The 72,089-nt window shown below is 28.4% G+C and overlaps 5 protein-coding genes and 1 non-coding gene across 6 annotated transcripts; 2 read left to right on the top strand and 4 right to left on the bottom strand.

Moving 5' to 3' along the window:
• Nucleotides 1-5,161: 5,161 nt before the first annotated feature.
• LOC101504109 (DNA-directed RNA polymerase II subunit 4) lies at nucleotides 5,162-8,364 on the bottom strand. The gene is made up of 6 exons (XM_004509429.4): nucleotides 8,009-8,364; nucleotides 7,542-7,650; nucleotides 7,109-7,186; nucleotides 6,726-6,759; nucleotides 6,526-6,594; nucleotides 5,162-5,669 (listed from the first exon to the last, which is right to left on the bottom strand). Exons 1-6 carry the CDS (start codon nucleotides 8,055-8,057, stop codon nucleotides 5,592-5,594), a joined length of 417 nt encoding a protein of 138 aa, XP_004509486.1. The 5' UTR covers nucleotides 8,058-8,364; the 3' UTR covers nucleotides 5,162-5,591.
• Nucleotides 8,365-11,257: 2,893 nt separating this feature from the next.
• On the bottom strand, nucleotides 11,258-11,329 carry TRNAH-GUG (transfer RNA histidin (anticodon GUG)). Its single transcript has one exon. It is a non-coding gene; the product is annotated as a tRNA-His (tRNA).
• Nucleotides 11,330-16,416: 5,087 nt separating this feature from the next.
• Nucleotides 16,417-19,909, bottom strand: LOC101504419 (thioredoxin domain-containing protein PLP3B-like). The gene is made up of 9 exons (XM_004509430.4): nucleotides 19,736-19,909; nucleotides 19,565-19,654; nucleotides 18,664-18,738; nucleotides 17,714-17,761; nucleotides 17,461-17,603; nucleotides 17,272-17,344; nucleotides 17,064-17,125; nucleotides 16,847-16,944; nucleotides 16,417-16,770 (listed from the first exon to the last, which is right to left on the bottom strand). The coding sequence occupies exons 1-9, from the start codon at nucleotides 19,880-19,882 to the stop codon at nucleotides 16,664-16,666; spliced, it is 843 nt and encodes a 280-aa protein (XP_004509487.2). The 5' UTR covers nucleotides 19,883-19,909; the 3' UTR covers nucleotides 16,417-16,663.
• Nucleotides 19,910-23,052: 3,143 nt separating this feature from the next.
• LOC101504739 (WAT1-related protein At4g19185) lies at nucleotides 23,053-29,110 on the top strand. Its single transcript, XM_004509431.4, has 7 exons — nucleotides 23,053-23,517; nucleotides 24,567-24,629; nucleotides 24,732-24,848; nucleotides 25,025-25,310; nucleotides 26,273-26,428; nucleotides 27,488-27,639; nucleotides 28,685-29,110. The coding sequence occupies exons 1-7, from the start codon at nucleotides 23,327-23,329 to the stop codon at nucleotides 28,863-28,865; spliced, it is 1,146 nt and encodes a 381-aa protein (XP_004509488.1). The 5' UTR covers nucleotides 23,053-23,326; the 3' UTR covers nucleotides 28,866-29,110.
• A 3,099-nt stretch (nucleotides 29,111-32,209) lies between these two features.
• PRP1 (glycine-rich protein A3-like) lies at nucleotides 32,210-34,508 on the top strand. The gene is made up of 3 exons (NM_001278987.1): nucleotides 32,210-32,257; nucleotides 32,616-32,903; nucleotides 33,864-34,508. Exons 2-3 carry the CDS (start codon nucleotides 32,639-32,641, stop codon nucleotides 34,157-34,159), a joined length of 561 nt encoding a protein of 186 aa, NP_001265916.1. The 5' UTR covers nucleotides 32,210-32,257; nucleotides 32,616-32,638; the 3' UTR covers nucleotides 34,160-34,508.
• Nucleotides 34,509-36,285: 1,777 nt separating this feature from the next.
• LOC101505601 (arabinosyltransferase XEG113-like) lies at nucleotides 36,286-43,196 on the bottom strand. The gene is made up of 13 exons (XM_004509434.4): nucleotides 42,801-43,196; nucleotides 41,722-42,018; nucleotides 41,407-41,612; nucleotides 40,910-41,015; nucleotides 40,348-40,604; nucleotides 40,016-40,151; nucleotides 39,634-39,728; nucleotides 39,484-39,537; nucleotides 38,402-38,515; nucleotides 38,218-38,316; nucleotides 37,998-38,117; nucleotides 36,956-37,042; nucleotides 36,286-36,859 (listed from the first exon to the last, which is right to left on the bottom strand). The coding sequence occupies exons 1-13, from the start codon at nucleotides 42,976-42,978 to the stop codon at nucleotides 36,692-36,694; spliced, it is 1,917 nt and encodes a 638-aa protein (XP_004509491.1). The 5' UTR covers nucleotides 42,979-43,196; the 3' UTR covers nucleotides 36,286-36,691.
• Nucleotides 43,197-72,089: the final 28,893 nt, after the last annotated feature.

Consider the following 72,089-nt stretch of genomic DNA (forward strand, 5'->3'; position numbering starts at 1 on the left):
AAATATCTTAAGCACTTATTATTAGTAAGACTTTTATATTATAAGCAAACAACTATTTTTTCAGTTATTAACAAATTCAGTTAGCTGATCCTAGAACAAACTATCTTTTTAGTTATTAAAATACTTAGTTAAATATAATTAATTTTTTAAATATATCCTAATATTTAAGTTTATGGATAGTTCATTATTTATTTGCCTTGTATGGAAGTTTATCTTGATATCAAACTCATTTTTTTTTTTTTTGCTATTTTCATTCTCGTATGGAATTTGTTCTTCCATCTGGTGAAGGTATGTTTACAAGTCCTTCTGATTTGAACATATACTTCTGCTATGTAATTTTGCAGTTAAATACTATGTTAATCAAAACAAAAAATCTAAAAATTTAAAATTTTGATAGAAAATTTCAAGATTCAAAGAAAAAATATAAGAGTAGAAATAATTCAATGAAACTTTAATGATAATTTTCTATAGAATTTTTTTAACAAAATGTAACAGAATAATATCAATTAACTTGTATTGTTAACTTGATCCATAATGAAAATAATAACAACGATATTTATAATAACGATAACTCTCTACTTGTTGACTTGTATAACAAACTCTAATAAATAAGATTGAGGTAACAAATCTATCAAACAACGACCATATAATAACGACTATATAATTTCTAGTAGTATTTTTTATTTTAAGTGCCTGAATAGGTATTTGACACATGACATAGCACTGTATTGGATGATTCTGATATGATACAATAATAAAATAATAAAAGGTTAATTGTCGTTTTTAAATTTTAATAGTAATATTATTATAAGTTAGTCAAAAACATTATCTTTTAACTCATAGATTTATTTAGGTTATTTTTTATCACTAAAACCATTGATCTTATGAATGGTGTTTTTAGCCCAACATAAGACTATAGAACCTTGCTTGATTTGTTTTTAATAGTCAAATGACATGATTAATATTATTTAGAAATTATACCGTTTAATCAAGAATATGAAGATCTTTTAGCAGTTTTTACAAGATTATAATAGATTTGAGAAAGTACTTGAGAAAAAAAAAAAAATCAGAAATATGAATGACAAAGATTTTGATAAAAAATATTAGATTTGATCTTTCTTATTCGAAAAATTTCCACACACAACAAAAATTCGAAAAATTTCCACACACAACAAAAATGATAGAGATTGAATATTTTCAAATTCAAAACCGTGTATGATAGAATTTATAATTTATAAAAAAAAAAATTGATCTTACACATAATAACTAATAAATAGATAATATGTAATAGTAATAGGAGTTTGAATTTATAATCAATATACGTTTTAACATATTTAATATTTATTTTCATATTATATGTATGATTTTAAGATTCATAATTAATACATGAAGAATTGTAACAAAAAAATTATGAGGAATGAGAGCAAATGAGTTCTCATGATACACATCAAATTAAGTAATTGAAAATAAAAAAAAACTTTAATATATATTAAGAATTGATGTTACAAAAATATATGAGGAATGAGAGCAAATGAGTTCTCATGATACACATCAAATCAAGTAATTGAAAAAAAAACTTTAATATGTATTAAGAATTGATTGAATCAATGTAATAAAATACACTTAGTTTATCTTACAATAAAAAGTTGACTTTCTTTATTACTTCTTTAATTGAAATTCATAATACTAAAATTTAATGAAAGTAAAATTTTCAATTTTAGATTAACTCAAAAAATAAATTCTCCATATTTTTCTTAATAATCTCCTTAAATTTCTGTGCAAAATTCAAAATAAAACATATCGGCATCAAAATATGCAAAAGAATTTTACAAATTTAAATTTAAGTGTTGTTTAGTAAAATATTCAAAAAAATAATTAATGTTTTCCTTTTACAAATATAGTAACAGAACATTACAAGTATTAAAATTAAAAATTAAAAATTGGTCGCATAAAGAATTTATATTTGAAACTAAATTTCAACCCTATAGTTTCTTTGTTTATTTGAAACCTTAATTTTTTTTATTGTTCTCTAATATATATTCGTCATTATGCTTTACTATCAACCAAAAAAAAGTTTTATAGAACAATTCTCTGTCGATTATCTATTTTCTTTTTTATGATTGTAAACTTTGGTGTTTATCTTAATTGATTTTATATAAAATATTGATGTTGTTATAAAATTAGTAAAATGATTGATTATATATATGAAATTTTTTAGAGAATTTGGATTTAAAAATGTTATTATAAGGATTGAAAAATTGCTAATTAAATCAAGATTGAATGTGCGTTTGTTCACAAATGTCAAATTCGTAGAAAAAATACCGGTAAAAATTCATCTAAATGCATGCAAAAAGTATCGATTCCATTGAGAAATATTTTAGTATTGATTATTGTTTATATATTGTACATTAAACAATTGATCCACTTAATAGAAAATTTTGAATAATATAAAACAAATGATGATAATTTTTAGATTTTTTTTAGCATTAAAAAACTTAAATCCTTATCTAATAAATGACTTGAAACTACATTCTAAACATCTTGAAACTTATATAAAACATGATAGTTCTTATGATCTAGATGGTCAAATTGTATCTAAAGAATTAAAAGTTATTAGAAATATTTTAACAATTAAATTAAAATCAAACTTTATAATATTGAAATTGTTTGAAAAATATTTAGTTATTTTTCCAATGAATGCGTGATTTATAAAATAATACTTAATTATGTACGTTACTTTTGTATCTACTGAGAAATATTTGTAATCTACTTTGTCATAAAACTAATTAAATAGTTTTACTTTGATTTCTATCGTAAACAATTTCTAAAGAACATTATTATAAAGCAACAAAAAATACGTGGAAAAATAATTCTAAAGATTATGAAGATACTATTTTTTTAATTTATCTATAAAAGATCTTATGTCTGACTCTATTCAACGAGGTAGCTACTAGAGATGTATAAATATATTTTAAATGACAAAATAATAACTACAATATATATATATATATATATATATATATATAATCCATTGTGAGACAACCTAATTAAATCCCTTATATTAAATCGTACTATTTGAATAAGTTATTTCTAGAGCACGCTTGATATGATTTTCAAAAACTATTAACCTCCAGAACACGAGACAATAACCTTATCCTTCAAGGCTAGCTCGTCCTCTAAAATGTAATTAATCTAAAATCATAGAAAAATAACAAGCGTGTGTCTTGAATTGAAAAGCAAAAAATGATTACCATTGACAAGATCAGGCAACTCGACCATAATTGATATTCAGACATCAACACAATCTTATTAAACATGTGATAGAGTCCACTAGAAGGTTGATAAATGATTGTAACTTTAAAATCATGAGCAGAGTTAAGGGATCGTCCAATCACACAAATGAGTTGAACATGACATTCAATTCAAGAAATATTCGGCGGAAAACTTTCAATAATCATAACAACATAAACCATCAATCAACTTTTAGAAAAATAATAGAACTAAAGAGAATTCGAGTGAGATAGATATTAAAGTTCTTAAAATTAAATGTGAAATTTTTTAATTCAGATCATGAAAATTTATTATTTTATTCTTTTTATAATCGATAACAAAACTCATATTAAAAGTTAAAAAACCTGTAACTAAAAATGATTGAAATGAAATTAAAACTTAAAATAGTTTAAAACTATAACATTTACAAACATAAAAAATTAAATTAATAAAAAAAAAATAACCAATCATATATTTTCATATAACTTAAAGATTTAAAAGAACTGTACAGTATATTTTGTCTATAAATTTTAATATATATATAAGTAATCCTTATCTAATAAATGACTTGAAACTACATTCTAAACATCTTGAAACTTATATAAAACATGATAGTTCTTATGATCTAGATGGTCAAATTGTATCTAAAGAATTAAAAGTTATTAGAAATATTTTAACAATTAAATTAAAATCAAACTTTATAATATTGAAATTGTTTGAAAAATATTTAGTTATTTTTCCAATGAATGCGTGATTTATAAAATAATACTTAATTATGTACGTTACTTTTGTATCTACTGAGAAATATTTGTAATCTACTTTGTCATAAAACTAATTAAATAGTTTTACTTTGATTTCTATCGTAAACAATTTCTAAAGAACATTATTATAAAGCAACAAAAAATACGTGGAAAAATAATTCTAAAGATTATGAAGATACTATTTTTTTAATTTATCTATAAAAGATCTTATGTCTGACTCTATTCAACGAGGTAGCTACTAGAGATGTATAAATATATTTTAAATGACAAAATAATAACTACAATATATATATATATATATATATATATATAATCCATTGTGAGACAACCTAATTAAATCCCTTATATTAAATCGTACTATTTGAATAAGTTATTTCTAGAGCACGCTTGATATGATTTTCAAAAACTATTAACCTCCAGAACACGAGACAATAACCTTATCCTTCAAGGCTAGCTCGTCCTCTAAAATGTAATTAATCTAAAATCATAGAAAAATAACAAGCGTGTGTCTTGAATTGAAAAGCAAAAAATGATTACCATTGACAAGATCAGGCAACTCGACCATAATTGATATTCAGACATCAACACAATCTTATTAAACATGTGATAGAGTCCACTAGAAGGTTGATAAATGATTGTAACTTTAAAATCATGAGCAGAGTTAAGGGATCGTCCAATCACACAAATGAGTTGAACATGACATTCAATTCAAGAAATATTCGGCGGAAAACTTTCAATAATCATAACAACATAAACCATCAATCAACTTTTAGAAAAATAATAGAACTAAAGAGAATTCGAGTGAGATAGATATTAAAGTTCTTAAAATTAAATGTGAAATTTTTTAATTCAGATCATGAAAATTTATTATTTTATTCTTTTTATAATCGATAACAAAACTCATATTAAAAGTTAAAAAACCTGTAACTAAAAATGATTGAAATGAAATTAAAACTTAAAATAGTTTAAAACTATAACATTTACAAACATAAAAAATTAAATTAATAAAAAAAAAATAACCAATCATATATTTTCATATAACTTAAAGATTTAAAAGAACTGTACAGTATATTTTGTCTATAAATTTTAATATATATATAAGTAAAAAACTTTTGAACCACAACAAAAAAAAAGCAAAGAACTTGTGGGATTTTTTTAATAATCAAAGAAAGTGGTGGTCATCAGCTCACTAAGTGGATTCAAACATGAGATGGATTAATGTGATTGGCTATTACCTTACAGTCTTTCAATATGCATTGTTGCATATCAAGGGAAGCTGACCATTGAAGAGTGTAATACATTACCTTTAAAATGCTCATACCACCATATTAACTCGCCAATCACATTAATCATCTTTGTAACATGTCACAGACAGTCTCATACACCATCACGGATCTCTATCAAATCCTAGTCGATAAAAGTCATGGTAAAGTATCTATATTACCATGACAAGTTTTGTAATAACCACGAAACATGTGTGCTTGCAGTCAAGTGATATGTTATATAGTACCACTTACATTACATTGTAGGAAAACCTGTGATTTACAAGAGACAAAACTATTATTCAAATTTCTTAATCAATGATAAGTCATTTAACATCTTCTCAATTGCTTCATCATCCTGAGCTCGTCCTCTTGTCTGCATGTTAAAATTGCACATAACATAAAACTTTCACAGTTAGACTACGACCAACATGTGAGGCAGGAAATCAATAAGCATATCACTTAACTTGAAAGTGCTATAAATTCAAAACCACAATAAAGCGTGAAAGAATATTTCATATGTCAATCACCCTATCAGTTATTTGAAGGCTACAACTATATAGAGGAAAGTTGAATTTACAATTAGACACCACATATACACCCAAAAAGGAAAGTTTTGTCATTAATTCAATCTGTTAGATAAAATCTTTGGACCATGATCAATCTAGAAATATTCTGGTGAGGGCAGACGACAAGAGAACAATGTAACAGAAGGCTCATGTTTGGGAGGATGATAAATGAAAAAATAAAATATATATAGATTGTGAGAAGCCATTAAAGAGAAGAAGAAAAATAAATAGTAGCCCAATAAAATCTTTAATCAGCTTTTACTTATAAGAGTTCTCCAATTTTGAGAATTTTTGTAAATTTAGTCGCCCTAATAACTTAAAGGTATTTCTAACTATGCTTGTCAAAATAGAATGTTACACACAAAAATATGTTTTTTACTGCTAGATAGGATTGACAACATCAATCAAACAATACCACTGTTCTAGCAACTCAAATTAGAATTCCAATAGAACTTTATAAGAAGATAATAAATTTATAAAACATCATATTTGCTTTTATTAAAGCCTTTATTCCCTCCTTTCACTTTTAACAAGCATGAAAAGGAGAATGAGAAACATTTAAAATTGACCTGAAATCACCACCCCATCCAAAAAAAAAATTCCTTCTCCTTTCCGTCCAAAAGAAAAAAATTACAGAAACAAGGACTAGCAAATTATTTCTACCTTGATAGATGGAACCATAGCAATAGCTTCCTCCACAGTTTCTGGGCAGAGATTGCCTAGGACGCACAGCTGCAATAAATCAATTGAAACAGATAATCGTATATTGTAATGTGTGAAATTATAACTCCTTTTCTTTATTTTGAATAAAATGTGATATCTTGCTTCTTAAACAGTATTTGTGAAGGGAGTAGGCACAGTACCTCGAACTCAGCCAACTGATATCTAGCAAGGATTCTTATGACAGTTAAGAACACAATCTGATGCATGGCTTTGAAATTTCAAGTTTCTTACTAGTCACTTCCATAAAAAAGGAATTAACACAGAATAATTCTGAATTCTCTCATGTATAACAACTTAGGAACCATAGTCCTTTAATATATCATAAAATAGAAAGAGATATTACTTAAAAGAAAACCCAAAATCAAGAAAGACAACAGAAAAATCAATCATAAAATAAAATAAACTAAGGTAAATCATTATTATGAAAGAACATGAAATGGACCCAGCACATTTTTGATTGGAAGTAAATATATGAACCATGAGAAATAGAAAATGGGTTCATCAGCTCAGTTTTGAAGGATACTCTCGAACTTGTCTAACAGCATCAGGATTTTTATAGCGGCTGAAACGCTTCACATACTGCAATGACTTTTCAAATACCCTGAAAAAAGAGGGAAAACAACATTACTATAAGGTGCTAACTAGAACCAGAAACGCTGCTCCTCTTCCATCTCAAGATCAGTGTTAAATCCAGGGCTGAAAAGATATCAACTGGGATTGGCAAGTTCAAGGACATTTTATGTAATGTCAGTATTACTACAGAAGCAGACACCAAAGCCATAACTCTTCTTCCACCAATTGTATCAAAATACAAGATCTTGGACGCGTTATGCATAAACCAATACATGTCTTATTCCTGGAATAAAACGTAATTTCTCTAGGAACATTAAAAATGGTAAGCATGAACTTTTTATGTCAAAATAACACATGAACTTGAATAACAGATTTCAACTTACTGAGAAACTTGATTCATGGGATCATCAGACGACTGCTGAAGCTGCTCATATTTGTGATCCAGAATTAACGAAACTTCACAGTTCATCAAGCACTTTGCTTTCAAAAACTCTGGAAAAAAAATCTACTTCTTTTTAGTGTTAAAACAAAAAAGTGCTCACAATCATACCAAACTAAAAACATGTTCAAACAATCCAACATAACAAAACACAATGGCATAATCTATCAAAGAAGCGTTCAGATTTCAAATGGTGTCATCAAACAATCCAATATATTTACTTAGTATGTTAATTAAAATATGAAATCATATATAATCATATGAATGATTTACTTGTTAAATGTTGAGAAATAAGCAATATAGTTCAAACATCGAAACCATATAAGGGATTAAAATTTGTAAATGATTCAATAGGTTTCTCAGTCAGTTGAAATCCGTTATTCAAGTTCATTTTATAGAGGATGAGGTTACCGTCTCCGATTTTGAGTTCTGCGGCGTTTTCTTCCTCTTCACCAGACATTTTTTTAGAAGATTACGATTCAGTCCTCTGGTGATTTCAGGTGATTACCGTCTCGAACAGTCGCCTTCCGCCGCCACCGCGTTCGAGTATCTAACACAACCAATGACAGCTGATCCGTTGAGCGAAACAAAGAAGCAAAATGGCACTCCTGTTAGATCCAATTTTAGATTGATAAGCGGATGACTTATAACTGAATGTTTGATAAATTAATTTATTTATTTTCTAAATGTTTGATAAATTTAATTTCTAATAAATAAATCCATCCATATCCTTAAATTGTATCCTAGTCTCATTTCCATATAAAAAGCTCACAGAAGATATATCATGTAATGCTATCTTTTATAATAAATTGTGTTTTTCGTGACAAGAATTCAAGGAGAACCATTGAAAATGCTAGAGAATAGAATAATTTTTACTCTTTGGATAACCGCGACATAGGTATGAAGTTACTCAACAATAATAACTCTTTTTTTTTCTTTTTAGAATAAAAAAAAACATTAGAGAAAATATTTTTTTTTACCATTGCCACCTTGATCACCCTTCATTTAGATTCATTAAGCAAATGTTTCTTTTAAGAAATTAGATGTAGAGAGTCTTTATTGTGAGTTGTATGAGTTTGCTAAACACAATCGTGTACCTTTTCTAATCAATAATAGAATAACTACTTTTCCATGTTATTTAATTCATACAAATATGTAGGGTCCTTCAAATGTTTCAAATATATCAGGTGCACATTGATTTGTAACCTTATTGATGATTGAACTCGGGTTACATGAATGTATTTACTAAAACAAAAATCTGAAGGCACATATGTGTTTCTACAATTATTCTCCATTATAAAAAACTAGTATGGAGTAAGTATTAAGAGGATTAGGTATGATAATGTTCAATATTACTTTAATCACAGTCTTATTTCTTCCTGTCAAAAAGAGGATATTATTTAGTTAAAACACCCCAACAAAATGGAATTGTTGAAAAGAAATATGGACCCTTGTTAGATCAAACCTGAGCCATGTTATTTCAAAATAAAGTTCTTAAGAAATGTTGGGGAGATGCGGTATTAATTGTTTCGTACCTCATAAATCATTTACCTTCTAGTATCATTGCCTCCAAAACTCATATGGAGACATTATCCTCGCTCTATCCTAATGTGTCAACCTCTAGTAATCATACTCTCAATATTTGGTGTGTGTCATTTATCAATATCCATGGTGATAATAGAGGGAAACTAATCATAAAGCCTTAAAATGTATCTTTATCGAGTACTCTTCCACTCAAAAGGGATACCAATGCTATCATCAACCATCCTAAAAATTATTTGTCTCCTGCATGTCACACTTCATGAAAAGGAAATTTATTTTGGACAAACTCATCTTAGAGGGAGAATACAAGTTAGGATTATGAGTCTCTTCTACTTCCTAATTTGACTATTGAATTAGAAATTGAGATTGAAATAGATTATAAGAAAGACAGAAATGATGGCACTAATGAAAGATATGAGAATAATCTAGTATATACAAGAAGAACAAAGACCATTCCTGAATTCAAGAGAACAATCCAACTTTACATGAGGTAGCTTTCATTGACGCTTCAAACTCTAGTGATCCAATTTTTGAATCTTCCCATGCACTAGAATTAGAATCTGATACACCACCAACTTATGATGACCTCTATATCACAATTGCACTTAGGAAGAATACGAGGACGTTACCAACAAGCCACTCTACCCTCTATTGGACTATCTATCTTTGACCAATTCTCACCTACCCATAAAGTCTACATCACAAGCTTGAACACTACCATTATACCCACCTCTCTATCTGAAGCATTGTTTGACAGGAAATGTAAACAAGCCATGGACTTGGAAATGGAAGCACTGGACAAGAATGATACTTGGGATTTGGTCCCTCTACCAAATGAAAAGAAACATGTAGGATACAAGTGGATATACACTGTAAAGAACAAGGCTGATGAGCCTATTGAGATATACAAGATAAAGTTGATAGTAAATGATTTACTCGAACGTATGAAGTGAATTACTTGGAAACATTTGCTCCAATTGCAAAAATGAATACCGTCAGGATGGTAGCATCTGTAGTAGCTAATTACAGTTGGAATTTACACCAATTTGATGTAAAAAATGTATTTCTCCATGGAGATCTAGAAGAAGTGATTTATATGGACTTGCCTCTAAATACAATGAGCATATTGCTGCCAACACTGTTTGTAAGCTAAAAAAGGCTCTATATGGACTTAAACTATCGTCACATCGTGATTTGGGAGGTTTGCATAATGGGTCTAGACTTCAAACAAAGCCAATAAGATCATAGCATCTTTATCAAACATTTTGAGTCAGGGGGAGTAACAATGTTAATGGTATATGTGGACCACATTATAGTGACTGATGATGAAAAGGAGCAACAACTATTAAGACAACACCTAGCCAAAGAATTTGATATTAAAATCTTGGGAAAGTTGAAGTATTGTTTGGGAATTGAAGTTCCTCACTATAAGAAAGGGATTTTCATATCCCACAAAAATATATCACAAATCTTCTATAATGAATACATCAATCGATCCAAATTTAAAGTTGGGAGCAAAAAAAGATTAAAATTTAAAGTTGACAAGAAAATGTACCCAACATTAGTTGGAAGACTCATATAACCCCAAAAAATTCAACAAAATTTGATAGGAATTCACAAATACTTACTATTAATAGTCAAAAAAAATAAATTAACATTTAACACGTACACTTTACATCCAACATTCAATATCAATATTATTTTGACTCCTATTATGTTACGTTAGCTCTAGTTATCTAACTTTTTTCTTTCAAAAAATACATCTTTCATTCTTTGCTCAACCCGATTAATCACTTTTGGTTGCAAAATGAGTTTTTGAGTAGTAGATTACTACCGTTGCCGATATGACAAAATTAAACCATGAAGGGAAGAACATGAAGATGGATATACATCTTTTGCTGCCATCAACTATCATGTCAGAATTCCTACCCCTTCCTATTCAAAAGGAAACAAAATTGTTCATTTTTTTTCTATTTTAGGTAATATACTAATTCTCTAGGTAGCCGACAACCTGTATTGAAGTTTCAAGAGGGCAATAAATGAATGAAATGAGTCAGAAATTTGGTCATAAGTTCCAAATTATAAAGCTCAAACGAATATGAAAAATAAAAAGAAATGTGTGGCTGCTGGGATTCGAGCCCAGGTCTCCACGGCCACAACGTGGAATTCTTACCACTAAACTACAGCCACATTTGTGTTGTCTTCTGGTATAATTATGTCTAGTATTAATGTTCTACTGTCTCTTGAATGTTTTCTTCATGTGATTTGCTCCTACTTAAATGAAATATAGAGAATTTCATATTTTTTAATTAAATACATCAATTTTTTAAAATTATTTATATTTTATCATAGAAAAAATATGACATTAATGCTGTCATATAGGATTGATTCGGGACTAACCTAAGTAAGATTACTAAAACTCTTGTTTTAAGTTTACCAACAATTATCTCTCACTGGTTTTTATAAAAAGGCCACATATATTATTGCAATTTGCTTTAGACCTTACTAACTACTGCACTGAGAATTATGGAATCTGGCCTGAATGGGTCAATAATGTTTGGCATGAGCAATTTCGCTAACAAACAAATGGCTAAATAATCTTACATACTGTCATGGTTAACGTCTCATGAGTAGTATAAATACATGAGTCAACTTGATGGATAAAAAATTAGTACTATATACTTCTTCATTCGTCTTAGTGTCTTATTTGAATTGTAGACAATTATTAAGAAAATAATTATCTGTGTTGGTTTCAATGATAAAATGAGTTTTATTCATTGAAATATTCCTATTAATAATAGATAATGATTTTTTTTTTTTTTTTTATAGATAGTAGTAGAATATTTAAATGAGTTGAGATACAATAGATAAAAATATATTAATATAAAGATAATTAATATTTCATTGATAATATAAATAAATAAATAATGTGAGACAAGTAATTAAATATTGTTAATAAAAGATTTATTATGAAAGGGGGTAAATTAGACTCGATACAAATACATAATATGTTTTGTTTGGGAATTAATTATACCAATTGACTTATTACAAATTGAGGTGAAGTATAACACAACTTACACAAGTATCCCATGCTATGAATATGATTGATTCACTGGTATCCTAATTTCTTCTCTAGTCATATAGTGTAGTTTTTGGAACAAAGGATTTGCTTGAGAAAAAAATTTCATGGTCAGAGTCAAAAACCTCTAGAGAGAGATTTGGTCATAAACATGATGAGACATTATAACTTTAACAATGTTTATTTAATTTGGAATTTACCAACGCCAGATACATGAGGAGTTGTGTGAGTAAAGTTAACATCCATGACCACAAAAATGGTCCATCAAACACCTCAAATAAAGTGAGCATTATATTTTCTCTACACTTCGCTGATCATAATATATTACATACAATACATAACACCTTGATAATATATAGTAATTGAATTAGCTTTTGTAACAGTCATTACCTGTCTCATACCATTTAAAATACTTATTTTTCACCAAACGATATAATAAGAGTAAAATGGTTTTGGATAATTATCTATTTATAGATTTCTCTTTTTGCTGCTTAAATAAAAACATAGTAAAATAACTTTTAAAGTATCCATAAAATGAATAAAAATACTCTAACTTTATATTATAATATATTCATTCAGTGAACAATATATCCAAAATAAAACTAGCTTTTGTATACAATGTGCATTGTGTTGAGACAAACTCTCTATTTTAAAAAGTTTTGATGAAAATAAACAAAGGTTAATTAAGAATGTTAATTATGATTCTAAATGTTATGTTAATTTAACTTGTGTTCTTGAGTGGTTTTAATTAAGAGCAGAATCAAACAAATACAAAGAAAAGACAACAACAAGATCATTCTGCATCATAAACAGAGAATGATCTTCAGCTTCACCGAATTATCTATCACAACATGTTGTTCAAAGTTTATCTACATCGTTAACAAATAATCTGCTCTGGAAATCATTCATATCTAACAAGTACATGGCAAGGAACAAGTACAAATAATCCAGACTCAAAAAGGACATTTGATCACAAAGATCAAAGAGTTTAAACATGGACAAAAGTCATGACGGCTTAAGAACTCCAAAATTCAAATGTCAAGAAAACTTGATCAAACTGGGTATATGACAAGACAAGAACGAAGGAAATACAGAACATTCAAAACGGGAACTCCAGAATGATTATTGAAGCTCAAGAACGTTCAAACTGATAAAACCAAGAACGTTAATCATTCTCCGTTTTCTGCACATCAACAGCAGCCTTGCATCCTCTCTGTTTCAGTCTGCAATTCGCTTCAAATCTTCTCCAACCTCCTCTAGCTACACTCAAGACTCAAGACAGATAATGTATCATCCAAGATCAATAAAGAAACGTCAAAGAAAGGACAGAAGTGCTTTCAATGCTAAAACATCAAAAGTCAAAAAAGCTGTTTTCAAAGCAGCATTATTTTTATTCTAAAAATAATGTTTTAGTCAAAAAAAGCATGGCCTCTCCAACAGCTATTTCGTACATCTCCAGCCTATAAATAGAAGGCCATTATCTCAGTTCTCAGCAAGAAATTCAAGTGTCAAGTAATCAACATTATACAATCACACTTAAGCTTGAAATTCTGCAAAACAGAGGCAACATCACTCTCTGCAAATTTGCGAAACAGCCACTGCTGCTCATTCATATATCAGCTGCGAAATTGTCATTAGATACTCTGTAAAGAATCTATTCTCAAACAAGAGTTGAGCAATATCAGATTCTGTCAAATTCAATCATTTGTAAAAACTCAAACTATAAGAGTTTCTTTATAGTTTGTTTAAGATTGCTTCCTATCAAGGTTAGATAGGTGTTGTGATTGCTTTCTGGGTGGAAAGTAATTAAGAAAGAAATAGATCAAGGTTGATTTATTCTAGGTGTTGTAAGATTAAGAAGGTTCTTCATTTTAAACACTTAGTGGAAAATCTCACAGTGTGAGGACTGGACGTAACCCACGTTGGGTGAACCAGGATAAATCTTTGTGTGGTATTCTCTTTCCTTTCTCCTTCTTTATTATATTGCATTAATCATTTGAGATAAAATATAAACTGATTTTCTGCTAATTAAAGAACGTTCTCTGTTTTATAACATAAACCAAGAACGTTCTCCGTTTTCTGTTTCGTAACCAAGATCATTCTTGAGTTATTTTCTTAAGTTTTAACAGGAATTTTTAAAAGGCATATTTACAATTCAAACCCCCCTTTCTTGTAAATCGACATTGTTACTTCACATTGTGCTTTTTATATACGACGCGAACAAGTCTTATTCTAGAATCTTTTACGATGATATAGTTTTTGGTACATCTATTATCAGTTCGTATTTCGAACTATTATAGTTAGGAGCAAGGACATTTTTTTGGAAGTCTTTGGAATGTCAAAAATATAATTATCTCCAATTTTATTTAGAGTTCACCATGTGAAATGCGTTATCAAACAAAAACAAATAAAAATGAGATAAATATGGATTCAATGTAAACTTCTTTATACTATCAATCACTCACAAATCACTTTTTATAATAAGACATTCAAGGTAGATAATATGAAAGTCAATTTTTTTATTGATCTAATAATTATGATTGAGTGACATATGAATGTAAATAAAACTTATCTTTAAATATGTTTTTGGTCTCTGCAAATATACCACGTTTAGATTTTAGTTTCTGTAAGTTTTTTTTTTGGATTTAGTTCCTGTAAAATCAGAGACAATCGATTTTTATCCCTAAAAAAAGAGTTGATAAATTGTCATGACACTTGAGGCTATAAATATATATCAACACATCATCTTTTATGATATATTAAAAATTAAAATATTTTATATTATTAATTAATAAATTTATTTATTAATCATTTAATAATTAGTTTTATTTTTATAAATAAAATATAAATAAAAATTAAAAGAAGGGTTTAGGAATATTTGAAAAATTCTTTATTCTTTTAATGTTGATTTTAAAAGGGTCAAAGTCAATCGTCTTTAATTTTACAACTAAATTCAAACAAAAAAAAATCTTATAGAAACTAAAATAAAAAAGATGTATATTAATAAGAACCAAATACATATTTAAACCTTGATTTTATTATTAGCAACACTAGCCAGATTTGTGAATAATTTAATTGAATCAATTAATAGTTCTGCCATAATAATGGAAACTAGTATATTAAATTCAAATCAAAGCATTTATATGTAAACGAATGAGAAAAGAGAATCGTTAATAGAATGATACGTGGCTAGTAGAATACTTAAAATCGATCTCTAATAATTTTAATATAGATTATGAATATAATAGAAAAAACATAGTTATGGATATAATAGAAAAGACATTATTAATATTTAATGGGTGAAGATATGTTGACTTCGATAACCAGTTGATATTAATAATTCAATATAAATGATAAATTTTATTAATTCAATTATTGATTATTGACATAATATATTAATGATCAAACATACAAAATCTTATATAAATTTAAAATTTATAGATATATAATTTAATCATCAATGTTTATTTATATTTTTTAATAGCTTATTATACAACAATTTGAAATTATTTAATGAAATATTAAATAGTTTAGAATTTTATTAAAACTTGTGAAATTGATCTACTCAATAATTTTTTTTGATTTGTCAGTTAAATTAATAAAATTATTTAATGAAGTATTTTTGCAATTAACAAATCATCACCCATATTTCGTTGATATTATAAAATGATATTTAAAATGAGATAAATTATTTTTTATTAAAATTATGTATATTATGGAAAAGAGAAAATAATTGATAGCAAAGAAAATATAGTGTGAACTTCATTCAAACAAATTTTTATTTTATTTTTACAAAAAGAAGACAACTAGACGAGAATATTACACATTTCAAATTTTCAATATGATATCAGCTTTTTAACTAACAAATTTAGCAAAAACTCAAAGTTCTTTTTTGAATACTAATTCCATCTTTATTTGTCATCAAAATAGGCTAAAATACACACTCAATTATAAGTTTTCAGCACTTAATTGAGCTCATTGCTCGAACTGACTAAACTTATTCATGATTCACTTTGAGAGTTTTTAAACTAACATAATCTAAATTCAGTGTAAACTAATTCGACACCAAAATAAAATGAAAATTTAGTATTTTGCAATTAATTATAAAATGCAATTACCGAGTCAACTTATATTATAGTGTAATAAGTTTTCATTAGATACCAGACTAAATTTATTTATACCGATAATGCATTTCCACTAAACTCCCAAAATTTCCCCATCTTAGCTTTGATATATTTAAAAAAGTTGAGTTACCACCTTACCATATTTTGAACCAAAGGACACCTCCTAAAACTTACTTATAGTTGAACAAAACTATTTTAGAAAAGAAATGGCATTTTTTTCCTTACAAAAAGAAAATGTAACAACAATTATACAAGCCAAAAATCCAAAAAATATGAACAAGATACCACTCTATTTTTTATGATGCCACTGGGTAATTAATTTTAATCAGAATCAGAATCAGCCGCCACTGAGGTTCTAACGGTTCTACGTTTACTTTCATCGTATACATTATCTTCATCATCCTCGTCTTTTTTTTCGGCAATAATACCTGTCAAATGACAGTTGAAAAAAACTTTCCAGCCACTAACAAATAAAAAGAATTAGAGAACATACAGAAACAGTACCTTTTTTTATCAGTAGCACCTCCAGCGCATTAGTGCTAAAATCGTCTTTCCCTCCCAGATCTTGAAACCCTACCAATCTATCTACTGCAACTCCTTGTCTGAAAAAAGAAACATTTATCTAATAAATCAACTTTTCCTATGCTTTTTAGACCTAACAGAGAAAGCACTTAATTTAATCAACAGAAAAATTCAAGAAGTAAAAGATTTTAATCCTCACCTGAACAGTATGACACAAGGCAAAGTCTTGATTGCCAATTTCGTAATAAAGAACGGTGCATTCTGCATTTCATTTTCAAAAGTTATTTTTACTGAATTACTGAGGCAAAATTTGTATTAAAATAAAATGTCAAATCTTATGGCTACATTGACTCAACTATGAGCAAACAGTAAAATATCTAATCTATATAGAAAGTGTTCATGCTGACCTCTGCATCAAGCCTGATGAACTTGGAATCAATATGCTTTGATGAAAGGGACTTTAAGTGCTTATCCATTATCCTGAAAGCATTTGTTGATGCAACAAAACCATGCACATGAAATTGTTACTTTTGATATATCAAGAGATAGAAACATGTGTTAGATTCAATATACACTAATTTGCGTAAAAAACATACTTGCATCGATAGAACTCCTTATGGTAGAAATGACAGATCACTTTTTCACTTCCAGTGACTTCACCCAAGAAATCTCCTTCAGTTACCTCCCTATATTCCCCATGACCTTTCTTTTTCCACGCCTCCCGTTTCTCTGCTTCTTTCTATTAAAAAGAAATATAATCGTGAATAATGACGTACTCTATAAATAACAGAGGTAAAAACAAAAAAAGTGAATATCTTTATGCGTCCTAGTACGTATGGAGGTCACTACCTTAAGAGCTGCAATCCTGTCTGCATGCAATTTTTCCAGCTCAGGATCCTTAAATCAAAATTGTGCATAAACCTTAGATTAGAATAATGAGATATCTATATCCTTAAATCACAATTGTACAATAACATTGAAATATCTTTTTGAAAACCACACAATTAATCAAAGCTAAATACACCTTTGTCTAAGACCACACAGCTCCCAAAACTTTCGAAAATGGTGAATTCAAAACCTACATCTATGTAAAAATACACACTGACATTAGGATCCTTCCAATTTTCAGTATGCAGCAACAGCTGCATTTCTTCATGTCTACACAAAGTCAATGCACAGATCTCTTACAGAAAAGTCAAGCTTGGTTCGAAAGTCTCACAGGACTGTAGTCAAATAGTCAATAGTCCAATCCTTTACATTTTATTTTTGTTTTATTATCATTTATCTTTTTGTCACTTTGTTCTATATATTGGGGTATTGGTTATGAGGATTTCGTCACCAAAACTGTGAAGTTTAGGGTCATTCGGTCATCACAAGTTGCTGACAGGCAAACCATACCCTTCTCAATGGAGTTGGCACTCATGGATAATGGCATTGTTTTGTTAGTTTTTGTAATATTTTAGTGCTCCTTTAAAAAGAAAAAATATCACTTTAAATATCAGTTTTCTTTTTCCTCTATGAGCTTGTTCCTTTAAATATCATTTAGATGTGTTTAGGTGTTTCTTTATTTCTTTAGTTTCGAACACATTTACATGAGGATCCATGCATATCATTGTCTGTATTTAGGTGTTTCTTTATTTCTTTATGCACATATACAGTATATGATGAATAAAAGACATTGTAAATGATTAAATTATGACATTTTCATATTCTTTTTATCAACAATCTTATATATAACCCACACATATGCACTGGTACTAAATTCTATATGATGAGATTGAGAAGTTTAAGAATCATACATCCATCAATTCATCAAGGTCAACCTCCTCATTTGTTGAATTTAATTGTGCCGCCTTCTCTTGAGTAAGCAATTCCTGGAATCATATAATAGGTGTCACATCACCAATATATAGCACATCATAAGAATTCTACGTAACAATAACTTCAGAAAGAAAAAAATAATAATCATATCATAATGTTGGCATTTAAGTACACAGTAACTAAACTTCCAATAATACATAGAAATATCTTCAAAAAAACTATCATGGAAACATTTAGGTCCAATTTACTCGATGAAAACATTGTGTTTTTATTTACTAAAATGTGTATTAACTTTATCTTGATGAGGGGCTCAGTGAACTATTGTCGTGGAGAGAAGATGAAATGCTAGTTAATGAAGATACATTTCTGAAAACAATGAAAACAATTTTATACATTTTCATTATTTCTAAAAATTTAGACAATTGTTCACTTTAAAAGTCTCTTAGAAATTTAGACAATTGTTCAATTTTAGAAATGAAAACTGTAAATGTTTTCACAAAATAAACGGGCTCTTAGTCTTCAACTACTCACGGTCTGCAGTAAACTTACTAAATATAATGCTATGCTAAGAAAAAATAAATTAAGAAAATAAGAAAGAGATAATTAAAGGAACAAGCTCATAGAGGAAAAAGAAAACTGAAGCAATGTACAAATTAACATACAGTTCCATTCCACAGTAGCACTAGCATAATATAACAACATGGTATACAATTTCATGAACTGAATATATAATAAAATTTAGAATATGAATATATGATAAAATATTACTAAATCATGTAAGAATAATAATTCTGCATATAAAATCAGAAACAAGAAAATTCTCACCTAATTACGAGTGAGGGTATTCTGTTATGAAATATTTTAAGCAAAAAAAAAAACCTTTTTATAATCACGTGCAGCTGCTGCTATTACGTTTCCAAACGCTAGATTGGTGAGTGTAGACTTTACTGTGTCTGGATCCATCTTTATCTACAGAAAATAAAAAGAAAAATTAAAATCAATATCAGTACTATAAAATAATTAAGATGAAAAATATAATATTGATCGCACCGTTGAGATCTGGATGAAGAAGATGCAAATGTTAAAGTTAGGAGGCAAAAAAACTTGTTCAAAGATTTTTGAAACTTGTTGTTGATGGAATTGTAGAGCAATCGCGAAAGAGAGAGGGAGGTACGAAAATGGAAACGGGTTGGGCATGGGCCTGTTAAACTTTCACTTATGTTAGGTCCAATTTTAGACTTATTATTGGGTTTGAGCCATTTTTTTATTTTAATATTCCGATTAACGTTAAAAAATAAATTTATTTTTTTAATTATTTATAATAAATTTTAAAATTGCTAGTTTTAAAAGTTTTAAATGTTTAAAACTTTTGAAAGTTTTAAATTTTTTAAATAAAGATTATATTTTAAAAATTTAGAAAATTTCAACAATTTTCAGATTTGAAATTTTTTGAAAGTTTCTAAATCACGACAGCTTCTACCGTTTCAAAATATGAAAATTTTAAAAAATTTCTCTATTTTGAAAATTTCATATTGCTCAAAATTTTTTAAAATATGAAAAATTTATATTTTGAATTGTTCAAAATTTTTGAAAATTTAAAAATATTTATTTTAAATGTATGAAAAATTCAAATTCCACTTACTATTTTTATTTTAAAAATTTTGAAATATTTAAAATTTATAGTGAAAATTCTTTAAAACTTCGAAAGAATGAGTGAAAAATGAGTGGTAAAAAATTAAAAGTTTTATAGAAGATTAAAAAGATAAAATTGTATTTTTCACATTAATTGAAATTGCAGGTTTAAGTTTAAGGTGACAGGATGTGTGAAGTGCCGAGTAGAATAATTAATTTTTTTTTATAAATCCTTCATTCCTAAAACAAACAATTTAGTTACAAATACAATATTTTATAGAAGGTTTGAGCCAATATTTAGATGCTATAATTTTCTTAAAAATTAGGAATACAGTATTTTTGTTTGGGTAGGCTTAACTAGGGGCCCTTAATTGCTAATTATGGATATTCAACTCTAAATTCAATTAAGCTATCCACTACTCTACATTACTCTTCTATAGTCCCACCCAGAGATGTGAATACTAAGTGGTGCTGATGTGTCATTTTTAATTAATAAATAAATAAAAAATTGATAGGTTGGAGACGTTGTTCTTCCTTCTCTCTTCAATCTGGTCATTTTGGATCTTGTTTAATTATTCAAATTTTATTTTGATTGAAAGAAAATTCAATTTTTTTAATATTTTTTCAATTTCTTTATATAGTTGAGAAAGGTAATGGTGATTGTGATTAGCAAATTTAGCTGCATTCATACATTGATTTTTTAATTTTTTTTATGAAGTTGCATTGATAAAATTGAGAAGCTAGGGTTAATACTTTTGTAAATAATTTTAAATTTTGTAAAAATTATAAAATATAGTAAATTAAAATTTTAATTATTAAAATATAATTATAATTAATATATAAATATAATATTTTTTAAAAATGCTACTAAATCTTACGTACTTATAAATACAAAAGCTTACATTTTAATAAATTTCGGTTTTAAGTCACAGTTCTAATAATTAATCTACCAACTTGTTGATGGTGATTCCAAGGTATGATTAACAAAGTACACCAATAACTTTGTTGTGATATGCAAAATATAAATATTCAGAGCGACATCCATTTTTAATATTATGAATAAATATATGCTATGACAAGTTTTGTTTTTGTTTTTATGCATATCTGAAAAAGAAAAAAAACTTGCACCAACAGATGTATCTTATAAAAAAAAAGACAGAAAAAGATGAAAATATAAAGAAATATACGAACAAAAATTAGTTATTGAATATATAATTAATGATGATTTTTATCTAAGTTCAAAGCGGTATTTGATAAAATTTGTAATTTATCAAAAAATATTGATCATTATAAAATAAGAGTTAGAAATTATAATCACTATACGTTCTAACATATTTAATATTTATTTTTGATAGATGATAAATATATAATAAGCTATAGTAATTGGAGTTTGAATTTATAATCACTATGTATTCTAACATATTTAATATTTATTTTCATATTATATACATGATTTCAAGATTTACAATTAATACACGGATAATTGTAATAAAGAAAATACGAAGAATGAGAGCAAATGAGTTTTCATGATAGACATCAAATCAAGTAATTAAAATAAAAATCTCTAATATGTAAGAAGAATTGATTGAATCAAAGTAATAAAGAATATGCTAAATTACATTCGTGGTCATTTAACTTAATTTCAGGTAACGTTTTAGTCTCTTATTTTTTTTTTCTTCTCGATTTAGTCCTTTATTCCTAATAATATCAAATAAAGTATGAAAATATGAGTTTATTTGAAGATTTGCGTTACGAATTTGATGAAATTTGTATTATATTGAAGAAAATAATTAATTTTATGAGTTTTGATTGAATTTTTATTTTGAATTTTTGTTTAAAAAAAGGATAATGTTGTTGAAATTTTAAAACATAAAATATCAAATTGTCATTTAAAATTAAAATAAAGGACTAAGTCGGAAAAAAAAAGATAAAGGACTAAAACATTACCTGAAATTAAGTTAAGGGACCACAAATGTAATTTAGTCTAAAGAATATACACTGTTGTTTTATCCGATAATCAAAATTGACTTTTTTTTTTATCATTTTTTTAATTGAAATTCATAACACTAAAGTTTTTTTTGAAAGTAAGATTATAACTTAAAATTTAATTATTGTTTTGGTCCTTTTATTATTATTATTATTATTATTATTATTATTATTATTATTATTAATGTACGAAATTGATCTATCTATTTTAAAAGTCAATAGTTTTAATTAAAATAGAAGAATTAATTTTATGAATTAGTAAAAATAAAAAGATTAAAATTGCAATTAAGCTAAAAATTAATTACTAATTTTTTTTATAAAAAAAAAATTTAATGATTACTATTTGCATCTTGTTTAGGACCAACTCCATCTCATCTATATATCGTCCCGTCTTTAATAAACTCACAACTCATTAGATTTAATCGAATTAAAAGACGAATTAAAATTTAAAATTTGACTCGATTAAATATTAAGACCGACTAAAAAACACGATTCTAACTCGTAGTTTATCAAAAATTTTCAAGACTCAACTAAAACTAGATTGACATCGCTTAATCATAATTTTGAATTTTAACATTAAAACAAACTTGAAAAGTGAGATTCCACTTGAAGTGGTCAAACCATATTACCTATTGAGAAAATTACTATTATTCATTTTTAATAAAATTCTCTTAAATTATATTTAATTTAACACAATTTTAGGAAAATATTAAAATCCAAGTTTGAACCAGCCGGCACGGAAACGAAGACTAAAAAAAATATAAACAAAATTGGCATGACTTTGTGCTCAAACTCCTCTCATTGGAAACGAAGCATTCGATCTTGTTTTTATGCAGTACACGAACCAACAACCAAAACTGAAAGAAAAAAAATCCAACCAATCACCTTGTATCTTTCTTCATCGTCACTCACTCGTGCACTCATTCATTTTTCGTGCGCGAGTGATACGAAATATAGATAATAGAGAAAAATAAAGGATCGTGTGAATTTTTATCAATTGAATTGTGATCTATCTATCTAATAATGGGAGCAGCAGGGAGTGGTGATATATGGAAAGCACACACCGCAATGGCAGTGGTGCAGTTATTCACCGGAGGTTATCATGTTATTACCAAATTAGCCCTTAATGTTGGTGTTAACCAAATCGTCTTTTGTGTTTTTCGCGATCTCCTCGCTCTCTCCATTCTCGCTCCCATCGCTTTTTTCCGTGAAAGGTTTCCGATTATGCTCTTTTTTAATTACCATTTGTTTTTTATAATTATAATTATTTAACTCTTTATATTTAAACTTTTTATTATCCTAACTTTACAATGTGATTTGTGTTCTAGTAATGTTCTGCATATTTGTATCTTCTGTTTTGTAACCACTTTTTAAAGCATTGGTATATGTGTTTAGGGTATGCTTAATGGATATAATTTATATATACAATTATATCATTAGATATGTTTGTATATACAATAATCATTAGAAATGTTTGACTTGAATTATAATCACTTTTAAAGTCACACAAAGAGTGGTTGTGAATTTTTGACGATGTAAAATCTTTAACACTATCAGTGCATAGAAATTAAAGTCATGCTTAATTTTGTCAAATTATACCTTTATGTTTAGAAAATATTAATCTTCAATATTTAATTAAGTAATGTTGGTAATGTTTCTTGCTAAAGAGATGCAAAAAAAAAAAAATTAAAGGCACCCCCCCTAAAATTAGGTGAAAGCTGTTGGTTGTTGTTATAGCCTATTTTTATTGAAGAACATTATCAATAGAACTTAAGAAGTTTAACCTAAGTTTTATCCATTAATTAATTATTTGAGGTTTATTAGTTTACATTGTTGTCAATCATGGATCATAAAAAATAGTGGTTTGTTGTCATTCTGCTACATTACACAGCTATAGCCAATTTTTGACACTGCTGTGTACTAAATCGTGGAATAATAACAGTTTGTTCAAATTCTACTATGCTACAGCACTATACTCTGCAGTGCTACTATTCGACAATACTGATTAGTTATCATCTCAAGTCTGATCACAGAACTGCTCTTAGTATGTTTAATTTTTGCCTCAAGGCATAGTTGTCAATTATGAAGGGGCTGCTAATTTTGTTTTCTAGCAGCATAATGCACATTTAACTCTGCTACTGCTACATATTCAAACTTCAGAAGTTATATTTTAACTTGCAACTTTTTTATATCCCTACTATTCTTGTCATATACACTATTATAATTTAGCATGAGTATACTAATAATGCCATGTTATCTGTAGACGTACACGGCCACCCCTAACCAAACGCTTCATAACATCATTCTTCTTTCTTGGATTAACTGGGTAATGTTCTCTATGTAGTCATATATTCGCTAGTTTTGTTATGTTTTAATTAAATGCTAATTTATTTATGCATTGGTGTTTTGCTTCGTCATTTGTGCTCAGGATATTTGGAAATCATCTTTTGTTTCTTATTGGTTTAAGCTATACTAATCCAACTTATGCTGCTGCAATTCAGCCAGCTACTCCAGTTTTTACATTTGTGTTGGCTATAATGATGGGGTTAGTTTCTCTCTTTTCAATTTCTGTGTGTGACTTTTTGTGTTCATATTGTGAATGCATTTTTTTCTTCTGGAACACACAACCCACACAAATGTTGCACAGAAATCGGCACATTAATTAAATTAAGTATGCTGGCCGATATGGTAATGCGTACCTTAATAAACTTATTCATGCAGTACAGAAAGAGTGAACTTGCTAAGATATGAAGGTTTGGCCAAGGTTGGAGGAATTTTTGTCTGTGTTATGGGTGCCTTATTGATGGTTTTGTACCGTGGTCCGGCACTGATAGGATATACAGAAATGGACCCTGTATCACACAGTGAAATAAGTGCCAGAGGTCAACCAGAGCCTTCTGGATGGTTAGTTGGTTGTTTAATGGATCTTGGATTAGACCATTTTCATCTTGGGGTTTTGTGCTTCATTGGGAACTGCATGTGCATGGCTGCTTTTCTATCCATTCAGGTACACATTTTTTTATACCCTTTTATTGACTGTTGATTACAGCCGCAGTAAGTTAAGGAAAAAAGTAGTGATCACTTCACATATCTCCACTACTCATTAGTTAATACATGGGAACTGGGGTCTAACAAATGAGTAATGGAGATAATATAAGTGACAATGATCACCATATTTTCCTTAGTTGTTTGAGATTGACTCATGTAGTGGTTTGAGTTAGAAGAATGAATGAAACAAAGTAATAGAGCAATGTGTGAAACAAAACAAATTAAGTGAGAAACTGGAATGAAATACTGAATTGTAGTTGAGTATTCAATAAGAAACTGCAGCGGTAAAAATGCTGGAATGGTAGTAGAGTGTATACTGTATATAGTCATGGACAGATGCAGTTGAAGGCTTCTTTCATGTTGATTGGGCTGATCCTTTGATTGCTGGAGATCCACTTATGGTTACTGTTCTTGTTGGAGGTAACATTGTTTCATGGAGAAGTAAGAAATGATGAGTCGTTGCTTAATAATCTAGTGTCAAATCAGAATATTGGCAATTGTACAAACTGCGTGTGAATTGGTGTGTCGATAAATCATCTTGATGAGGTTGACTTAAAGAGTGAATTGCCAATGAAACTGTGGTGTGATGATCAAACTTCCACTCATATTACCTCTTTATATTGAGGTTTATTATCATTTTATTCATGAAAAGTTTCAATAGGGGCATCTTATTACTGTGAACAGAAGAACTACATGCAGACACCACCAAAGAACTCAACAGTAATAGAATAAGACTTTATTTCTAACAGGCTGAGCATGATTAACATATATGCTCTAGTTTAAGGTGATTTTAACAACAGAGTCATTTTGATTCTTAATTTTCTCTAACAATGACAATAAAATATCCTCTTACCCCCATCATCAATATTGGGTTATTTTATGTGAGTTTATGTTTAATTTGTTGTCATGAATTATTTTCAGGCTCCATTATTAAAAAAGTATCCTGCAAACCTGTCTGTCACAGCATATTCATACTTCTTTGGAGCTTTACTGATGGTAACTACTTCATACTTCGTGACCGATGAGTCAACTGATTGGAGTTTGACACAATCTGAAACACTTGCCGTTTTATATGCTGTGAGTAACTAGAATTTCAAATCAATCTCCAATGTCAAGAGTCATTATTAGTTATTAACATTTTTCGTCCATGTTACCTTTGTTTATTGTTTTCCTTTGACACATCAAATTTCAGCTTTTTGTTTTTATGGAAGCCATTCTAAATTAGGAAGTATTTTGGAGTCGATGGCTGTTATGGCACCACTTTTTTTCAAGGCGATCCCAGTTTTGTGAGGGAGAAAATAATAAAGAAAACCACTTTTTTATAAGTTTTCCTTTTATTTTGTCTTTTAGCCTTGGTTCGATTTTGATCTACTACTGTTAGTATACTTTCCTCTATTTGAACCATATGGTACCACTTCCACCTGTTAGAAAAACAGAAAAAATGTACCCCATTATGGCATTATTTAATCCACCTCCATTTAGTTGGAAAAAGCTTTGGTTGTTTATAAAATTATTTTATGCAGTTTGATATACGTGACATTTTTGGCTGCGGTTCTTTTGATTTGATTTGCTCACTTATAAGTAAGTATTGATGAAAAAAAAAACAGAACAAATCTGTTAGAATTGCACCTCTGGGACACTTTTATTACTAGCAACCAAAGGCTGTGGCACATCCTGTTTGTATTAATTTTACATTGTGGTTTGTGACCTAAGCAACTAGCCTTGGCATTAGAGTTATTGGGAAAAATTACTTTTTTTTGAAGCAGCAAAGTTTTGTAGGTGGGATTTCCTTAAAATGTTCTAGTGGTTTCTTTCTTTCTAGCCATGCATAGGTCGGAAAAAAATAGCGCGAATGTCAACTGTTGGATGGAGAGATTGGACAGCTCATATTTAAAACTCTTAAAATCTGATTAAAAATACAACTTGAAATCTGAGCCGTCCAACCTCGATCCTACAACTGAGATCACGCCTACTGAAAATATCGACGGCAGGAAACCCATTTCTAAAAGAGTGCAAGTTGCTTCTATTCCTACATTTTAGAACTCAGTGGTCCTGCTATCAACCAACTTTTAATAAATTACTTTGAAGCAGTTTTTTCCATGTAGTTTCCTAAAAATGCTTTTCTTGTTTGTTCAGGGAATTATTGCATCAGCACTTAATTATGGAATCATTACATGGAGTAACAAGATCTTAGGTCCAGCCATGGTTGCCCTGTATAATCCACTTCAACCTGGAGCTTCTGCTCTCCTTTCTAGAATTTTTATTGGAAGTCCAATTTACATGGGAAGGTACATCACCTATAACTTCCCCACTTATTGATGCATTGTTGTCTGAGTCATTTTCGACGAACTCTTCAATAAGTACTTTAGAAAAAGAGATTTTGAAAGAATCTTGCAAATAACTGAGTTTTTAAACAATAATTTCTCATATAAGATGAAATTAATTTTTGCATCTTAATTTTTTCAGAAAATCTTGAATTTAAACACATAACTTCTTCATACATGAAAAAACCATAAATTTATTCTAAACGAAAAGCTTTTATAAACAAGAAGCTAATCCAAACTGTGCCTAAGTGGCTGTAAGCCTATTGTCACCTTGTTAATGCTAACACAAGAAACACACACTCATTTTTCAAAAAAATATTATTTTAGGACGAATGAAATGTCTTATTTAATTGAGCACTTGATCAGTTTTCCCAACCTTCCCCTTTCTAGTGTGATTCTTATACAAGCTTGGTATATGCAAATAGTTTACATTAAATCAATAAATAATTTACTCATTGTTTTTTCCAATGTAAAAATTGTATAGTAGATAGATTAATGAAACTAAATAATGAAACTTGTACACCACCGTAGACCAGTACTTGAAAACCATCCAAAGTAACTATCAACCACGCCTAACGCTGTCCTGCAGAAGTAGAAGTTTATGATTCTCCTCATTTCATGATTGAGACAATGACTTGATCGGTGCTGATTTGGCACACACAAGAGAAATCAAATATGCGTTGAATTTTGAGGCACATAAACTTGTTTTCTTTTGTTTTTGTCAAATTAATACCAATCAGGTCTCTGTCGAAAACGACTATGAACTTCTAATTCTAAAAGCCAATGTCAGTCTTCATTGGAGACTCAGACGGTTTTCAAGTATTGGTTCATAGTCGGCCACCTATAATCTGAAACAAGTGCATTTTAGCTTAGCCTGCATGTATAACTTGTATAGACGATGATTATGCAAGAATCCTATGCTTATAACATTCGGAGGTGTCATTTTGAAACAAATTTATTATTGTTCAAAGTCTTATTTTTCTGAATTTTGTGTCCATGATGAAAACAGCGTCGTAGGTGGATCTCTAATAATTACTGGTCTGTATGCGGTTACTTGGGCATCCTATAGAGAAAGACAAGCAGCTGCTGGAGTTATTCCACATCATGCCTCTACTTGGGTCTCTGAATCACTTAACAAGAGTTCCTTTCATAGAGTTAACATTTTCTCATCCCCAAAGCCTTCGGATTGAAGAAATGAAATTCTGGAATGCCAGTGTAAAAAAATGTGTCATAATTCTTTCTTCTCTCATCTATGTCCTACCCTATTTATACGTAAAGCTGTTTAGAAGAACTAAAATTAAGAGCATTTACACAAATTTTGTAGAAAATATTTACAAATTCGACAAGGTTATCAGTTACCTATGTTGAAACTCTCCTAAAATCACTTTTAGACGTCAAAAGAGCATAAAATGGCTATTTTGATTGTATTTTTTAATTTTTTGGGCGCTGTTTTTTATTGTTGCTAAAAATCCTCTTATGTTTCTGGAAGTTCACATCTGAACCATGCAAAATGTCCAGAATTATGAATTTAGACGTGCAAAATTTAGATATGCAGTGGGAGAGTTTTTCGAAACTTGTTTTAAAAATATGTCAGGAGTAAATTTGGAATTTAGATTTGTAGGGTAAGGATAAATTTTCCCAATTTCAAATACTTGATGTATTATTTGATGTTGCTTTTTGCACCTCCCATCATAATTGTTTTTATTATCAATCAATTTGTATAATGTTTTGTTTTTATATAAACCTACAGACGTTTTAAAACTCAGAAATAGTAAGTTAGCGTCAATATATGCAACGTAATTATTATAGATTTAACTAATATAAAGATATTTGAACTAACTGATGTTTTTTAGTAAAATAATTAATTGAAGAGATATAAGTTCCTAAATTAAAATAAAATATAAATGCTCAACTTGTTAATAATATGTGTTGATTTAACCTGTTTTTAATCTAATCACATAATGAAAATTTCTTTTCTCATATTAAATTTTTGTATACTTGAGAACATTGATTGAAGGTGGGAGAATAGACATTCTAAAACAATTTGTAATTGAGTTCTTGAATTTAGATACCTAATTATAAATTATTTATAAACTCATTGACATAATTACAAAATTATTTAAAAGTTCATGACATATATGATTATAAATTATCAAAATCTCAAATAAAATAAAATAGTTCAAGAACCTAATTATTAATCGTGAATAAATTCAGATACTCAATTAAATATATTTTTAGTTTAAAATTTTAAAATTTCTCTAAAAATTTAGAAGAATGCCCCTAATTAAACTTAATCTGTATCGTTTGTGGATTATAAATCCTACAAAATTTTACATTGATTGTATTCATTCTAGGCTGAGACCATCCATGAAAGATGACAACAACACAAGAAAAAAACAGTACACTTTGTATATTTAATTAATTTCTCATTTTTGTGTGTATTAGTTTGATATCTAATCTAACTTTAACAACCGGAATAACGACAGGTCAAATAGCCACCCAAAAAGGCGAAAACATTACAATGGCGTTATGGGGATTTTAAAGCTTCTTTGACGTTGACAACAAAATAAAAAATCTTTGATAAATTCTTAATAGCTTTAATTATTTTTAATTGAACAGATATTTGATAGAATAAGAACCATTGACTTCTATTGGCCATTTAAAATGTTACTATTATTTTTCATTTCGTTTCTGATCTGGAATCAGATTCTCTATAAAAAAAAATAGAACATATTTGCGTGGCCGTTGAAAAGTATTCTGTTTTTGTTCCTTCTTATTCCAATCGTAATAAACTTTTGCCATTTTCTTAAAAGGGTTGATGAAGTGTTTGGTCTCTCTGTTATAGAGTCAATATAGTTAATTTTTTGTAAAATATTTTTAAAATATTTTATCTTTGTAATTTTAGATTCCATCACTTTTGATCATTCATATTATATATCTATCCAAAAATTATGATATGATATGACATATAGTGTCGGTATTTTTTAACATGTAGTATTTCAGTCAACTTTTTTTATTTATTTTAAAAGAGATGGTAAATTCTTTAATAATTAAATACTTGGTTAGAGGATTCATTATTTTCTATACTTAATATTGATGAGGATAAGAAATCTCATCTTCATGTCATTGTCAATCATTTTATTCAAGACGATCATTGGAAAGTCCCTTATGTTCTATTACATAATCATCCACAATTGACTTTCTTATTGGCTAAGACAATTATTCTTAAGTTTGATTGTGAGGATTATCTGGTTTGGAGATTAAACATTTCTTTTATTTTGAGCTTTAAAGAAGCTTATTTATTCTTTAAACCTTTGGGGCAACAAATTTCTAGGGCCAAATCCATTTGGCATAGTAGCATTCCTCCTTCTAAGTCTCTTAGAGTTTAGAGATTGTTGCATAACAAAATGCGTATAAATGATAATTTAATATCTCGTGGCTGTCAAATTGTCTCTATATGTGAACTTTGTCACTGTGCAATGGAGACCAAAACTCATCTCTTTCTATCTTGCTCATTTGCTACCAAGTTTTGGTTTTGGCAAGGATTGTTCTTCATTATCAAATTGATACTGGTTTGGCTCAACATCTTCTTGACATTTGCGGCAAAGGCTAGTCTCGTCGGTGCAAAGGTGTTAATTTGGCCATCATCATTTTAACTATTGATGTTATTTGGTATTGCATAAATCAAGTCCGTTTTAAGGTCAATAGTCTTTCTTTTCATATTGTCATCAACATAATTATTGTCAATGCATCTTTATCTAGTAATCATATTTCTAACACAATCTTAAATTCTATGCAGAAATTTTAAATTCTCAAGTCTTAGGTTAAAACTCATTCTCCTAAGACTCCTATCATCAAAGAAGTGATTTGACATCCCAAAAATTTATTGTCTTAAATATAATTTTAATGGAGCTGCAACTGATTTTCTTTATCAAGTTGCTTGTGGTGGGATATTTAAAGACAATTATGTTGCTACTCTTGAATTGTTTTGCTATGAATTTGGAGATTTTAAATGTGTTGCATGCGAAATTTATTGGAGTTATGATTATTATTAAAATAGTCTAAAAAATGAGTGGTATTATTTATGAATTGAATCTAATTCTCAATTGATAAATATGACTTTTATGAATATAATCTTATTAATTAGCTTATATAAATAAGTAATTTAATTGCATTAAAATAATTAAAAAAAATAAAATATATTATCTTATATTTTTCGAAATGATAATCAATATGATGACATAATTATTAATTTGAAACTATAAATTACTAACCATATGGTTTCCATAGACATACTATCTGTCATTCCTAAATATTTATATTAACTTTTTTAGTCGACATTTTCTCCTAAAAAAGCAATACTATTAAATATTGACGTGGCAGTCTAAGAAAGCGACAACTGGACGCGTTGTTGACGCGTAAGAATGCGTAACGCGGTATTTGGTTCTGATCCTCTTTCAGATCATGTCTTTAGTCACACTCAATTATAATACACTATATATTCACAAGATCCCTCTTTCTCTCTTCTTTTCTTGTTCCATTCTTATTACAATTTCTCTATTACTCTCTCTTATTATTCAAGGTCAGTTCCCTTATCTTTGTTTCCTCACTTCTCTATTCAATCACTCTTTATTCATCATTCAATTTTTATTCTTTATTTTTTGTCTGCAACATCAATTTCATTATTTTACACAAATTTAAGAATTAATTGAATGTAATCAAGGTAATGATTTTTAAAAAATAATTAATCCAATGTAATCAAGGTGACAGTTTCGTGTTGGCGACACGTGTCGGACATCAGGACACGCCTTTGATCAGATGCGTTGTCCTACTATGCAAATTTGCCTTGAATTGGATTGGGGATTCCATATTTCCATGTTTTGTGTTTATTATCTTATTGTGTTGTGACAATTTTGTTTGTAATTGTGAATGGTGTGAAGGTGTTTGTTGTTTTATTTGAAAGATGGGAGGTGGTAAGGATAAGCATGATGAATCTGACAAAGGGGTTTTTTCAAGCCTTGCTCATGGTGTAGCTAATGCTGCTACACATGGAGGAGGACATGGTTATCCACCTGGGGCATACCCTCCACAACATGGGTATCCTCCACAACAAGGATACCCTCCACAACAAGGTTATCCACCATCTGGGTATCCTCCACAACAAGGATACCCTCCACAAGGCTACCCACCTGCTGGTTATCCTGCTTCATCTGGTCATAATGCTCAAGGTGTGTATCCTTTCAAATTGTTATGTTATGCCTTGGTTACTGATTGTTACAATTATCTGATAAATTGAATTCTTAATTATGTTGTAGTTTTAAAATTTGTGAAGATGCATACTCGGAAGCATATAAATTAACTATAGTGGAATAGCAGTGTCTTTTAAAAGTTACATAATCCACCCACCAAACTGAAATAGCTGTGAAATCACACACAATCATACTGAGATATAAATGCTGGGAATTCAGGTGTAAGTGGTAGAAATTCTCCTGTTTGTTAAATAGGAATGGACTAAATGAAGATTATACAAGAGAACATATCCATGTTCCTGATAAGGTTTTGGGTGAAGTTGTGGTGTCAAGTCCTCAATCTTGGTTTGTGCTTGTCCCATTAGTGCAGGTCCCACACTTTTAAGAATCTCTAGAACTCCAACAAGTGATATCAGAGGCGATGGTTTTTAGTATTTGGAGACATAGCCCGTAACTTGATAGGTAGATTGTAGTTGGTGACTCGAGTATTTGGCTTAAAAGAAGCATGCAATGTGGAGACTCATACTTTGAGGGTTCCTACACATTATCTTGAAATGGACTAAATGAAAATGATACAAAAGAATAGTCTCAAGTCATATATCTAATCTGATGATTTGTTGTTGTGTGTTTGTGGTTTATTGCTTGTCATATTGGTGGATTTTGGGCTCCCTTGGAACTCCTAACAACTGATTATTTATCTAAAAAAATCATTTCATAAACTGAGATTGATTGAATTTGATGGTGGTAATTAGATTTGTTGATGTCTTCTGGTGACCGTTCGCCCTCTTGAAGTATTTGAAAGTTATCTAATCTTGAAGTATTTTTTCTTTCTTTAATTAATTGATGCAATACAGCAGCTGTTTGAAACTTTTTTCCCCCATTGTGTACGATTTACACCAAAGTCCTTGGAACCTGATAAATTTCTACTGTTATCACCAGGGTCTCATGGACATGGCGGTCCCGGTATGGGAGCAATGCTTGCCGGGGGTGCAGCTGCCGCCGCCGCTGCTTATGGTGCTCACCATATCTCCCACGGCTCTCAAGGTCACTATCCACAAGGTGGATACGCACCAGGTGGCTATGCACAAGGTGGATATGCACATGGTGGTGGTCACATGCCTCACGGAAAATTCAAGCAGCATGGCAAGTTCAAGCAGGGAAAGCATGGCAAGTTCAAGCATGGAAAGTTTGGCAAGCATGGTGGAGGCAAGCATGGGTTCAAGAAGTGGAAGTGAGGAATGTATATATGCAATTATGACTCTAAATACAGCTGCTTAATGCTTGCTACTTTATAAATAAACCATGCACTTCGTATGATCTATGTTTACCATACTAGATCCTTTCTTTTTTCTTGTTTTGCTACTTTATAATGTACTGGATCCTTTGAGCAAGTCTTGAGGTATTGGCTTATTGCTGATCATGACACTGACAAATTGATGTGTAGAGTGGCCTTAATATGTTTTGCATCCTGGTTACATGTTCATTTATCTCATTGATTATTTTATAATTTTCTGAATCTGAAGCTCTATGTGATCATGAACAACTTCTCAGATAGTTGATGAAAAGCATCTTATGTTCATATAATATCTTGACATGTCTTTGAATATTATTTTGTGATTAACAGATATTGAAAATTTTATTAAAAAAAAAAGATATTGGAAATTGCATAGCAAATTTTACTTTGATAGAAATTGCATAGCAAAACATTTAGTATTGGACAGAATAGTACATGACAGTACAAAACTATACAGGACAATTTTTTGTATTTAACTGTGTTTGATAATCGATCGATGTACATGACAAGTTTATGAATGAGAAAAAAGGAAACATAGAGAGAGAGACAAAAAGAGAGAGAGCTATGAGAGAGACATGAGAGTGTAGTTATTTTTTAATTTGTAAAATGAGTAAAAATGATATTTATTGTGAAATCGAGGAGCATTGTGACTAATCATGAATGAATGTGACTAATCATGAATGAATACAAGTTGAATGTTTAAATAATTTGTTGGCAAATGCTATCCAATTATGGGAATTGAATATACACAATCACAATAATTTAAAAAAAAGTTAAGATGAGGAAATTTTTGTTAATTAATCGATACCTTGAAGTTAGTCTTAGCTCTTAACACTAAGTTAGGACCTCAATGTACAATCAAAATAGTTCATTTATGTTACAAATATATAAATCACAATTTTTGTACTTTAGGAGATGTAGTAGTTTATTGGAAATCATTGACAGATGAAGTGTTGTTTGTACGGTATATATACACCACAATATTGATGACAGTAAAATTATATTCTGGTATATATACACCACAATATTGATGGCAGTAAAATTATATTCTGGCTCTGTTTTTTAAAACTAGTTTAAAATCAATAATTTATAATTTATAGTTGATAGTTGTTAAACTGATTGAAGTGTTTGGTAAAATTAATGGTTTAATTAGTTTAAAATGTAAAATGACATTTTTAAATGATAATAAATTTTATCAATTACTTAATGTTATTAACTATATGACATCATTTGACCTTTTCTCTGAATGATGACAATTAGATAAATATTCTGTGTTCTCTTTCGTAAGAGACATTTGATTCAACAAAAATTATTAAATTTGGTCTAAATTTAAATCAATATTAATTTATTAACCCAAATATCTCTAATAAAATGGAATGAGATAATATTTCTTGAACTATAGAACGATGATTCTGTAAAAAAAAAATGGAATGATCTATTAAGCTAGCACTTATGGAATGATGATTTATTAAGCTAGCATTTAGAAAGGAATACAAAAGAGCTTCTTACAAGGCTCTAATATTTAATGAGAGATCCATTATTAATGTCTTTTTTTAATAATCTTATTCTCAAGAAAAAAAAATTAAAAATTAAAAATTTGATCGGAATATAGATAAAAAATTTCTACATATTTTTAACTAATTAATAGTTCGTCTTTATTTTGAAGAATAATATATCTTTTAAAATTTAAATAAATATAGCTTTAGATAATTACATATTTCGGCATTAGATTTATTAAAAAAATTGATATACATGAAAATTTTATTAGCATGATGAATTTAGATATTCTAAAATGAGTAAAGTGTAAAATAAAAAAAAATCAAATGTGATTATTCTAACAAGTTCATAGTTGATTATGATATACCTACAATATATACTTTTAATTTGATATTGATGTTTGAGATTATTCATTTTTTATTCTTTAAAGTTTAAAGTGAGTTGCTCATTTTAAAACAACCGGATATCTGGACATCTGGACATGACTAAATAATTGAATTTATTGCTTAATGAATGTGACAACTTAGTCTTAAGAATACACATTATCAGTAAAAAAATAATAGCAAGAGATAAACAAGTACCAACTATATAAAGGCTTCACTTTGAGCAGCATAACTAAATAGCACATGCCAATCGACAATAAAATGCCGAACATAGCTTTTTTCTGTTGGAATAAAATGTGGAAAACAACAATGATACAATTGAATTTGAATGTCTCCAGTATCAACCAAGGTCAAATGCACCCTCAGAAATTGTAGCCTTCCATTTCTCTAGTTTGTGCAATATTGGTAAACTTAATACAGACAAAACTTTCTTATTGCTACACAAGAAACAATTGTCTAATCTCTATAAATATGTTACATCCTCAATATGGATACTGTTACCGATTCGTCACTTCTGTGAGTATACAATCTTGGTCTTGACAATATAATTAGTTCAAAACCAAACCACCTTGTACATAAACAAGAAGTTGATCTCAAAAGGGTGGATGATCATCTTCTGAAGATTGAGGAGGAATTGGTTTCCATCCAGGTTTCTCATCCCAGTACATATCATAATATATGTGCCCAATAGTTGTATCCGGCATACAGCACCATATGCCCACATACTGCTTAACACGATTTCTGAATCTATCTTCCCTTTCCTTTAAAATATAAAATACAATGCATTGGTAAACAACATTAGTTAACTGTAGTGTTTGATGCTAACTCAAAAAGTAAAACCTATAACGTGAACTTGCCTTGTTAGTGAAACCGGTGAAAGCGTCTTGCACTGAAGATAACTGAATGACTTTTACATCCTTGAATGATGAGAATACTTTTGTAAACTGTAACAGCACGTAGAACAGTTGTGTTAAATTAAAGATCACTAAATTCAGTGCAGATGACATTTGTGAAAAACCATGACTATCTGACACGTGGAGAGCATCCTTGGAGGCCCCAAAAGAAGTTTTGATGATGCGTGAGAGCATATTTTCTCAAATATAATAACAATCAATTTCTACATGTTAAATCCTCTCACGAAAGATCAGTTTGAGAGAAAGATACAATGTTGATTGATTATTACAAACAAGCTCAAAAAGACCTATTTCACGAAACTTGAAGTCTTGAAGTTTTAAACCATAAAATTTAACAAATAGGGAGTACCACAGTGCACTACTACCTCAGTAACATTGCAATGGCTTAAAAATGAAATGTATAGTGGGAATAACATTGATATCCATTTCAGACTCTGAAATATCGAAAGACACATTTAACAGTCCAAGTGGACAGTGACAACCAAAGGAAAGATCTAGAAAAAAGTAGGTAGAACCAAACACATGAGGGGTAGCAACACAAATGAGGTCCTTCAGAAACAAAAGAAAATGAGTAATCTGAATACCTAGAAATAAAGACGGCATTTGATTTATTAAATAAATAGTTGGAACAATGTATGAGAATCTTCCCACATCATTGCACTACCAACGGTGAAGAGAAAGTAGCACAAAATACATATAAAGAATTGGTCTAACCACATGTATATACCAATGGTGTCAACCTCTCTAACGGTCTCAAACTAGCTGATTCCAATTAATTGGGTAGGTTATCTAATATAACCAACTTCTTCTAAGTGTGTATTGCTAACCAGTTCTTTACTGAAAGCCAATAATTGACGTGGTATAACACAAATGACGACATGCACAAAGATAACCGTATCATTGTAGTTTATAGATTTAGAAAACAACAGACATAAGCATTATAAACATAATCTTAGATATATAAGCTTGAAAAGAATATCAATACCATTTCTTCACTGCTATTCTTTGGAAATTTAAGTACTCCTTCAACAGTGCTATTATATGATCCATCACAATCTTGAGTTCCTTCTTTACAAAGCTGAACATCAAGCCATGACTTTTTCACCTGAACTCAAGAACCAACATGAACAAGTTTAAACAAAGATAAATAAATCAAGAAATAAAGAATCATGATTAAAGAAACAAGAATCATGACATTTATTCACCTCAGGGGGCAGAGAAGGATTATCCAATATTGAATACTCTCTAATATCTATTTCAGGGCCAAAGTATTCTTCTGGGAGTTTTTTCAGCATGACATTCACCTGCAACAGAGTGCATTTCCATAACAACATAAGGGAGTGATGAAGAGAAGTAAAAATAATAAGAAACCACTTAAGTAGGAAATACCTCAAATACATGGTCCAAAGGACAGAGAAAAGGTTGTCTAGTCATAGACCCCTCCAAAACACCTGGATGGGGATACCATAGCCTATCAAGCCTGCACCATAATGGAGGCATGACCTGAACATGCCCAAAGAAACAAAGCCATCAAACTTAACTAAGCACCACACCACTCAAGCTAAATCACCTTCCCCCGGCTTTAAATTCCATTTAACGTTGTGTTATCAAACATCATTTAAACTAAAACTGAAAATCAGGACAGGTAACATAAACCAATTCAACATGTCAAGACATCAAAGAATTTCTTTCAATATATTTTTGATTGTAGGGGGAAGCATGCAAATTTAGCACCATGGAATCAAGAAGCAGAAGTGATGATAACAGTAGTGACAGTTCTAATCACAACTTTACAACAATGATGAAAAGAAAGTGGATCTTGTATACAGCTGTAGCTTAGTAATATGCAACAAAAACAATGATACTTTAGAACCCTAAAACATCAATACCAACTAATGGAAAGATCAGTCTATCACAAATGGTAGCTGATTTATGAACTTCAGTTGATAATTTTTCAGAATCAAAAGAATAATAGTTTATTTCAGGATTTCATGATACAAGTAGGAAACTCGAGTAAAACATGGTGCTCATGAAATAATCAACTGCATCTAAAAAGATGATGTGATTTCAATTTGTAACCCAACAAGAATTTATGGATGTGTTCACACATAATTCTTCAGTCACAAAAAAAACATTATACGCATTCTTTTGGTTTATAGATTAAGCAAACTATGTATTGCACTAAACAGTACACGGTAAATTAAAGCAACTAGTTATTTCTTACATCTAATAAAAGATGTTCTACTAGACTTTTGAACATATTTAAATAGTGCCAAGTGAAAATTGAAATGAGAAATAAAATGAAGTCCATGTTTCTTATAATTGTTACTGGTTTATCAATGAACAGGACGCACAAGAAATGCTAATTAATACTAGATACTGGCCATGGCAGAGTAAGAGTTTTGGTAATGAAACACTTCTATTCAAAAAGAAATATAACAAAATATATGATCCAAGAAATGAGTTCTTACCAGTGTTCTGTTCAGAAGGGAAGCAATTGCAAGTGCTGTCCTAATCTGTTTCATCTGAAAAAAATTCATGTGCAACAAATATTACAAGACACAACATTAAAAATTCAATCAAATGCAGACATGAATAGGATCAAGTCGATACGTATATACTTGGTGATTTATAAGAGTAAAATGTGATTCAACATTGTGCTCCCCACTTAGCAACAAGCTTTTTGGGATAGATGGCTTAAATGATAAGAAACCCCCTGCAAAAGTTCCTCCAAAAGTTAAGTTGTTGTAATTTCATGCCACAGAGTTGAATAATCATCCACAAGAAGACACTGTAACCAATCTCTTGACATATCAAAGAGTCAGCTTTAAGATTTCAGTAATATTTAGTATAATGCAAGATTCAATGTGAACAGTAAGAACCTAAAAGGTATAGACAAACAGAGAAATGAGTCTATTTGCACATACGCATTAAAATATAAAATTAAGTTAAATGAGTCTCTAACTTGCACACTCAAATTTATGAAGAAACAGGACTAGTTACCAGGAGGATTATAGTATTCTGGTGGATCAAGGAAGATCTTGGCTTCTCGTAGTCGGTGGCGCTTTCCTTCAGTACCACCATATTGAAATGTCGTGTGTACTGCATATGGCTCTAACCTTAGTTGCTGGTACATAGCCTGCAATCATAATATATAAATTTTCATATGTCAAACAGGTAAATAAATCATTCCTCTAGTCCATTCAAGATTCCTCCAAATAGTTAGTTGCATAAAAAATATAACTTGCAGACTCAAATGTATAGGCTCTAAAAAATAAAAATAAAAAAGGAAAAGATTTCAACCAGTTGAAAATAGCTAACTGAAAAGGTCCTACCTGGACAAAATATGTATGTCCACTACAGAAGATACTAGCAGGTAAAATTCCCAGCTTCATTTTTCCATCGAAAGCAAAAACAAGACCACTGTCATCATCAACAGATGGTCCTAGCTGACGTTGAAGAAGTTCATTAAACACATTCTGATCCCATATCTTGTCGTCAGCTTGAAGCATTTCTTTCCATTGCTTTGCCAAATTCTTGGCAGACTCTGTAGGTCTCCAATGGACAATTCCAATGTTGTAGGCACCACTGACTATTCATACAAAGTGATAGACAATTTCATCAATATAAAGTCTTCAGAAAAAACTAAACAAGATAAACAATATGCACAGTAAAATGAGAGATGAAGAAAAGAAACAGAAAAGAGCAATGAATTGTTTACTGAGATCTGAAATGATATAACCAGGCAGAGAAAACTTTCATCATTTGAATCATTGAAAGTTCGTTATAGTTCACAATCACATATATGGTGCATGCAGAAAATAAATATGCTACAAGAACTGATATAAGCATAGTAAAAATAATGACAGTAAGTTCTCATCATTGTATAATATTCACCTTCTTGCCAAATTTCCAAACTGTCATCAACAACTGTTGGTATAACTTGATCGCTTGAAGTTAAAATATCTGCTTCTGGATAACGAGCAAGATATGGAAGTGGATTCTGTTTAACAATTGTATAATTGAAAATATGTATTAGGAATGACATATATCTTACATAATCATATTATTGGCTTGAAGATATCTGAATATACGATTGTGTATAAAAATGTAACGGATAAGAGGTCATAATAATGACACTGGAGGATAAAAGAGGTAAAGACAAATGATACTAGAAAGGATAATAAGTGATTTTAAATCTACAGCAAGCAAGATTAGAAACTTAACAACATCTGATAACTTAATTACATCCATGATAGAGAAAATGAAACATCCTAGTCACCATGTGTTTTACTACTTCTTTTGATCATTAATCAAAATCTGAAAAAGCATTGAATCACCCTTATAAGTAAAACAGATTAACTTAAGAAAATATATGTAAAATTGAAGGTCACCTTCAACCAAACTGTGTCAGTATCACACATCAATACTTCAAAACCAAAAGGCAGTATTGAGTCTACCAGAATAACTTTTTCTCTCCCCATTTTATGAAATGTTGGAGAACCCCAGCCAACATCAACAGTGCTCATATGGCTTCCCATGTCAAAAACTGGCACTCCTTTCCAATATAGTGCCTCCAATAATTTGGTGTCCATTGCACCTAAAAGTTAGATTTCAAATAAATATTATAAAGTCTAGTTAATAGAACAAATACAAATCTAAACAACATATGCAACAGAACAAGACAGAAGAGATTTCATGCCACTCACCAACAAGAAGATTAGAAACTTCCAGGTCTGTCAATTTCTTGACCCAAGTCAGGATAAAATCCATGAATGCATAGTTACCAAAGGTCACAATCACAACGTTATCTTTCACCCTTTGCTGAACCAGTTCTTTGGTCAGTCGGAAAGTCTTCAAGGGTGGCATTTTTTTATTTGAGGGTGGAACTTCCCAAACAAAACTCGGCCACACATTCTGTTTCTCCGGTGAAGGAGTAGACACAGTCTGCGCCTTCTCTGACTGAGAAATGTTGAGTGTATGATCAATAACGCGAGAATTCTCATCTGGAAACACATTTTCAATGAAGGTTTTCAATCCAACTCACAATTATGGAAAAAAGCCAAGGATTTAAGAACATTAAACAAGGAAGCACAAACACTTCAATATAGTAGCTTTATCATACTGTCACCATGTCGAACAGATCGTCGACGTTTTCAAATATTCCTAATTGTACCTTCCAATGTTTGACCATAAATTTCATAGACATTTCAAATATTCCTAGTTGCATCTTACAACATTTCTTTTCGATCTATTTATTAAACAATTTTACCAATCAAGATGAAATTATTGCAACAAATATGTCTTGCACAGGCACCATTAGACAGTTGACAGACTTTTATTTTTTGTTAACCATATTATCGGTATGAAATATCCACCGGCTTCACCAATAACTAATCTCAGCCAAAGAACCAAGCTGACCACTTTCAGTGTAGTCTCTCCTCCCAACCATGTTTTTCCATCCCCAAGGCTCAAACTTGATATCTTACTTAAGAGATCGGATTCCAGTTTCACTCGCACCAACGTAATGTTGGTAGTTGACACAGTTTAAAATTTAAATCACAAATAAAATAGGCAAAAAAAAAAATTCCCTACTTTCCTTTTCTAACAAGAATTAAGTCCTAGCATACCATAAGAACTATACAATTACAATAATCTAAAATTTAACTAATGCTCCATCATACTACATATCTCAAATTCAATTAAAATCATCATCACCTATGGAATATAAGAACAACAAAAATGATAAATAACACGATTAAGATGATGAATGAGAGAAGAGACATACTCGAGATGGAAGAAGAGAGCCATGCAGAAGAATGAGCAGCAGGAGTGTTACTCGAATATATAGCTAAAAAAACGTAGAAAGATGAAACGACGATGCCAATGATAACGATAGTGTAGATCGTGAGGAACAGAGGCTTCGATTGAACTACTTCCTCACAACCATTTCTCCAACCTCCCATCTTGAACAGTAAACGACGACGTATTCATAACAGTATCACTCTCGTCATATTCGTCGTTTAAGAAGGAAGAAGATGATGGTGATGGTGAAAACGCAAAACCTAGAAATTTGAATGTTGAGATTATTATTGAAATGATGAAAGAGATTTTTCAGAATGAGATTGGTATTGAAATGGTGAAGCTGTACTCATCATTTGTTCTGGTCAACCAATGTGCTTCTCTCATCAACTTCACATTAATTTATTATTACTACTATTTTAATTTTATTAATTAATTAATTTAAATCAATCATACTTTTTCAACTACTCTATTATTGAATTGGATCTGTTCATTACTATAAATATATGTTTACTTTTATTCTATCATTGATGGTTATAAAAAAGTGAACCAAAAAATATTTGGTTAATATTTCAACTTGATTGAGTGTTAGATCATTGGTTAATATGTATTAAAAATTATATATTGCAAAAAGTTTCTTAAATAAATTTTAAATACTCTAAGAGATTAACTTTGTAAAAGTTATGTTAACAAGTTATTTTTTAAAGTACTTGTTAAAAAAATTTTGAATATAAAATTTTACTTTTCATAATTTCAAATTTTAAAATTTGAATTGTATAATTTTTAATATTTTGATTTTACATTTAAATTTTTAACTAGTGTCATTGAAATATTTGTTAGTATTTTCTTTTTGATTTATAATTATATATTAAATTTCTTTATTTGTCATAAAAGAAAAAAGTAAATGTTTATTATGACTTGTTTGATTTTATTTTTGTATTTAATTTTTGAATACTTTTTGTAAACCAATTTTAAAAACTACTTTTAAAAAGAAAAAAATAAAAAACTATTTTGACCATCTAATTTTAAAAGTTGTTTAAAAGATGAGAAATTAAAAACTTATTTGATAAATTTGTTTTTGTAATGTGTATTGAAAAGTAAATTACGTAAAAACTTTTTTACATATAATTCACTTTTTCTTAATTATTCTCTTTTGATATTTTTTCTTTTAATATAAATATAAATAAAAAAATTGAACAACGAAAATAATGATACACATGATTTTTTATCTCCCACTTTAATTTCAAAATTAAACAACATCTCTCTTAGACAACAACTTGAATATAAAATTATTACAAATACAACATCTCTCTTAGGCACCAATATATTCATTTATTTAAAGTCTACGCTTTCGATCTGTATGAAATAGTTATTTTTAAATTTTAAAATAAAAAATAGATAAAACCAATTAATTAGTCGATGAGCATGAGGATAAGCCAATTAATTTAGTTTGTTTTTTACTAAGTTGATATATAAAAGAAATATATATAATAATATTTTTGTCAAATTGTCCTTATCAATTATTGATGTATGTAATATTAATTAGATGATATAATTATAAATAATAATTCATTTTAAGACAATTTATTTTTTTGGAATTAGATTACTCCTTGTAGACGGATAAAGTATTTTTTTGTTTATTCAATTTTTTTTCTCTAAAAAACTTTAAATCAAATAGATATTTTTTTTACGTCAAATATAATTTCATAAAAGAAAGTGTGACAACAAATCAATAGCTAAGACAATATAAATACAAGGAAAAGTCTCTTCAATCCGCGTATAATATAGATTATAAAAAACATATTTAGCTAAATAATGGACAATTTGGTTGGTCTCATGTCTAACATATAAAATTTTAAATTTTGAAAACAAACATTAAAGTTAATACAATCTCCAATAATATAACCAACACATGGGAGAGATTATTGATGAATGTTCAACGCCATAATCACATTTGAAGTATCTGATTATGTTGTAAGATTCAAGAAAAACACATCTTTTGTAAATTTTGAACTCTTTTGTTTAGCTAAAGCTTCAGCTACTTATGAATCTGGTAATGAAATGACTTATTAACTGATACCCCGCTTACCCCTTATATTGAACATGTTGCATCAACATTAAACTTATAACCACTGTTAATTATGGGTGTCCAGTGCACATTATATATAGGCAAAAAGAGACATACATTTAGTGTCTTCAACAATACCATACTAGCACTTTTGAAATTAACAATAGATCTGTGTGCCTTTTGAACAATGGTAGCGATATCAATATTAGTCCCCTCAAAATATTTATTTATTTATTTATTTTAGCACACCATTTTCATAACACACAACTAGCACAGGTACAATCACATTCTATCTGACATCAATAATATTTCTTCAACCACTCTTGAAATGGTTCGTACCTAGGGTCATGCGAATTAAATATCAAACCTAAAGGAGAAGGAAACAAACTTGCTTCGACCAGTGACACTCTATAAAGAGATGTGAAATTATTTCACTATGTTACCCACAAGAAACACACAATGGGACAAAACTAATTCCTCTTTTAAAAATATCATTTTTATTGATATTTTTGCATGTAGAATTCTCTAAGCAAAATGAGTATGTCTTGCAATTTTTTTTAATAATTTTTTACAACTTTTTCCACACTTACCGATCAATATCATGCATTGACTTATGAAAGATGGATACCTCACACCTTGCCTTTAAAAAATGATATGAATTCTTCATAGAAAAAGTAGTAGACTGTGAAGCATCTCACACAAACTTATCTTGAAGTTGAGAGAAAAATGTGACAACTGAATAATTTGTTGAGATTCAAAAGGAAGAAAAACTTAATTAATTAAACGAGCATTCCAACATTGAATATCATGATGTATGAGATATGAGACAAACATAATTTTACAGTTATGAGGTTTAGGAGACCAAAATTTGTGACCATTTTAAGAAAGAAGTCAATTATCCCCCATACAAAATGTCTTGTTTTCAAACAATGTGAGATCAATAAATCATATGCATGACACACCACCCTTGTTTATACAACATTGCAAGGTTAAAATCATGGACTGTTCTAAAGTTCATCTCACCCTTATTTTTTTCTTACATAATGTCTCTCATTTAATCTAATGAATTTTACGCCCACCTTATTTTCACACAACTATTTGTTTTGATTTTATCTGATGGTGCACACATTGATGTTGTCTTTAGATATGTAATTTCAATCAAACTTGCGCTTCAATACCCTCATTTTAGCAACATTAAGTATTTTCCATTTCCCCCCAATTATATTCATCTCTTATGTAATGTATATCTCTAAATCATTTTCTAACTTGTCTTTGTCTTGACCACTATTCGTCGTCAATTTCCTCCTATGTATATTAACTGCATCAAATGGAATTTGAACACCTTCCACCGTGTACCGTGCCAACTCACATGCACGAAGTAATCCCTGAGAGCTTCTAAGTATATAATGACACACGGCTTTGTCGTTACCGACATAGTTGACTCTCTTGTATACATCAACAATATGAGCTAGAGCTTTCCTTGATACAACAATGTCAAATTCTTATAGAATAGATCAATGTGTTTATGCCTTTTGTGACCCTTACTTGATTTAAATGACCCTTTTATATTAATAAATTGTGACATCAACATTTCATTCATACTATCTCATGCCTTACAAAATTCTCTTTTACCGTGTTTCAAAAATCTCTTTAGTGACCAATGAGCAGACTCAACCCTAATATTCAAACATAAAAAAGAACAAATAATATTTCAATAAAAAATGTATCAAACATGCATACATAATACTAAACATATATAAATATAACAAAAGAATACAAAGCTTTAATAACATGTCTATGCTTCAACAAATATTTCCTTGTGAAGAGCCAACCATATGTCTGTAACATAGTAAAAAAAATTATATTAGTGACACCTGTTTGCTAAAACATTTGCAAAAGTTGCTCTTACTCTTTCTCTTCATAATAATAAACAATTTTCCTCCACGAATCTAGAATAATTTCATGCATGTCTTCCTTCAATATATATTGCTTGCATTTGCCTCCAACATTTTTATTGATATGAAGTGGACAATGCGAATTTTTTGAAGAAGGTAATACAACTTCAATTGCATTCATCAAAATAACTTTTCTGTGTCACAATTATTTGAGGAAATGAGGTATTTGAAACAAACAACTCTTTTAACTTCTCCAATGCCCAACACAAGTTTTATTGACACTCACAATCCATGTAAGCAAATGCAACGTTGAATATTAACCTAGTTGAAGTTGCACCAACAATAAACAATGATAACATATACTTGTTGGTTTTATAGGTGCTATCCATGATCAATACAAGAGGGAACATATTCAATAAGTTATGGAGTTTAGGTGCGTCCAAAAGCATACTTCATGTGTTCTACTCCAACAAGTATACTTCTTAGTCAAGTAACTTCAGCATATGTTGCATATTCATTCTAAGTCCTTTAAAATTCTTTCGTATGTGGTTCGTCACTTAAAATTTTGAGAAATATAGTTGCATTCTCCTTATTTTGATCTCTCAAAGATACCAAGATGTGCTTCCATGCAATGTGATACTTTGTCAGGTCGTTAACATGTTTACTTATCTTCTTCTTTTTAGGATCCCACAAATGCATTATTCTCAAAGGTAACCACTAACTCATGGTTGTGACGTTCACATATTAAACTAATAATTCATCCCTCACCATTCTTAATTGGTCTCGATCTAAGTTTAAACAGACAACCACACTTTTTAACGGTCAATCTCTTTTGCTCATGATATGACAACTTTTCGTGACTCAAAGTTTTGATAAGTTTTAAATGTTTCAATCAAATTTTTCACATAATTGTATTTTTTCCATCCCTACTTAAAAAAAATACATACTTGATTTTTCAACGATACGAAATTTCCGATAGTTACAATACGTGTACTATAAATTTTAAATTTTTGATAATTCTAGTAGAAAAAGTGAACTATTGAAAATTTTAAAATTGAATTTTTGAAAATTATTAACTATCGGAAAACTCGAAATAAAATTCCTGGTACACATATTATAACTACCGAAAATTTTGTTTTTTACAAAATTGAATATTTTTTGACACAATAAATTCAAAATTTTAAAATTATTGCATACTAGATTTTTCAAAATCAAAATTTCAAGGAACAATAAAATTTGTATGAGATTTTTAAGAAAAAAAATTAACGTATCGAAAATTTTGGTGAATTGGTACTAATTTGGAGCAGATTTTTTAAAATAGAATGAGTGAAAATAAAAAGAATAATATTGAATTTTTTACATATTATGGGAGTACAAGTCTAATTGAGGGGTGCCAACTCCACTTTTCCAGAGTCTTCTACTATTCTATTGCTGGATGTCGGAAATGTGAAACTTGTAGACTTTGGGCGCACTTCAAATTGGGCTTTGACAATAATAGGAGTTTGGCCCCAACCATTTCAAAAAACTCTTGGGCTACATGGACACTTATAATCTTCAAACAAGGGCGATGTTTATGCTTTTAGGGTATTAATTGCTTATGTGAGCAAAATAAACAGAACAGTGAAGAAAGAACCAATGAAGTTATGGAAAGTTTTAAGGTGGATATGGTCAACCGTATATAGTATTTAAAAGTCTTCTAAAATTTTAATGACAGACGATAATATTATTTAGAAGTATAAGGTAGCAATCTTTATTATTTTTACAGTTAAAAATGTGACTTGATAGATATCGATTCTACGAGTTGAGTTTCGAAAAAGTATTATTTTCTCTTATTCTTATCGAACTATGTTAATAGTAAAGACAAAAAATGTCTTGTTATCAATTGTCGTTAGAATTTCAAATACTTTTAGATATTAATCTAAAATGGACCACCTCTAAAAATAAGCCACCGAACTGAAATTTTGGACAAAGAATGGTGGTCCAAAAGTAGAGCAACTTAAAGGTTTTGATCAGAATAGGGTTTGCTTGAAAATTGTGAGCCATTGCAAAGTACTTTGAGATTTGAAATTTAAAAAGTCAAATAATTTAATCTTTAAATTAATGAAATTATAATTTAGTTCTTATGCTGTTAAAAACTCTATTCTGCACTAGTGTCAAATTAAAAAAAGAAGTTAATTTAGTGATTTTTTTAAATGTTTAGTACCACAATTTTTAAGAATATTTAGGATATGTATAATTTTCATTGGTTTTGATGAATGCTTCAAAAAGATCTATTTGGATAGAAATATTAAATTTGATTGACATTTGTAATTTAAATTATTTATTTATTATTTCGTAAATTTGAGCGAAGAAGTTGCTTACTCAAACATCTTCAAGATTAAAGTATTTATTTATTCTTTTGAACTACAACTAGACATCGTAAATATATAATATCGTATTGCATAGAGTTAATCTGAATTTTAACCACATTTTTTATAATAGATAGTTTTTAAGGGATTAATATCTTCTAATTAATGTGAATAATTCATTCTATAATCGAAAATAAGTAACAATAAACATTTATTTATGAAGGTTGATATTTATAAATACATCATAATAAATCACCACTTTGTTGAGATAGTGACCAAAATTGATTTTGTCAATTTTTTCTTATACTGATTTTAATCCTTATATTTCTCTACATGTTTGGATATGAGAGGTTTTATGTTGTTGTCACACTCTCAAGTCAACGGCCAACTAACAAGTAGACCCAAATTAGATGAAGTAAATTCAAGTGGCTAGAGTTGATGCATGAATCAATGACATAAAAACAAAAAATATATTTTTAATTCAAAGTCTACTCTCATGTGGGACTTCCTAGCAACGAGTTTTTCAATTCAAAACAAAGGCCAAATTCAACCACTTGTGCATATTGAACTTTTGTCATTAAAAATACGATATTATACTTTATTAGATAGCCTCCAAATCCAAAACAAGTGGGAAGAAAGTCGTTTCCAAATAAATGTGAAAATAGATAACGTTGATCAATTGGTGGCTCTTCAACATTATGCTAATTAATGTCATTTGCATAAGTATTCACAACTCAGTCTAGCTACTAAATGTTCGTATATATAATATATAATTGGAGTATGTCATCGTGAACCAAGTTGTTATAACATGCATAAAAGAGTAACTAAAAGAACCCTCAAGCTATGATTAATTACTCTAATAAAATAATTAAGATGCATAATCATCTTGGAGTTAGTTCTTGATTAAATCATCGGGTTTTCGTGTATATCTTTTATGAGTGAGTAATGCATTGCTCCTTATGTCTGCTTTGATAGTCGATTTTGGTGATTTTGATAATTTTGATGTTGTTTGATGTGTCTATTTATCTTTAATTGTTCTTGTTTAGGGCTTTCACGATTGGATTGGTTGTCCTCTTTCCACTTCGGCATTTTCTATTAAGTTCAAATGTGAATGATTAAATCTCACATCAATTAAGAATGAGCTAAATAATAAATATAGGTTTAATTGCAATTTCAACACCTATATTTTTATTGATTCACGAAATTTGTCTCTCTATTTTAAAAGTCGACAATTTTGGTTCCTCCATCTAATTTTTTAACTAAAAAATGATGGCGTGAGATATTTTAAATAATATAATATATGATAGCATGATGTAAAATGGTTAATACCTATAAAATTGAAATAAAACGTCGTAAAAACTTAAATTTCAACTTCGGAAATTTTTCATATTTTTTTATTTAATTAATGACATATGAATAATTAATGCCTCTAGATGACTCCATATTATAGAATTGTATGTCACATCGTTAAATATATGTTAGATGTTGTTTTTTAGTTAAAAAATATGAGAGGTGGAGCAAAATTATCGACTTTTAAAATAGATGGACTAATTCTGTGAATTGATAATAATAGAGGGACCAAAACTGTAATTAAGTCTTAAATACATAAGAGTGGTGTCTCATATACCTAATGTTTTAAGGTTTTTGGTGGAGATATAGTGTCAAAGTCTCTTGTGAATCTTAGACTCATTCATAATGTGAAATTTAACCACTCACACTTAAACCCAACAATCCCCGCCTCCAAACTACATCGCCAGGTAGACTTTCAATACAATGTGAGATTTAACCTCTCTCTAAAGAAAGACTTGGTAACTAAATGGTCATTTGGATACACCGTGGTCCTTTTGACATACCACTACAATGTTAAAATGAGAGGAATTTGACTCATGACTCTTCATTATATGCATATTTGTCATTATTGTTAGTCTTATTTATCTCTAAACATTAGTAATTTAAGGAGTTATTTGATATAGTTTGTTGATTTTATTTCTTGGATTTAATGAAATATTTATGTTCTTATTTTCTTGATTAAGTAGAGATTTTTTGTAGTTTTGCATTGTTTCTTTATTTTAGTGCAGTGCTGAATTTTGGTGAGAAATTAACATAACTTATGTGGAGTATTTCAGCCATATCTTGAGTTGTATATTTCCAATTGGATTCAAACCAAGTTCAGATGAAAGCTACGATTCATAGCTACAACGTTCATGAAGACATCAGAACCAAATTCGGACTCAAAGAGGAGAACAATGCACTAAACGTCAAAGAAAAGATGTTGTGCGCTTGAAGCGCTCCCGAGGCGCATTTCCACAACATGTTCACATTCTGATTATGTTCAGGTGCGCCTGAAGCGCGTCTAGAATGCACGATGCACAATAGAACACATTAAAACACATTTTTCTCACTTTTTAGGCATCTTTTTGACTATTGAGAAGTAGAGAGACTTGTGCTCTAACAAAGAAACTCATAGACGACAGTTCTAACACCATTGGAGCAGTTTTATCAAGAATCATTCATGAATCTTTCTTCTCTAATATCTATCTTTTTTTTTTTATCTCTGTCATGAGTAACTAAACCCTATTTGTTAGTGATGAGTGTAACAAGATGAAACCCTTATTTTTCTGATTTGATTTCTAGTTATATGAATGAGTTTATTGAATTGTTTTTCTCATCTCTATGCTTAATGCTTTTTATTGTTTGATCAACTTTAAAATGTTCTAGGATTCGTATTTTGAAAAGGAAGTGAACTTTACGAATGCTTGAGATGAGAAATTCATGATATTGTAATTTAGAGATAGATGCAAGTCATGAAACCAATTAAATTTGTTGCAAAGGCAGTAATTTAAAAAGATCATGCTTGTATCGTAAAACTTAATTCTAATCTTAAATTCACGAAAAAATTAGGGCTTACTTTGTAATTAAAGGTTTTGTCACTAAGACATTAAAATATAATATATAAATATTTTTTATTTTCTCTCTGACTCAATTTGATAAAATCTGAGATTTTGAAATGGTGATTTTTGATACAAAATTTATGTTTGAAAATTAAAATATTGATTCTCACTCAGTCTCTCTCTTCTCGCATCTCTATTCTATAGTCTCCTTCCTCTGTGACTAGTGTCGCCGCTGCACATCTCTCTTTGCTTCTCCGTCTTGTTTCGCAGCCACAGCGGCCAACGTTTCCTTTTGGTCTTGTTCCTCACACTATCTCAATTTTCTTCTTATATTTTCCAATTTCTTACTCTATTTCTCTTTTATTATTTGTTAATTATGAATTGTTTTAGTTTAAGATTGTGAGCCAGTAGTAGTATGTGAATTGTATTTGTAACTTTGTGAATTGTGAACGGTTTAAATTTGGGAATTGATATTGTAAATTTTAGTGTGTGAATTGCGACTTTATGATTGTGAATTGTTTATTGTTTTTTTTATTATTGTAGTGTTAATGCGAGATTGTGAATTTGTGAACTGCTTTACTTTGTTAATGTGAGTTGCAACCTTGAGAATTGTGAGTTTTTTGTCTGAATGTGTTGTGTAATTAATTTGTGTATTTTTTTAGGAGTGATACAATGTTTAAACATAAGAAAATTGATGTATTTTTTAAGAAGAAAGTTTCCGACATAAATGAAAATTGTAAAACAGATACGTTTTATTTGATTGAATTGTGTGAAACTCTAATAACGTATGTGACTTGTGTGAATTGAAGCTATAACTTTTCCAACTTATTGACTATGTATAAATTGTGAAGCTTTAAAAAAAAACAGGGAAGACAGATACATATTATTTGATTGATCGCGTAATCCGTCTTATCTTAACTATTCTGGTTTCTACAGCTACTACAGAAAGATCATTTTCAACAATGAAGATTATGAAGACAAGAATGCGTAGCAAGATGGAAGATGAATTTTTTGCTCACAATATGATATTTTATATTAAAAAAGAAATAGGTGAAAGTTTTAGTTCTAATTCAACTATCAAAAATTTCAAGGCTTTAGGAGAATGAATAACACAACTTTAATTCAATGTAAATGTCTCTTTTCATAAATTATGTTTTTATTTTGTATCGATGTTATGTTGAATCTTTGATAAAACTATACGACTTTTATGAATTTCAGTTATTATATTTTAGTAAATACTTATCATTCATCTCAATATTTTGTGCAAGATATGCAACCGAACGACAGTTTTATTGATTGAATTTGTAATTAATCGACATTGATATGACAATATATATCAATCAAATGAACATCATACCAAGATGACGATCAAACAATGTCACACTAATTAACAACAAACTCACATAAAAACATGAAAAGAAAACAAATCTACATAGAAACAATTTATTTAGATAAAAAAAAATAATAATAATAACGATGTAAATAATGATTTGGGTCAAAATGACCTAAAGCCATCTATCCCGTATAAATAAAGAAGAAGAAGAAAATAAGAAATTTGGAGAGAGGAGGGAGATAGACTTAAAATCTCTTAAACCAATAAAAGGTGTGCTAAATGAACAACACAAGTATTAAATACTAACTTATCTTTGAAATGATATGTTTATTATTCATTAATTCTTTACTTGCATGAGAAATATAAACTTTTTATTAAAATAAAAATGGATATAAAAAATGTGAACGACAATATAATTCAAAATGTCTCATATTTATAATAAAATGTCCCCTTATTTAACTCTTAAGTGGCTCTGCATCATTTGTAAATTAAAAGAAGATATTAATTGGAATATATGTATCTAAGAATAGATATCTCTACATATATTTTTTGATTGAATGCATCCAAAAATATATCTATTTAACCTTTTGGTTTTTGTTAAAAATAAATTAATTGTATTCTGAATTATCATAATCTCTTTTCCCCCTATAAGTTATAGAATTAAGACAAAGAAATATCTATATTTAACTTTTGGGCAGTTGTACATCACATCTAATATTAAATAGTCATTGGTCCTTTTAGCCCCCATGCATGCACCATGAATGAAGGGAATAATTAATAAATAAAAAATTAATCGTAATTAATTTATTAAGCCCTTTCAATTGGTGTATCATTTGTTACTAATTGTTCATGTTTTTGGATACTTACTGGCATACTTTGAATAAAAAATTTGCAAAGGTACACTTTACTATTATAATAAGGTCTCTTGCTCCAATCTCAATAAATTAAAATCTGTAGAACAAAATTACAAATTGTTTAACTTTTTTTCTTTAACACAAGATTCTACCATTGTTTTTTATTATGGGTGTGTACAAATTAGTACGTACATGATTGTGTACGTTGATTAATGGAAAGCAAAGCACGTGCTTGTACGTAGTTTTTTATTTTAATAATTAATAAGTCTGTATTTTCTGTGATCTTGAATATAAAAGCATGTTTGAATTTTGAGTTCACTTGGCATCTCTTGCTTTTTGGATTTTGCAACGTAATAGTTTTATGATATTTTTCCACATTGTTTAATTTTTTTATTTCCAAATGAAAGAGAGCACAATTTGTAGTCTTGAAAATAATGTCATTGATATTTGAAGTCTTGTGACCTATTTTTTGTATGACATACATTGAGCATAAATTTTTGAAGATTAGAGGCATTGTTGTTGTTGTATTAGAGAAATGAAGCTTCAGACGATCTCATAGTGTGTTTATCGGAGGTATATAAATAAAAGTTTGTTACTTCAGAGTCAAATGATTAGATTGAATATTATCTTTTAGTATGGAGCATACTTATTATTTGTGACCAAATGATAGTTTTGGAGGGTCTCAAGAGAATCTGGAAGTTTATGTCAAAGAATAAATTATTCTTTTATATATTTTCTTATCATCAAAACTAAAAATAAACATCATTGTTATTCAAACCAACTTGATTCTAATACTTAGGTCGTCTCAATTTGCATATTCTTTTCAATTTTCATAATTAGTTTCAATTGCATATTCTTTTCAACTAAAAGTAGGAATAAGTATTAGAATTAAAAGCTACTTTGTGACGAATTAAAAGCTTGAAATTACACAAAGTAGCTTTTAATTCGTCTCAAATTACACAAATTTTCACTTTATGCAAATTAAAAGCTACTTTGTCTAAAAGTACGAATTAAAATGTGAAAATTGAAGAGACTCTGATATGCATATTCGTCTCAAATTACACAAATTTTCACTTTATTTAAGGCCATAATTCCTACTTGAAACTAACTTTTTAAGAATTGTCTCTAATAGTGAACGAGACTCTGATATCATTTATTAGAAAATTACACAAAATTTCACTGCAATCAGATTAAGGGAATGCAAAAATGTAGAACATCAAATGTTCAAATAAATTCATATTTTCATCTCCAGCAACATCAAATAAAGAATGAAAATATGAGTTTATTTGAAAATTTAAGTTATGAATGTGATGAAATTTCATTTTATATTGAAGATGATAATTAATTTTATGAATTTTGTTTGAAAATTTTGATGAATTTTTTAAATTTTTGTAAAAAAAAGGATAACGTTGATATTTTAAAACATAAAAAATCAAATTATTACTTAAAATTAAATAAAAGACCAAATCAAAAAAAAAAAATTGACTAAAATATTACCTAAAATTAAGTTAAGAGATCACATAAGCAATTATGCATAAATAATAAATATATAATAATATTTGATAAATATTTTTTATGTAAAAAAAGTTTGATCATAAATTGTACATATGAAAATATATTTGTTGAAAGATGTAAATATCCTATGACCTTACAAGATCAGTCACTAATTATTGACTTAAAAGAAATTATACATAGAAATGTTACACAAAATATCAAAAAATTAAATAAAGTTAATGATTTGAAAGGAGGAGTGGTTTAGACCGCACAAAATTGATAATTTACCAAATTAATTTTAATGTGTGGGGCATGGAAAATAATTTGATTATGTTTTTGTTGTTGATCCTATCCGATCCAATTTCATATATATGTTGGTGAAAAGAATAGATAAATTACACGTCAGAGAGAAGGCAAGATTGACTACAAGCAACTATTATTGAAATGCCAAATGTAGGGCAACACATATTATTATATGGTGTCACAAAATAAAGTCAACTTTTTATTAGCTAGAGGAAATTGAGGATCTAAGATGCCAAAATGAGCTACACCCCATAATAATTAAAAATAAAAAATAATATGCAAAGACTATAGTTGAAGACAAACACAAGAGTGGTTGAATTTGAATTGAACTCATCTATATGCTATTAAAGCAAAACCATCCCAATTAGTTTTGCAACAATCTGTTTTTGACCAGTGGTTTCAATATACCGGTTTTCCATCCCACAATTTTAATAAACTTGTTTTCTGGTTTTTTGGCCCATAGGTTATGATAATTGAATTGACTTTGAATAGGTTACAGCTCATAAGTCTATATATATATATATACTTTAATTATTTAATTATTATTTTTAATCAAATTGATTATTTTCATTAAATTTTTATGAGAAACTTTAATCTCCTTCCTCTCACTCATCTTAAAACACATTAATTAATATATGATTTCTTTCAATTTATAAATTTAAACAATTCATACATTCGAAATCATAACTTAGAAATTCAAGATCCATGATCTTTTATGCTCAAAAAATAATTTCTAAATCAATTTTTGATATCTCATCTCCTCTTTATTTTTAGGTAGTTTTTCACGTGTTCTCTTTCCCTTTTTATAAATTAATCATTTTTTTTTTTTCTTTCGAATAAAAGATTTTTTTTCTGATCTGAGTTTAGTTTCTATTTCTTGATAATTAATTCAGTACAAAATATTTTTCCCAAATTTTATTTTATTTTTCAATCTAATTTTAATAGTTTTAACTAAAGTTGTTTTAAATCTTTTTATTTTTTTATTTTTGATTCATTTGATATTGAAATCTTTTTTTCATCTCTTTCTATGGTATCTAACGATTATGGTTTTTATGCATAATTAATTGAGACAAATTTGTTTCTTAAAAAGGAATGAATTTTAAGATTAAGAATTTTTTTTTAGGTTAAGATTAAGAAAATTGTATATTGAGCTTCTTAACTAATTGATGAAAATATAACTTTACAGTCTAATAGAAAATAACTATTTGGGGAAAAAAATGAATTTGAGAATTTTTTATTTTTTTGAGATTGAAGTATTATGAAATTGAATTTCTAAGTTATTGATTTGAATTGGTATGAGTTTGAAAGTCATATATTTGATGAATTTTTAGGGTTTTTAGATTGTAGGAGATTATAACTTAATAAGTTTATGAATTTGAAGATGAGTGCGATGAAAGAAATGACAAAACTTAATGTTTTTTTTGTCAAAAACTAACTGACAAGACCAATTTGACTAATGAAAGTATAGTTAACAGATCAAAATCGAGCGATTTTTTTAAACGAGTAAAGGAAAATCATAAAATAAATTAAGAGACTACAGTACTAATTTAGTCTATATATATATATAGAATATAAAGGTTATTTATTTAAATTAAGAAATAATTTAAACTAATAATAAATTTTAAGTATACTTTTAATTTTTGTTGGCTTGTTCATCCACTCAATCTTTCTTTATTAACTAAGTGTAAAATAATTGACAAAATAGTTATAATTGATAAAAAAAAAGAAATATTTTTTAGTCTTTTAAATTATATTCAATTTGAATTATTAGCTTTCAAGTAACATTCATTTTGAACTATTAGTCTTTATGTTATATTAAAGTATGCAAACATTCCTTTAAATTTGTGTTCAAATTACTTTATAGGAGATAGAAGCTAACGAGATTGATTATATAGATATATCTTTATTGCCAATTTTTAAGGCTATACACGTGACTTAATTATTATACAAACAATCCAGAAATGTAGATCATTTATAAGATTAAATGGATATTTTTTAAAGAATTAGTATAAATGATATAACATTTTATAGAGTTTCATTTCTTCGGTAGTTTTAAATTGCATTAATTGTTGTTGAAAATGAGATAAATAATTAATGATATAAATAAAATGTAATTTAAAAGATCAAGTCGTGAAAAAAACTTAAGCAAAAGTTATAGTAAATTTAAAAGACTGTAGATATATCTTTACCTAGTATAATTTTCAACAATAATAATATTATAAACTTAAATTATGAAAAGGCAGAAGAATAAAGTTGTTTTTTATAAAAAAAAATTGACAACTAAAAAGAAAAGGAATGACTAACCATTAATTATTCAAAATATAAGCATTAAAAACTAAATAATGAAACTCAAGTTTTCATAGCATTTCCAATGGAAGCATTAAATTTAAATAAATACTTCCTCCGTTTAAAATAATTGGCGCAATTGATTATTTTAAACAAATTAAAAAATACAATAAATAAATGAAAGAGAATTGTTATTTTACTAAATTATTAATATTAACTATTAATTTATTTTTATTGTCATAAATACAAAATAAAAATAATAACTAAAAAATAGTTTTATTAAACTACTAATATCAACTATTAGTTTATTTTTATCATCATAAATATAAAATATAAAATAATAACTTGAATCTGATATATACAATATTAAATATATGATATAATTAAAAATAATAATTATTGCATAGAAAATTAAAAGTGAGAATTATTTTAAAATAAATATTTTTTATGAATGTGTCAATTATTTTAAACAGAATAAATTAATATATTTCCAATGTCACCTATTTTTTTTTTTTTAAATGGAACATAATTAGTACAAGTACGTCCACTATCCACAAGTATCTCTAGATTAATGTGGGATGTGTGCGTCGGGCTTAAGTGTGAAGTTATAATTACTTAATTAATAAATTAAAAGTTTAATATATGTTTGATTCTTATAGATCAACGATTTTTATTTTAGTTTTGTTTATATAGTTTTTCTGTTTTAAATTTAATTATGTAAGTTTAATATGATAAACAAATAAGAGACAAAAATAAAATAATGTGAACTTACAGATCAAATATTTATGTTTTTATTTTATATTTGTCCATGTAAACTTGCATTTTTTTATATTTTCATTCCTACTTAAATCAATACTTTGCTAATTCAAGCAGGTAGGTGCTAAAATGTTAAATAGGAAAATCCAATTTTTGCATTTGAGACTTTCAATTGGTGCTAATCCATGATTCAAAAGACATGCCCCCATGGAAGTTAGATTAAAGTCAGGTGTAGATTATCGTCATAAAAATGTAGATATTTATTTAGACTTGATCGAGTTGGATTCTTGCATTCAGTTTATTTTTATCATCTTTTATAGTTTTGAAAAATATAATATTTAAATTTGACTATTATTTAAACAATTTTCTTAGAGAGAGTGAGGAAACAAAGAGAGTTGATTGTGTTAATTTTATTTTATTTTATTTTTTTGTGACAAGAGAAAATCAGGACTAAATATCACATATATGACCGTATTACTCTTGGAAAGAGATATTCACATTTTTTTAAATAAATAAAAAATTAACCTCAACAAAAAAGCTAGGTTGTAGAAATGTTCTAGTACACCTCTCTCTCTCTCTCTCAATCACAAAATTGGACAGATTTAGAAGGCTAAGTTGAAAGAATATTCTAGTCAAAGTTGATTTTTCTTTGCATCTCGTCAATGCTTGTTTCAATCTAGACTATAGTAGGAAGTGATACTAAATTGATACATACAAACCCCACTTTGAAAAAAAAAATTGTTTGTTTTATAGATGTATATATATATGATGAAGTGACAAGTCCTTTTTAATACATGTATGAGTAATGTTATGCAACTTGGTTTAATTTAATCATATGCTTAATTTTATTGTGGGGTAACATGAGTAGCTGGTTTCGGTTGCAAACTTACAACAAATTAATTAATTAATTATAGAAGCAAAGGAGTATGTAGATATGCCAACTTTTCTATAATGGGTCCAGAATATAAATTATGTAGTTGCCAAAACCGTTGGTTGAAAATATAAATAGAATATAATTTTGTCCTCATGTTCATTAAAATTTAAAGGTACTTGAATAATATCATTATAATGTCATTCTTTTTAGACATATTAAAGGATTTTAGGAGATATTAACTTGGGGAGTTAATTAAATCATTCTCTTTGAAATGAATGTCCATTTCATCCATTGTCACAATCAAATGAAGTTAGCTAGTGGATGGGATTTTTTTTTTCTTTCTATATATTATATAGTATATATTGATTTAACATCTTTCTGTTTAACAATAGTTTACACATGAGCTGGAACCATTCTAGTTTATTTAAGAAAAAGAAAGACCGCTATAGGAGAAGAAATAAACTTTTTTTAGATATTTTAGAAAAATAATTGTTTTAATTTCCCCATTTTTTTACTTTTATTATTTGTTTCATATAACAATCAATTAATGAATCACCAAACATAGGCGAAGCATTTGGCGTTTAGTGCACTACAGCATTGGGATACTTAATCGAGATTTTGTATCAAACGTGATAGAATATATTAATATAAGATATTATTAATTGGTTTTCAAAGTAATTAGTATTGTTAATATTTTATTGATAGTGATGATCGGATTTATATCATCTTTTTCTTTTATTGATGAACTCTTTCACCTTAAGCACTAATACAAACTTATATTCTATAATATAACAAATTATTAATATTGGACATTTGATTAAAAAAAATTAGACTGAGTTATAAACAATGTAATAATATATGCATATTTGTTGTTTGCTTATGCAGACAATCCATTCCCAAAATAGTTGCAGCCAAAAGATTTCACAAAATCTAATCAAAATTGCAACAACAAAAAAATCCAAGTAAATCCAGCTTCTACACTAGAGTGGGTGAGTGATGATATTTTATAAATTATTGGACATTTTGGACTTTTTATCTTTACTATTTATTTTAATATATATATAGTTTTCATTTATTTTTTTAGTGTGATTTCCGCTTCATAATAGAATGAGATATTTATTAGACATTTTATTTATTTATGATTTTTAGGTTTAAAAATATGATGATAATAGTAAAAACAATAATTCAATTTTTTGTAAATTTTAAAAAAGAAAACGAAAATAAGTTAATAAATACGTAATTGACATTTTTGGACTAATTAGAAATAATGTTAATTTGATTATTTTTGATTGATTTATTATTAATGTAGAGAAATATGATTTTGATCATTAAGACAAGTTTTCAAATCTGATTTATTAATAATTTACTATTATGTTTATGTTGTTGGCTTTGTAATAGTGAAGTCTTAGAACGGCTCGAGTGTATTTGTTACATTTATTTATTACAATTATTTGGACATATTTTGAGTGTCATTTTTTTCTTTATATATATATATCTAAGAAAAATACAAGTTGCTGTAAAATGTGGAGAAAAGAAAACCAGAAAAAACAACATAAAATTTGTAGAAAAAAGAGTTTGTACAACGTTACTTGAATAAATAGTACAATACAGTTATATAAAATAAAAGTATATGCTACCGGTTTCACTAGAATAAAAATATGTAATAATTAAAAACTATCAAATTCAAGTTACCACACATTCAACACACTAAAAGGTACCAGTCTTTCATCTAATCATGACAACTACCACATAAAACAAAATAAACATCATATAACTTAAAAATATATTAGAAAAATATCAAAGTATAACATTTCTCCTTAAGATTTTTCTTGAATACTCCAAGTTTGATCTCAACTCTTCAAACTTGCTCTAAGAAAGAGCTTTGGTCATTATATCTACAATCTGATTTTCTGAATTGCAATGCTCCAAACTTACTTCCTTTGACTTTTTAGCTTCTCTAATAGCATGATATTTCACCATAATATATTTGGTTTTCCCATGCTGGAAATGATTATTTGTTATAGCAATAACAAGTTTGTTATCAACCCACATGACAAAGCTTTGTTTTGAAGTTGTCCCACATCTAATGAAATCTTCCTTAGCCAAATAACTTGATATTTTGTTGCGACAACGGAAATATATTTAGCTTTTGCTGAGGATTGGGCCCTCACATCTTGTTTATCTGAATTCTAACAAAAAACAACATTGTCAAATGAGTAAACATGGCCAGATGTACACCTGTCATCATCTATACTTTCTTCCCAATTACTATATGCATAACCTTTGAGGTCTACACATTCATTTTTTAAAAAACACAAGTCATAATCGATTATACCTTTCAATTACCTTAAAACTCTCTTTACTACAGTAAGATGAAACTGCCTTGGAGAATGCATGAACTTGGAAAGTAAGCTAGAAGTAAACATTATATCTTGTCTAGTTGCTGAAAGCTACAAAAGACTTCCAATTATACTTCTATAAAGAGAAGCGTTTGCACTATTATCACAATCATCCTTTGATAAATGTCATCCAAAGTTCTAGTACCTCAGGTTGGAAAATCAGCATCACTGTCATAATCTTCATCTTTTGAGTTTTTCTCTTCCCAATTATTTTCTGTTGGAATCCTTTTACTTGAACCTTCTACTTGAACTTTCTTCTATTTCTATTTAAAGAACTCGTTAAACTTCGCATCTCTCCTGACCAATATATTTTTGTCTCTAAATTGTATATTTGGTACCCTTTGGAGTTATTATTGTAATCCAAAATATACCAACTTAAAACTTTGTTTCTAGTTTATCTCTCTTAATATTTTGAACTTGAGCATAACAGAAACGACCAAATATTTTTAAATGTTCCACAAAAAACTTTCTTTCATACCATGCTTCAAAGTATTTTTTTTCTCTTCATAGCTTTAATAGGCAACACATTAAGCAAGTACACTGAGGTATTTTTAGCCTCTGCCCAAAATGTTTTATGCATGTCATTTTCAAAAAGCAAACACTTATGAATGTCTTATTCTTCCTTTCATACACTCCATTTTGTTGAGGAATGTAAGGAATAGTAAATTGTGTTGGAACCAAGTTGATTTTATAATTAGAATTTTGATCATAACAAAAATATTTATGAGAACAATATATTTGACTTCAAAGAGTATGAAATAAGATTCATGTTTTTGAAAAAAATCTAAAATAAGATTTGATTCAAATTTATAATTGATAAAAATTTAAAATAAGATTTGATTCAAATTTATAATTAAAGAAAATATTTGACCCAGTTGAAAAGAAGATATGGTCAAAATTATAAGAAGATTTGATCAAATTTTGAAGAAGATATGATCAATATTTCTCTACAACAAAATATGAACATGATCAATCTGAAGAATTTACAAATGCAATCTGAACAAAATTCGAATAGAGTCAATTTGAAAACTTTACAAACTCAATCTAAATAAAATAAGAGTAGAATCAATCTGAAGAATTTACAAACTCAATCTGAACAAGATACAATTCAGACTTAAACAAATACTAAATTGAAGGCCAAATTTTAACTATAAATAGATATTCAAGACTGAAGAAGAAAATCATCGAAAAGCATAAAAAAATAGTCTTAGAGTTCAAAGAGAAAAACACTTGTTCGAATGATAAATATTCTATAAGTGTTTTTTTCTTGAAGTGTTAGAGTTATTATTATTATAAGCTTTGTTAGAAGCAAACACTTAAAGTTTCAATATTTTGTATCCAACCAAATAGTGGTTTAATACCTTCTTCAATATGGGATTGTCATGTTTTCAGGAGAGGACTTGACTTGTAAGGTCAAGGTGGTTAGTTCCTCAAACGTATGGGGTTATCAGGCTATTTGGGAAGACTGTCTTGGAGGGTCAGGTGATTTGTAATTCAAGGTAATTGGATTAGTGGATGAATGTAGCCAAGTTAGTGGTGAACCAAAATAAACCTATGTTTAAATTATTTATACTTTCATTGTTTGCTACCTCTGAATCTGATTGCTTCTACTCCAAGTAAGTCACTAAAACCGAACTAGTTTTATTTATTTATTTATAAATTATCAAAAAGTTATCAACTTTGTCAAACACAATTCAACCCCCTACCCCCCACTTCTTGTATTTGCACCTTCAAATTGATGATGGATTCCAACTTGCTCTCAAAAAGATTTAAATTCTCTTGATATCATAGAAATGCATCAAACATATGTTATTTCTACCTTAGAAAAAATATTCAAGTCACCCTATAAAATCATCTATAAATAGCAAAAAATATTTGCTATCAGTTTAAGACGTTTATGGCATAAAACCACACACATCACTATATATGAACTGCAATTTTTAAGAAGCTCTCCAAGTTTATACATCAAGAAATGGCAATCTACTTTGTTTTCCAAATTGGCATACATCAACAACATCATTAGTGATTGGTAAATTTTCAACCAAATCATTAGAACTCATTTGCTTCAAGGTGGAGTAACTAAAGTGACCCAACCTTTAATGCCACAAGGAGAAATCATCAACTGTACCTGGAAAAAAAAGTATGTGTCGTTATTTGCTTCCACTCTATTGAAAAACTTTTACCCCTCATTTCAACAAACATTTACTTAGATCTGAAATGATCAGTAGTAATGCATCGCATGTCTTTAAAATGCAACGAGTAGTTCTTTTCTATCATCTGCCTCAGACTCAGAAGACTTTGATTCATTTCAAGTACAAATAAAACATATGAAATATATTTGATAATTGAGGGAGTTTCAACAACTACAACTTTATTGCTTTTGATATCAACATGTTCTCTATTGTCAATGGTAACTTTGGAGTAGAAGGACTTGTCGAGTTCCTTAAACATGTTAACATTATGAGTGATATAGTTGGTGCACCCACTTTCTATTATCCACACTTCCTTGCTAAATGTTAGTTGAATAGCAAAAAGCCATACTTCTTTTGGTGGTGCTTAACAACTTGGACTTGATGCCCTAACTGGTTTGCTTTGTTTTTGCAAACTTTCTCCACATGACCAAGTTGATTGCAAACTCTACATTTAACTCTTGACATGTACCAACAATACTTCTCTAAATGAGTATCTTTTTGGCAATGTTGGCAAGGTTGAACTTTCTTTTTCTAGTTTTCCCCTTTGTTGTTGAGCTCATCTTTTTTTCCCTTTTCCTTTCTTTTCACCAAATAGCTTTTCCGCAAAACTATTGCAGATTTTGTTTTTGCCTTTGGTGTTGGCCACAAGAGCGCTTTTAACATTTTCTTCCATCCTCAAAGAACTTCTTTACTCAGTAGCTTGCAAAACATTAACAAGTTCAACAAGTGTTATTTGAGAAAAATCTTTATTTTTTTTTTAGCAATGAGATTTTTGCTTCAAACCTCTCCAAAAGACACCATAATTTTTTCCACAACTCTTTGAGCATTGAACTTCTCTCCCAACAATCTGATTTGTGTAACAATCTTTGGAATTTTGTCAGAAGTTTCTCTAATTGTTTCTGTTTCTTTCATTTTTAGGCTTCAAACTCTTTTCTCAAGTTAAATACTTACATCTTCTTTGTTCTTTAACTCCCTTGGAACTCGTTCTTCAGTTTGTCTCAAGCTTCTTTTGCAGTTTCAAGATTCAATATCTTGATAAATATATCATGATGTAGTGTTGCATGTATTATAGCAAGTGTTTTTCCTTTTTTTTTTTGCCACTTCCTCATTGTGATTTCTTATTTGAGCTAATGTTGGAAGAGGTGGTGGGTTGTTACCATTTTCCATCGCATCCCATAAACTTTGAGCTCTCAAATAAGTTTTAATTTTTGTTGCCACAAATGATAGCCTTCACCTTTAAACATCGGAGGTGGAGGTAAGAAACCATTGTTGAAAGTCATTTATGGTGTTTAAAGGTTTCTTGTGAAGGTTTTCTCATTGATTTTTCTCAGTGCTTTTGTTTCCTTACAAATCCCTTGAGATCAATGAAGCTCTAGACTCCATGTAAGTAAAACACAAGTTATTGTAAAATATGGAGAAAAGAAGAAAAACCCGAAGAAAAAAAGACAACATAAAACTTGTAAAAAAAGATTTCTTACTACATTACTTGAATAAATAGTACAATACAATTATATAGAGCAAAGTTACATGATTCTTGTCTAATTAGAATAAAAATTTGGAATGAATAGTAATTATCATTGTCTTTTATTCACTCAACCTATCACACATTCAACACTCCAAAAGGTAATCAGTCTTTCATTTAACTATGACAACTACAACATAAAACAAATAAACATAATACACCTTAAAAATATATTAGAAAAGTCTCAAATTCTAACATATATATTTTGAATGAACTCTATAACTTTTGATATTTGGTGAAAAAAATAAGAGAAAGACAGAGGTATACCAAAATCTATCAGTGACCCTAAACACGTTGAAGTATGACCCAATCTAAAGCTAAGGTTTAGTTGATTGCCAATGAGTTGATCTTTAATGTTGGCTTCGTTGACTACTGTTAACGTTCCAATTACTAAGTTTAGCATCATAAAAGAATTAGTGTTTGACTTGTGTCAGTTTGACCGACACTAATTTTGCAGTGACACATTTTAGTCGACGCAACATATTAACTTTAAACTAGTTAGTTTTTCCAGTGATTGACGTTAAGCGGAAATTAAATTTCTTTTTAACGTCGGTTTTGAAGGACTTTGTGTCAATCAAAAGCCAAAGCTAAATCTAGTTGTTTTTAGTGAAAGACGACTATACATTGTGGGACATCATCCTACTAATTGAATTTTATGTTGTACAAATATTATTAAATTAAATTGCTATTTGTATTTTTTATTTATTTGAAAGAAATCATCCACGAGGAGATTTATCACTTAACTTTCGAGGTTGATAGAAGTTGTATATGGCAGGTATGATGGGTCATAAGGCTTTAGTGTTGTCAAGGGAAATGGAACTCCTCACGTTGACTTCCTTATGTACATAAATATTTATGCATGGTCATAATAATATAAATATAAATTTATATACTAATATATGGGTTTTGTACCCAAAAAAATACTAGTTTATATATATAATACTAAATTAGTGACATTGCATTGCAAAGAAAAGAACAGAAAAATTGCACAAGTGTTATATACGACTTACGTTGTTTTAATATTTTATTTTTAAATTCACTAATTTGGTAAGTTCTATATCAAACTACAAAATTGAAATGAAAAAATTACCACAAGTAGAGCAATTCTATAAAATAGATCAATTTCTTGATTCAAATAACATCATACGACTTATCGATAAAGTTAATTTTTAATAGTTTTATAAATATATACTACCTTTTTTTATAGAGTTCAAACTCAAAATCATCACTAAATAAATTGGAAGAAGCTCATATTTTGCGTGACGTTGAGGGATGGGTTCAAATAAATTGTTGTCTGACAATTGGGGAAAGAAGGATCATATAATTAATGAGTTGACTATTTTGTGATACCAATCAATATCCTACAACAACATAAAGTCAAATGCGTTTTAAACTTATCTTTTGAATTATAGATGATTTTGTAGGACGTTGTAATGGTTGAAATATTTTTTATATTCTCTAGCAAATAATATTATTTGTCCTATCGAAATGAAAATTTGTGAGATAAAGCTTAATGGAATAAAATTAGAGCTTTAAATCTTTCATTTTTTCATTATATTAAAGTTTAAAATTAGTCCTATTTTTTAAATATATATTATATGTTTTGTAACTTATGTCAATAGATTGTTTTGTAGTAGTAATTGCAATCACCATAATTTGAGCTTGAAATTTATCACAGTCGAACCATAGATGTCTTTTTTATTTATTTATTTAATGAATAGATATTTTACGTTTTTGGTACATTTATTAGTTAATTTAAAATTTTGGCCGTATACTTTAAGTTTATAATGAATCTAACTCATTTTTACAAAATCGACTTGTAAGATGAAGAGTGTCTCTCCTTACAAACTCTTGTGAAACATTAGGCATAACCCATCTTTACAAAATTGATGGTCCGAATTGATAGACTCTTGATACCATCTTAGATTTTATATTAGGCATAACTCATCCTTATAAAATTTACTTGTAAGGTGAATAGTGCATCTCTTTACAAACTCTTGCGAGATCTTATCTTTAATCATATGTGAGACTTGAGTTTTTTTCAATAGCATATCACATATATATTGTTTGTCATATGTCCATATATTATTACTATTTTCAAAATTTATTTAAGACAATTTTTTTTCATAATTTACTTAAATAGTACTTTTATTTTTATTTTGATATTGTTATTGTGTGGGATTTAAATTTTTAAATACATTACTAAACAATTTGGCCTATCAAACAAATTGGTTAAGCTCCACCACAATATATATAAACAATAAAAATTATATCAACCCACTTTATAAAATAAAAATTTAACAACAAAAAATTATTTTAATAAAATATTATTATTAATTTTAAAAAAGTCTCAAATAATATTTTGTTTTAGGTCTCAATATACATATTGGACATTGTCTATTTCCGAAGAGTCTTCCCTAGTAAAAATATATAATTTATCAAAAACATATATATTATATTGAGCAAATAAATTTCTCAAAAATATTTCAAAGAATTTGAGGTTTGTTTTAAGTTATAATAAGCATAACTAATGAATTTGTTTAATGGAATGTCGTTATAAATATCTTTATAATAATACTCTCAAAGATAATATTTAAGAATTCATATGGTGTTGTAATAAACTCTTGATGTATTGTTCAAGTTCTTGTACATAATAGAGTGACTTCTTCAATACTTCATAGAAGGGGGAAAAGTGCTTACTCATAATGCAAGAACCAAACATTATTAATAAAGAAATACTTATCTTAAAATTGACTATTAATTATTGTTTTCTATTATATATATATATATATATATACACTTCATCACACGCACATATCATGCGCATATGTTAATATCATCTTTACTATTCTCACATGAAGAAAATATATTTAGATCAATTGACTACTTTATATTACTTCATATATCATTCAACATAACTTGGTCAAAATTTCTTTAATAGGATGCTGGAAATACTCTTCTTTGCATTGCATGTCAATTAATTAATTAGCGATTAATAGTCCGAAATTCAAACAATTTTTTTAATAAAGTGCTTAGAGTGAGGATGTCAACGGTATTATATTGTGTTAGGTGGAATCGATATGGTTTTATATTAAATAAAAGAAAATAATAGATAATTAATTAAATTAAAAAGTGTATTTGACAGTATTACATTATTTATTTTTTAAGAAACCATTTTACATTTTTTTAATATAACGAAACAAACAAGGTTTAAATCAACGTTTCCAATGCATTGTTCCCCTATCGTAAATTTTGAAGATATTTTAAAAGTTTTAAATAAGTGATATTTTATATTTTAAGTGAAAAATATAAAAATATGTTTTATAAAAAAAATATTATAATTTATTTTAATTGTGATAGTTTTGACTTGATCTTTTCTACTTGGTCAAATTCACTACTATCACTATTCTTTTTTTGTCTAACTGGCCTCACTATTTTAAATGAGAATCTTTCTATTCATTTGATGTGGTGTATAACATATTTTTGATTGAACGCATAAAACTTCCTATTTTTCTTACTAGTTTTTCTATCTCTCATCTCTTGGTTTTATTTGAATACATTTTTATGTAGTTTTAAGTCAATATTTCTTGTCACTTATGTTATCACGATTTATCGAGAAGAGCATGTTAAATCCTAGAGAATCTACGCAGCAAGATAAATAAATAAAAATTACAAAATTAATATCATATTATTATTATTATTATTATTATTATTATTATTATTATTATTATTATTATTATTATCCTCTATTTGTGTACAAAGTCCTTGAGATGGAACTAATTAATAAGTGAAACATTGAGGTGATTAAGACTTATGCCACTCAAAAACAAGAAGCAATCTAACCTTTGTGATTGGAGATCCCATGAATAAAGTTCAATTAATATGGTAAAAATAAGTTACTTATTAGTTGTGATAGCACTGCAATTTGTTGTCACTTTCCTATGGTGTTATGATTATGGATATGAGAATCTGCCATATTTAAACTTGATGGATAAGCTTTAAAAGTTTTATGAGTGTCAAGTGGGGTCGTTTACATGAAATTATGGCAAGTCTCTAGAGCACTTGTTAAAATCAGACAAGCGCACACCCTAAATGTGCACCAACGCGTCAACAACAAGAATTGTGAGGTGTAATATGATTGTGAGACTTCTAATACATAACAAGTGTCTTGGGTTTCATAATTTGCTAAACCTATTCATTGTGTGTTAAGTCTTATTAGTCTAGGATTGATTCCATTTGATCCTTCTAACCCAGTTCGATCTTGATCCAATGTGGAGATAAGGTGTGTTCGTTATACCCTTCATGACTCATTTAGGAATAACGAATTCATGGGGTGGTTGGAATATCGCATTAGGTATACTTCAACAAATTCGGATATTTGAAGTTACGAAGGTGTGACCGGGGCACATATTGTGTTTTCGGACTTGTGCTTGCTACACAGTTCTGATTCATTACATCCAAGATGTTAATCCAAAAAATTCTTTTGAGTTTTTCTTTTTAAACTTTTAACATATGTAGGGAATTGTTATAAATTTTAAGGATATTTCAAACGTTTTAAATAAATTGTATTTTATATTTTAAGTGTGTGAAAATATATTTTATTAGATGTGGTGGTGTGTACAAAGATATGTTTAATGAAGCTGTTTATTCCTTAAATCTTTAAGAATAGTGAGAATAGTGATATTTCTTTAGTTGAATCTACGAAGATTAAAGCAATTTTTAATACCAAAGTTTAAGATAAAAAAGGATTTGGGTACATTAATGTACGTACTGTTTGGATCTTTTACATGAGACCGATTTGCACGTTGCAAAATCTTCCATTAAATTGCATCAAAATGGAAACACTCATCGTAACAAAATCTTCCATTATATATATTTCCATCAAAACAATTTTGATTAGCAATGGGACCATATTAGTAACAATTAATTTGACTAGTAATTTATTAACTTTGAATAGAAAGTACAACTTTATGATTTGGGACCATAAGTGTTTCAATCCCTTTTTACCCAACAACAATCCGAATGATTGAATGAATCATGAAAGCTGGGTGCAGCCCAATTAATTTGAATGCTCAGTTTACAGCTGTGAACCTACTCACTACTTTTCCAAAATATTCAAACATTCCAACAAAAGTTCTTAAGCTCAAATATAAGGGATCAAACCAACAAGTAAATATATATATCAAATTTTGATTATTATTATTATTATTATTATTATTATTATTATTATTATTATTATAAGTAAATATTAACTATATTTAAAAATATTTAAAATGGAAGTTGTATATTTGATTTATTAATGGTGATCAGATGGATAAAGTATATCAAATTAAAGTAGTTAGAACGACTTTGAATCAAACAACTCTAACTTTTTAAATTTTCTTAATTATTTTCTTTTTGAATTAAAAAAGTTCTAGCCAATCATAATCATAAGTTTGTATACATGAGTTTTTATTATTTACTAGTGTAGGTACCCCAATCTCTGGTCCAAATTTAAAAACATTGTTACCAACATTACACTCAAAACTAAGGTTAATTAAATCAATGAAGAATCCTGCCAATTTCATTATAATATATGTCCAGAAATAGGTTGCTCCTACTTTCTTGTGACAAGTTGGGTCAGACTCAATCTCAAAGTAACATTAATAGTGATTATCTTTCTCCAAGTTTCTTGTCTGCTTCTAGTTCGGTCAATGTCTATGTTAAGGAGTTTTTGTTTTTAAGTAAGTTTTGTTTGGTTGTTGCTATTCTTTTTTTTTTATTTATTTATTAAGAATTTAATTTATATAGAAGGTAAGTGTAGCTTTTTTAGAATGTCAGTAAATCACAATAGAGTATGACAGTTAAACTCTTTTATTGATTTCTTAATTTCATAACAAGTATCACTTTGTTCATTTTACATATATTCACAAATGATCATAAAAAAATAGAATAATTTTATCAAATTAATAACTCTTAGTAATGATTGATGTGTTCTTTACTATTGAAAATGTAAAGTATAATATAATTTTGGTTTAATTGCAATTTTTGTCTCATTATTTTTATTAAATTAGGAAATTG

This window comes from Cicer arietinum, chromosome 7 (assembly GCF_000331145.2).
Source record: "Cicer arietinum cultivar CDC Frontier isolate Library 1 chromosome 7, Cicar.CDCFrontier_v2.0, whole genome shotgun sequence".
In the NCBI taxonomy this organism is placed as follows: domain Eukaryota; kingdom Viridiplantae; phylum Streptophyta; class Magnoliopsida; order Fabales; family Fabaceae; genus Cicer; species Cicer arietinum.

Bases quoted from the DNA above. Each gene is read 5' to 3' on its own strand.
- LOC101504109 (XM_004509429.4), bottom strand. From the start codon at position 8,057: ATGTCTGGTGAAGAGGAAGAAAACGCCGCAGAACTCAAAATCGGAGAC. The intron at 7,651-8,008 runs GTAACCTCATCC...TTTTTTTTCCAG, and splicing joins AGAACTCAAAATCGGAGACG to AGTTTTTGAAAGCAAAGTGC. The intron at 7,187-7,541 runs GTAAGTTGAAAT...CTCTTTTTTCAG, and splicing joins CCCATGAATCAAGTTTCTCA to GGTATTTGAAAAGTCATTGC.
- LOC101504419 (XM_004509430.4), bottom strand. From the start codon at position 19,882: ATGCCCAACCCGTTTCCATTTTCGTACCTCCCTCTCTCTTTCGCGATT. The intron at 17,762-18,663 runs GTATGATTCTTA...TTTTGATTTAAG, and splicing joins ACCTTGATGAATTGATGGAT to GATCCTGAGCTGGAAAAATT. The intron at 16,771-16,846 runs GTACTGTTTCTG...GTCATTTGACAG, and splicing joins GGTGCTACTGATAAAAAAAG to GTATTATTGCCGAAAAAAAA.
- LOC101504739 (XM_004509431.4), top strand. From the start codon at position 23,327: ATGGGAGCAGCAGGGAGTGGTGATATATGGAAAGCACACACCGCAATG. The intron at 24,849-25,024 runs GTTAGTTTCTCT...TTATTCATGCAG, and splicing joins GTGTTGGCTATAATGATGGG to TACAGAAAGAGTGAACTTGC. The intron at 25,311-26,272 runs GTACACATTTTT...AATTATTTTCAG, and splicing joins CTGCTTTTCTATCCATTCAG to GCTCCATTATTAAAAAAGTA.
- PRP1 (NM_001278987.1), top strand. From the start codon at position 32,639: ATGGGAGGTGGTAAGGATAAGCATGATGAATCTGACAAAGGGGTTTTT. The intron at 32,904-33,863 runs GTGTGTATCCTT...TGTTATCACCAG, and splicing joins ATCTGGTCATAATGCTCAAG to GGTCTCATGGACATGGCGGT.
- LOC101505601 (XM_004509434.4), bottom strand. From the start codon at position 42,978: ATGGGAGGTTGGAGAAATGGTTGTGAGGAAGTAGTTCAATCGAAGCCT. The intron at 41,613-41,721 runs GTGAGTGGCATG...TCTAACTTTTAG, and splicing joins AGTTTCTAATCTTCTTGTTG to GTGCAATGGACACCAAATTA. The intron at 41,016-41,406 runs GTGACCTTCAAT...ATTGTTAAACAG, and splicing joins CTGACACAGTTTGGTTGAAG to AATCCACTTCCATATCTTGC.